Source organism: Dipodomys spectabilis, unplaced genomic scaffold (assembly GCF_019054845.1).
Source record: "Dipodomys spectabilis isolate Male_0828 unplaced genomic scaffold, ASM1905484v1 ptg000175l, whole genome shotgun sequence".
NCBI classification, from domain to species: Eukaryota; Metazoa; Chordata; class Mammalia; order Rodentia; family Heteromyidae; genus Dipodomys; species Dipodomys spectabilis.
The window spans coordinates 6,671,458-6,740,000 of record NW_024870852.1 but is presented as its reverse complement, the minus strand read 5'-3'; the positions used below and the strand labels follow the sequence as shown (position 1 = coordinate 6,740,000).

Sequence of the window (68,543 nt, the reverse complement as noted above, 5' to 3'; positions counted from 1 at the left end):
TTATTCATACACGCAGGTGGGCTCAAGTGGGGCTGATGTGGAGAAGCTGGCCAAGCCCTTGCCCTACACAGAGAGCTCCAAGACAGCGGTGAGTGGGGGTGCTCAGTGAGGGGAGGCCTGGAAGGGCTCTGTGAGTATTTTAAGTGTCACTGCTCCAGGGTGAGGAGGAGTAGGGCTGTGTTCAGTCAGAGGTGCTGAAGTGACAGCTATGGCGTAGCATTTCTCATGGAAGGGAAAACAAGATGAGCACTTAACATCTGGAAGGATAAAGTGTATTCACATAGGAACTTTCAGTATCTTCTTGGGATTATGCAAACTGAACCATTCCAGGCCGTGCTGGCCAGTATGGTAGCATTCATTTTAATTCTCATTAATTGCTTCATTGGAATTTAAATTACTCTATTAAAAATTGAATTCCTTAGTTGCACTAGTTACAATTTAAGGGTCTTGTGGCAGATGACTACTGGAGTAAGCTGTAGAGCATTTCTAGTGTACTGGAATGTTCTGTGGAGCAGCATGGATCTGATGGACATCTTTTCCCAGTGTGCTTTAGAAAATGAAATTGAGAGTATTGCTCTTTCCAAAATTAGGTCCACTGTACACTAAAAAATGAATAAACCTGAGAGCAAGATGTGTTTTTGCTCCTATAAAGTAGATTTTGAGTTTCTCCTACCAATCATACACATAGAGTATATGTCAGAAGCCCAACAAAATTGTGTTTGAAGCAATTCTTTGAAGTAATTCACAAAAGAAGTCAGTCTAAGGCTGTGCTCAGAGGGAGAAAGAAACTATCAGAGAAGTCCTTACTGATGGTACACCCATCTTCCCCCAAAAGCAAACTTCTTGTTACTAGTCCTTCCTGAGAACAAACGCATGTAACAAACAGCAAAGCAAACCAAAACAGCTGTAGTTTAAACATGATAGCATTTATTTCCATCAGGGGAAAGGAAATGTGGTGCCAGGATCTGGTATCGTTAGCACCTGGCTTCCGTCTTTAAGGATTACTTTGTGGTCCAAGAGAGCAGGAGAGGCTCTGGCTCTTCTATCTTCATCTTAGGCTAGAAGGAGGAAGAAAAGCAGATGGGTAAAACAAGGGAAGCCTTGGAGCTGAGACACTGGTCTCTTAAGCAACAGTGCCTTTGGAACTCATTGGCCACAGCTTAGTCACGTGATTACACCTTGTTGATGGAAAGTCAACATCATTTTTTAAAAAAATGACATTGAACTCAGTTAAAAACCAGAGCTTTCTTACTGAGAAGTAAAAGTAGAGAAGGTAAGGGTGAGAGTAGGCAGCTTAGGCTCTGTCACATACATCTCCCTTCTGTTTAATAACCTCTGTGAGTTTCTTGTTGGTGGGGATACAGCCTCACCTAGGATGCTTTGTGGAAGTACAAAGGCCCAGGCCACCTTGGACCTGGATTAGAAATTCTTCATTCCATTAGGAATGCCTTGACACATGCATTTCAAAGGCAAGGAGATAAAGTCCACATGCAATCCTGAAATGCAAGAACTTATACTGTGCCTGCACCTTACATACACAGTGTGCTTTCTTGAGGTTGATCCCTGGCTATACTAAAACTGACACTTTCCCCAGTGTGGTCTATTTTGGCCCCTACCTTTCCTTCTGTCTGAATATTCTTTTACCCAACAGCTTCTGAAAACCTGCCTGAAGTCTTGTCCTCTGGGAAGCTTGTGGGATCCCCAGACACTGTGCCTTTACTAGGTGTTTAGCACCTTGCCCAAACACCAATCACATCACATATGGCATTGTTTAGTAACTGGGTTTCATGTCTGGCTTTCCCACCAGCATGGAAACTCCACAAAGCAGCAGCCTGGTCACCTTTTATCATCCAAGTGCCCAGAACAGTCCTTGGAACCTAGTAGGGGCTCCATAAAGGTTTGTTAACTTACCACCTAACTCTATTGAGTGCCAATGTTCTTCCAGATTCTGAGTGCCTGGACATGATTTCACTTAGTCCTTATAACCATCCTTGAATTAGGTGATATAAACTCATTTGGCAAATGGAGAAAATCAAAACTTAGGGACATTAGCCACTGGCCCTGAATTTACTCTTATGAGACATACCTGTGACAGAATCAGGGCTTCTAACAGCTGAAGAAAAAAGGAACTGAGAGGCCTGGAAGAAGCAGGGGAATGTGACCAGATGGGATGGCTAACTCCTCATCCTATGGAAGCAGCAATACCTGTACCTCGGCTGCCTGCCCACTCCTGTCTGACTTGCAGTATAGAGAGAGGGGTAGCTAGGGAGTTCTTTGCCCTCTGATATTCGCCCAGACTCACCTCTCCCTCCACTGCCCAGCCCATGCAGGTGCTGTTTTCTGGTGAGGCCACCCACCGCAAGTACTACTCCACCACCCATGGTGCTCTGCTCTCTGGCCAGCGTGAGGCTGCGCGTCTCATCGAGATGTATCGAGACCTCTTCCAGCAAGGTCCCTGAGGGCTGTCCTTACTGCCATCGTGTTCCTTAAAGAACCACTAACTCGTGACTGCCAGCCCTGTCCCTTACTCCTGTGTGCTCCTAATTACCTGTAGAATTTTTTAAAAATCTATCTTCTATAGAGCTAGACACCTGTCTGGTTTCAGATTGGGCCCTGTAGCGTTTCCTTTTCTCTGGGCCAGGTGGTGACCAGGTAGAACCATGTGATTGACCTCTGTGCTGGGACACTGACCTTCTGCCCCTCCCTCCTCCTCCCTTGTTATTGCAAGTGCCTTCAATACTTTACATTTTGGGGTAATAAAAGAGGTGATTTTTTTTCTGTCTCCCCTGGTTCTCCTCAGACTGTGTGTGTGTGTGTGTGTGTGTGTGTATGCATGTGTGTGTGTTTAATCATATATCTGGAGTATGGATGTGTGGATTCCAGAAGGCAAGGCATCTTTGTTTACTAAAAAGGATATCCCCTTACCCACCTTCCCTGTCCAGTGCCTGCTCCTTCAGGATGGGCCTGGGTTTGCCCACTGGCTCTCACTGGCCCTCTCAGGGCTTGACTGGGTGCTGGATAACAAGCTGTGTGGAGTGAAGCTGGCTTCCATGGTAGCAGTGGCAGTGAGCTGTGGCTCCATGCCAGGCTCAGGTATGGGCATTGAGAAGCTGAGATGGTAGGTAGGCTGGCCTTTTTTTTTTCTTCACCAGGACAATATCCAAGTAGGCCTACGTGTACATACATCCTATACACATGTGTGCATGTATATGCGTGCTTGCACACACAGGGTTTTCAAGAATATGTAGTCATTTCCTTTTCTTTTCTCTTTTTTTTTCTTTTGCCAGTCCTGGGCTTTGAGCTCTGGGCCTGTACGATGTCCCTAAGCTCCTTTTGCTCAAGGCTAGCACACTAACACTTGAGCCACAGCACCACTTCCAGCCTTTTCTGTGATTAATTGGAGATAAGAGTCAGACAGACTTTCTTGTCCAGGCTGGCTTCAAACCTCAATCCTTAGATCTCAAGTCTCCTGAGTAACTAGGATTACAGGTGTGATCCACTGATGCCCTGCTTGTAGTCATTTTCTTACTCTAGATTCGAGTTCTGTAGAGTTCCAAGGGCTGGTGTGATGGGCAGTTGTGAAAGGCCAGGTGGGTCCCTCTTTCCTGAGTCCATGGGCATTCAGCTCTGGCCTCCTCCTCAGACATTTAGGACATGGCCCTAGATAAGCCTGCAGTCCTCTTTCAAGCCTCACCCAGATTGTAGTGGAGTGGTCTAGTATGCACCTACACACTCCTGGATGCACTTCTGAATGCCATCTTGCTGCAGCTTTATAAGGATCCACCAAAGCATCTCCTCCAGGGGCTGTTTCCCCGGCCACCATTGCCTCTCTCGTAGCCCCTTGCTATTAGTGTCTTAAGTATCTAATCCTAAATAGTCCAATCTAAAGACATTCTCTCCTATATATGAAGTACCAATCTATTCATTCTGTTCTACATTGTGCTTAAACAACAAACCAACAACCTAGCAGTAGGAGTTGGCCATCTTTCCATAACAGCACATAAACAATGTAAATGTGGGCCTTGCAGGTAAATGTGGTCAAAACAGGTCATACTCATCTCTTCCCAGGCCAGTAGTGCTTTGTGGGAAGCTCCTGTTACTTTCTATTAACTTTGCCTTGGGAGATTCTGGTCCACCTGTGGCCCTCACTAGTTCCTGAGTTCTCCTATCGACTGCACTGGGATAGACACTAGGAAAAGGATAGCCAGGTTATTAGGGTCACATACAGAGGAATTGTAAAGGGCTCCCCTAGAGGTGAGAGGGCTCAAATGTTTATCTGGTGACTGCATGTTGGGGAGGGGCCCCCAGTGTGGGTAAGAGGGAGGGAGAGAGTTTTTATATAGTGCCAGTCACCTTCTGGCCCACAAATGCTGGGCTCATGGTCTCCTGACTTGGCCTAGAGGTGGGGGTCTGGCTGGCAAGAGCAATGTATCCCTTTGGGTCAGTGAAGCCTCAGAACAGTAAATTATTGTGTTTAAGGTTGCTTAGGGGGATGGTGATGTGGAGATGTTCACCGAGCTCCTCCTGACTGTAACACAGGCTTATTCTGTTAGCTATTCTTGATGAGAAAGAAGCTGGAGCCACTGAAACAAGTCTGAGGCTGTTGGATGTGGTGGGCAAGCACACCACTGGTGGCAGGTTCTATGGGCACATTTCCACTCCTGAGTGCAGCTAGATGCTCACCAAAACTATGTACCAAAATACAGCAATAGCTGGAATAATAGCTGGAAACTAGAAGCAGCTCAGCTGCCACCAATGGAATAACCATTGTGGTCCAATAAAATGAACAGCTATTTGCAACAACATGGATCGATCTCCAAAGTACTGCTGAATGAAAGAAGCCAAGTTGCAAGGCTATATACTTAGTCTGATTTATATGACTTGTTTAGACTATGATGTTAGCAGTAAGGACCTGGGTCATCATTAGTGGGAGTTGGTGCATTTATGCATTGGTCAAACACATGAAGTTGGTGCATTTATGCATTGGTCAAACACATGAAGTTGGTACATTTCTGCACTGGTAAAAATACATCAAGCTAGGGCATCAGTAAAGGAGGTCAGTGAATTTATGCATTGGTCAAAACACATCAAGTTGGTGCATTTATGCATTCATAAATATGCATCAAGCTGATATAGCAGTGGTCCTCGCTAGACACTATGTTGAAAATGAACTATGCAACTTGTGGGTGGGGATGGGAAGGAAAAACTAGAAGAGAGTGAGGGAAGGGGTGACATTGTCCAAAAACGAATTGTACTTCTTACTTGATCTATGTGACTACAACCTCTCTGTATATCCCCTTTATAAAAAACAGGAAGCAATTTTAAATTAAAAAATACATCAAGGTAGAGCATCATGAATGGGAATCGGTGCATTTACGTGTGTTAAAATGAGTCAAGCCATACACTGAAGATATATGCATTTCCCTGTACGTGACATAGATTCTGAAGATATCCTCTCCCTCCCAACTCAAAGCATGGCTGTATTGGCCCAGCTCATTTCTTTGCAGCTGAAACGATGTATCCAGAAAACAGGTAGGTAAAGAAGGTATGACCACCCCACGGGCTTCCAAGCAATTTTGTGTTAAGTTGAATTCATAGAGGATCTCACAGTTTATCAGATCCTGTGTCACCACATCTGCTGTGTGTGGGTGGAAGAGTGTCTTGCAGCACAGGAAACTGGGTTCCCAGAAAGACATGAATGGCGTTGTGCAGGGCCACACAGCTTAGGGGAACATGTTCTCCCAGGGATGGGAACAGACCTGGAAGATAGCCAGGGGAGACCCTCGGGAGACACAGGGTAGAGGGATGGACATGGGAGGGGGTGACCCTGGAGAGTTTGCTGAAGAACCCAGCCTTCATGCATGCCACCTCCATATCAAATCAATAATTCCAGCTTTTAGGAGCTTGAGGCAGGAGGATTGTGTTTGAGGCCAGCCTGAGCTACATAATGAGACCTTGTCTTAAAAAACAATTGTAGCTAGGAGCCGGTGGCTCATGCTTGTAATCCTAGCTACTCAAGAGGCTGAGATTTGAGGATCGCAGTTTGAAGCCAGCCCAAGCAGCAAAGTCTATGAGACTCATCTCTTCAATTAACCACCAGAAAACCAGAAGTGGCGCTGTGGCTCAAGAGGTAGAGCGCTCACCTTAAGCAACAGCACCCAGGTCCAGAGTTCAAGCCCCACGGCGGAAAAAACCAGAAAAAACCCAGTTCTATAACCTGGGCAGCAATCCAAAGAGTAGATTTTTGAGGAGATTAAAAAGAAATATCAAGAGCCCCTCAGAAGTGAGAAGCTTCTTTTACGAAGAACCCAGGGGCAAAGGAAACAAAGGTGGCACTGACTGACACCCAAAGGACTCTGGCAATTGCAGGATGCCCAGGCCAACACCCATGCCAGAGCTGCCAGGTGATTCCTGCTGTCTGGTACAAGTTCATTTGGGGAGAAAGGCTCTTTCTTATGCTGATCTTGCTCAGACTTGGTTGTGTGGTCTCTTGTGCATTGGCATCGAAACCCAATTCTGTTGTGGCTTCATGGAAGCCTCCTTTACATTCCCTCAGAGAGCCTAGGCACTTCACAGGCACAGTCTCTGCCTTTGATGTCATGATGGACAGGTGAGCAGTACTTTACCTTCTACTTCACAGGAATTGCCTGAGTGTCTGCCCCTCCCACAAGCAAGTGGAGGTGGTCTGTTCACTTAGTGGTGGATGGGAAGCCTAGAGAGGCAGGAAAGGGCTAGGGTACCAATATTCCTTCCAAGGACATGCCCCAGGGACTTAAATACCTCTGTGAGGCTCTACCTCTCAAAAGTTCCATCTTTCAAAGGTTCTGCCATCTTTCTATAGTGCCACAGGGGGCCAGGTTTTTTAACACATGGACTTTTTAGGGTCATTCTGGTTCCAAACAACAACAGCCACTGTGAATCTGCTTGGGCTTGTTGGGATATACTCAAGGATATAACCCTGATGTGCAAAGTGGGGGTTGGTTGCTGGCTCTGTTCTTGAAAATTGCCTGTCTAATTAATGGTCTGCCCAATTTAATGGTAGAGTTTGGGGAAGCTAGGTTTTTCTTATAATTGCTGGCTGGGCCATTTGTTGAAGCTATGCCTGCGTGGTACAGGGCAATTAGGCCATCAACACATAAGAAAAGTTGTTGGACATCTCTTAAGAGTTGTTGGACATATTTAATACAGGACAAGAAGGAGTGGATCACTGCTGTTTCATGCTAATTAACTGGAGATTGATGGATACAAAAGCCATCCTCTCTTCCCATAATTCTAGGGAGTGTTTTTTTGCTACTGCTTTGGCAGGATTGTTCAAACTCTGGACCTCCCTTAGGAAATGAAAAGACATTTTATTTCTGTAAACTCAGTAGGTACAATGTTGATCTGTTAGGTTTAATTTTTCCTTTACACTTCACCTATCAACTCGTTAAATCTGCTCTGTCCCCTTCCATACATGGGACACATGGCCATCTATTCACCCCAGTGACCCCAGGTTACTTTAAGTCTTTTTTTTTTTTGGGTCCTGTCGTGGGGCCTGAACTCTGGGCCTTGGTGCTGTTCCTCAGCTCTTCAGCTCAAGGCTAGCGCTCTACCACTTGAGCCACAGCGCCACTTCCGGCTTTTTTCTTTTTGCTTATGTGGTGCTGAGGAATCGAACCCAGGGCCTCAGGCATGCAAGGCAAGCGCTCTATCACTGATCCACTTTCCCAGCCCCCTTTAAGTCTTATTCTTTGAGAACAACTTAGGGTCCTTCCCAGTTCCACAGGCCAAATGGTCTGTGTTAGACTTCTCTCCTTATCAGTCCTGTTAATAAAATAATATAATAATTATTTCTGGTACAGGGCCTCATGCTTTTCCTGAGCTATATAAATCGAGACTAGCACTCTACCATCTGAGCCATACCTCCCTCCACCTTTTGCTTTTTGGTGGCTATTTGGAGGTAAGAGTCTCATGGATTTGTTTACCTGGGCTGGGTTTGAACCTTGCTCCTCAGATCTTAGCTTCCTGAGTAGCTAGGATTACAGGTGTAAGCCACTGGCACCCAGTTCAGTCTTGACTAATTATAATTGGTTCCAGGCCTGGGGCTTAACACATGATCTACAATTTCACTTGCTCTTGTTTTGATACCCTCAACTCTCGACCCTTTTTCTCTTAAAGCAGAATCCCAGTAATGGACCAAGCCACAAGTATGTCTGAGAATCCAACAGATAGTTCTGGAGGAAACAACAGAGTTATATCTGCCGGCCAGTGCAGAGCAACATGAAGAAGTGTCATGGGACCTTTGCAAAGCGCAACAAACCTCTTATCAAATGGAAGCTACCCTTAGTCCCCCCACCCTGCATTTGAATAGAGATACTTCTACTTTCTCTGGGCAAATACCAAGTCATCATCCACTCTACCTATGATTCTCAGAGTCATGCCAGCTCTTACTTCAGAATACTTTGAGTCAGATCACCATCAGATCACCTTTCATGTCACCCTTGGTGGTGGCTGCTGGGCCATGTCCCTTCTTTCATACCTGTCCCTTTCATCCTGTTCGCCACTTAACAGCCAGTGTAACCAGCAACCCAGTCATGTGGGCTCCCTGTTGTTTTTGTTTTGTTTTGACAGTCCTGGGCTTGAACTCAGGGCTTGGGCACTGTCCCTGAGCCTCTCTGTGCTCAGGGCTAATGCACTAGCATTTGAGCCACAGCAAACTTGCGGTTTTTTTTTTTTTTTTTTGAGTAGTTTATTGGAGATACACAGGGACTTTCCTTTGGGGGCTAGCTTTGAACCATGCTCGTCACATCTCAGCCTCCTGAGTAGCTAGGATTACAGGTGTGAACCACTGGTGCCCCTCCCTGGTTTTTTCCCTCCCTCCTTTCCTTCCTTCCTTCCTTCCTTTTCCTTCTTTCTTTCTCTTTCTTTTTTTCTTCTTTCCTGTGTTGGCACTGGGACTTGAACTCAGGACCTTGAGATCTCACTAGGCCTCCTTCCCGCCCCCAGGCTAGCTTTGGACTGCCATGCTCTAGGCCCCAGCTTCCTGAGTGGCTAAGATTGCATGTATAAGCCACAGTTGCCTGGTCCCATTCATATTTCAATGTGCTCATGTCTTCTTTCCCATCACTCACTTTTCATTGTTCACAGTAGGATTTTCTACACTTGCTCTTTCTGCGTCCTCACTGTCCTCAGGAGGGAAGAAGGAAGAGAGGAAGAAAGACAGAAGAAGCAAGAGGGAAAAGAAGGGAAAAGGAAGAGGGAGGGGGAGGAGAAGGAGAAGAGAAAGAAGAGAGATTGATTGGCTTTCTTTTTTTTATTGTGAAAATACTGTACAGAGGGGTTATAATTACATGAGCAAGGTAATGAAGGTAATGAGTACATTTCTTATCAAGCATTGTTGACCTTCCTATCCCTTTCTATTCCCCCCCCCCCCCCCCCCCCCCGTGCCAAAGTTGTAAAGTTCATTTTTTGACATAACGGCTTGTACATCTCATTGTTGCAATGGGTCCACCTGTATCCCTATTTAAACAATTTGTTTTTTCCCTTCCCCTCCACAAATTATACTAACATCAAATACAGTAAAAACAGGGGTTGATTGGCTTTCTTGTCCTGACTCGGGTGGGTGGCCCCATCTTCAGCATGGATGTGGTGGGCCAAATAAGGTCCTCTTCTGCCATCTGCTGGCCATATGTGAACACAGCCCTCGCAGCCCCAAACACATCTGTGTTCCTGATTCTCAGCATTTTCAAATGTAAACAAATGATGTGACAACCAAACCATATTAGGTCCCAGAATCTCCCTTTAATGTTGAATAAATGAATAAGATCAGAGGGTAACTTATTCTATGGTATCATTGCTTTTTAATTCCCACATTCTGAAAATTAGCATCAATTAGTTATACAGGGGCTTTTATATTTGACATGTCTGTATATGCATATGCCATACCTTGCTCAAACTCATTCCTTCCATTAGTCCCCTTTATCCCTTACCCCTTGCCAAAGCAATCTCAGCAAGCTTCACTGTTCCATTTTCATACCAGGACATACATAAAGTGTTTTGATTACGTTTGTCCTCTTTCATCCTGCCCTTTCCTTCCCTTCTCATTGAGTCTTATTCTTAACAGTAAAAACACGTCTCTTGGTCCCTAACTCAAGGTTCTTTCTTTTTTGTTCATTAAAAGTTTCCTTCTTCATTTCTCATATGTTTAATGATCTCTTTCTTTCTTTCTCCTTCCCTGTCCTTCCTTCCTTCCTTCTTTTTTATAGTATTGGGGTTTAAACTTAGGGGCAAGCAGCTCTCGGGGCTGATGGGTTGAGAGGCAAGCAGGGTCGGGCAGCTGGGCTCGGCTCTGAGTGGAGTCAGGATGGACAAGGACCTGCCGACCATCCTGAAGATCCTCATCATCGGCGAGAGTGGGGTGCGCAAGTCCAGCCTGCTCCTGAGGTTCACAGATGATACTTTTGATCCAGAACTTGCAGCAACAATAGGCGTTGACTTCAAGGTGAAAACAATTTCAGTGGATGGAAATAAAGCTAAACTTGCAATATGGGATACTGCTGGTCAAGAGAGGTTTAGCACTTTAACTCCCAGATACTATAGAGGTGCACAGGGTGTTATATTAGCTTAGGATGTCACAAGAAGAGACACTTTTGTTAAACTGGATAATTGGTTAAATGAATTGGAGACCTACTGTACAAGAAATGACATAGTAAACATGCTGGTTGGAAATAAAATTGACAAGGAAAATCGTGAAGTTGATAGAAATGAGGGTCTGAAATTTGCAAGAAAGCATTCCCTGTTATTTATAGAGGCAAGTGCAAAAACCTGTGATGGTGTACAATGTGCCTTTGAAGAACTTGTTGAAAAGATCATTCAGACACCTGGACAAGGGCATGAAGCTGTCACACAGGGAAGAGAGTCATGGCAGAGGAGCCTGTGGTGGTTACTGTTCTGTGTTATAAACTCTGGGAAATTCCATCTCTTGCATATTTGATCAGATAGTGACATCTCTCTGTATATAAACTCACTGCTATTTTAGGGACCTTGCAGTTTGCACGTAATTGTTTTGTATCATGGCAGTAAATACCTGCAAGAAATCCCACTTATTGGCTTTCCCAGGTAGAATGTTATGGTGCGCATGCACAGTTCACAGTCTCTAGGTTTTTATGTAACATAAAATAGGTGACCTTTAGGAGTACATTGGATTTTATGATTTACATTTATCATGTAATTTTTAAAACATCCACCTGTTTAGTATACATTGATACAGAGTTTACATTTGGTCTCCTTTTTTTTTTTTTGCTTAAATACTCCTGTCAATTACTGAATTACTTGGTATACAGGTATCATACCTGTCAGATTTCCTTTGAGGAATAACACAGATTTTCTAGAATGTGGGAGATTCTCTTAGTACTGAACAAAATTCTCAGAATGTAGCCCAGGTCAATTCATAATTAAATCTCTATTTGTTCTGATGATGCCTCTAAAATGTACTTACATGTTAAAGAAGTTTGAGATTTTTTAATTTACTGCAATGATTAGTTAAGTTATTTAACTGGAGTTTTAATCCTGTAATGTATCATTGGATTCATGATCTTTTCACAGTGTTTAACTGCCTGGTATTTGGCAGAATGGCAATAAGGTTTTCCCCATTTTGGTCCCAGAACAGAGCAGAGCCATGTGCTTCGTACTTTCAACTTTGAAAGCCAACATCTTTCCTTTCGTATGCTGTTGGTGTTCATCCAGGTACCTCAACTTTACCCATGAAATGTCTTTGAATATCTGTATCTTATGACTTTCATAAGTGGCTAGTTGATTTTCAAAAACCTATTTCTGTATTTTGAAGGTGAGGAGAAAAAACATTTGAGAAAGGCATATTGCTTCCAGATTCTGACATGTGTGGGAAAATGCTGTTGCAATGAGAAGGTAGATAAGTTGCTATAACATGTAACCAGTAGTTTATCAAAACCAACTTGTACAGACTAATACATTTTTCACAGTATTCAGTTTTCTAACCTCTTGCTATTGTAATTCTATTTTATCTTCACTTATCCATTATTTAATTTACTTTGACCTCTGCTATATTAAGCCCCAGATAAGTACTTTGTTTTTTTTTTTAAGGCTGGTCACTGTAATACCCCTCATTAAGATTCTGATATTAATTTCTTGTCAGTTCTCTATGTACAATTGCAAATGATAAAAGACTTTTGTGAATCTTAAAAAAAAAACTTGGGGCTTGAGTCATGTTCCAACCCTAATGATTTCAATGTTTTAATACCATGTTCTAGGTGGTTATGCTTGCTAAATATAGCCATAGCTCTGAGATTCATCCAAGTTCTGTTGTGTAGCAAGCATCTGTTCATTCTCAATGGATTGTAATCCATTGTGTGGTACTGTTATGATTTATGCATTCTCTCTGGTGGTGGACATCGGGTTTGTTTCAACTCTTCTGCCATTAAAAACTGTGGTGGTGAACATTTTAGTATATGTCTTCTGGCAACATATAAGTGCATTTCTACACCTAGGACAATTGGTGGCCTGCGGAATGTGCATGAGGTTTGCTTTGGAAGTTCAAGGCGTCATGGCTCCAGTCGCCTACATTCTAATCTGGTCTGAAGTGTAGAGTTTCTTTCTGCTTCTCCTGAAGGGGTTGACACTGGGTCATTATCCATTTTGTTCTCTCTTGGCATGTGACTGACCTGAGAAAACAGAATCTTACCACGGTAGATGGGTGGTGGGGGGCCCTGCATTTGCATCAAAGGATCCCTGGAGTATGCTTTGGACCACCATGGATATCATTTTATGTCTTTGATAGTTATTCTATGACTACCGGTCCCCCACTATCAGATTTTTATAATGCCATAATTCAATTTTTAAAAAGCATGCCTGCAAGACATGGAGATTAACTTCTGAGCCATCAGAGAGAGATTTGATTAGGGCTTATTGTGTTTTATGTTTGTTTTTTATTGGCATATATTAATTACACAAAGTAGGGGTTTTATTGTGACATGTTTATTTATGCATATAACACTATAATCATACTCCTCCTACCTTCTTTTATCCTCCCTCCCTACATTCATTTTCTTCTATAATGAGTTTTCCTCTTTTTTTCAGCTCTTGATACAGAAGAACAGCTGGCAAAGAGTGGTAGGACAGTACTCTGAGTGGCCTTGGATGGAGCAGTTATCCCCCTCTCTTTCTTGATTGGATCCTCAAAACAAGTGTTGAATGAGCTGGAAATGCGGTGTCCTGAGATCAGGGGGTCAAGGTCAGAGTCTGAGCCCTGTTCTCATCCCTTTGGAAAAAAACATGTCTGCTCTTCAAGGCAACAAAACAAAACAAAAATGAAAAACAAAAACACAAAACACACCAGATGGGCTGCTACAGTCTGGGGCCCCTTAGTATGGTACAAGTGGAGTATGCCCATTGATACTATACTTACCCCAACAAGCTTCCCTTAGTCTTTGGGGACCAGCTTTGGGAATCCTAGGCTCCTGTGGACCTTGGTGCCTATTGGTAAGCAATAAACCCATTTCCTGTATCTTGTTGCCTACAAGGCTATGCAGTCTGACGGTCTCAGCGACCTGGTGAATTACTGCTCAGTAAACCTAAAGTACAATCGATGAATTATTAGGGTGCACCACCAACCAAAGAAATAAAACATTGCCAGCACTAGCCAAATTCAGGAAACACCCTGTCTTAAGTTAACTTTCACCCAACTCAGAGGCTGGGTGATGTCTAAAGTGGAGAGGTTTCTTTGGGTTTATCGTTCCAGAGGTTCCAAAGTTTAAGATCAGATGCCAGTATCCGCTCAGCTTCTGGTATGGACTTTGTGTTTCTTCAAGTCTTGGTGGAAAGCAGGTAGGAAGTGGGTATATGTGAAAGAGGGAAAGAAACTATAAGGCCCAGGAGGGATGATGTGCTTTCTAAAAACTTGCTCTCAGCCAGACCCTAGTGGCTCATGCCTATAATCCTAACTACTTAGGAGGCTGAGCTCTGAGAATCTTGGCTCAAGCCAGCCCGGACAGGAAAAAAAATCTGTGTTACTTTTATCTCAATTAATCACTAAAAACTGGGAAGTGGAGTTGTGGCTCCAGTGGTAGAGTCCCAGCCTTGAGGGGAAAAGCTAAGGGACAGCCCTATTACTAGTACCAGCACGTGTGTGTGTACACACACACACACACACACACACCAGTACAACAAAAAACCAAGCAAGCAAACAAAAACAACAACCTGCTCTTATGAGAGCCAGATTCCCACAAGACAGGTATTGAGCCATTCAGGAGAGCATGCCCTTAATCCTGAACACCTAGGCCCCACCCACCCCCAAACACTTTTACATTGAAGAATTAAGGTTCAAACACAAGCTTTTGGGGAACATTCAAACCAAAGCACTTCCCAAATACAAATTCCTGCCTCTTCCCCAAAGGACTTGGCTTCTTAGACTATTGTTTTTGATTTACTTGCTGGTTTGGAACTTTCCATAATTAGAACCATAGAGAATGTATTCTTCTGAGCTTGGCCTCTTTGATGAAGCACGAGATTTTTATCCACATGTGTGGTTGGAGTTCATACATTTTTATGCATTTTTTTCTTACACCATCTTTTCTTTTTCTTTAGCCTTGCTCAAACCCCGGGCTTTGCTCATATGAGGCAAGCATACCACCAGTCCTACCTAATCTATTTTTGCTGGATATTTGGACTGCTTCTCATTTGTAGCCATGTTAAAAGCGTGCTCATCCCATGATGCACATGTGGCACTGGCACGTGGAATGGAACGGATGGCTCATAAAGTCACTTTGATTTGTGGTGGGAGAGTGAACCAGGTTTCCCAAATGGGTTCACCAACCCATAAACTCTTCAGCAAGATGGGGAAATGCCAGTCTTTCCTAAGCTTTCTTATAACGTACTTGTTTGGTTTGGTTTTACTCTCTGGGCTTGCTATTGTAAACTGTAAAATTAGGGCTGGCTTGTTTTGAAGCAGTAATAGCTGACAGATACACATTACTTTGGGGGAGTCATCAAGTTCAAGAGGGATATTTGGGAACAAGTGTGGCCCAATCCCAGCAAAGGGATCTGGGAGGAATGGATCAAAGGATTGAGGCCCTAGAAAGTACATGTCATAGACAAAGAAATGTAGAGGACATTCTTTAGGTTCTTTTCTACTAGGCTCAGGAGTGACCTTGTCCTCTCACTGACCAATTCTTGGCTAATGAGGAAGAACTTCATTCTAGAAATTCAGAGCTGCTGGTCACTCTGCCACTAGATGAAAAACCTGCAAAACTATAGTGTCATACTCCAATCTTCCTTTTGGACTGCAGACTCAAACCTGGACAGTTCAGTGGGCATGAAGTCTTTGCTGGATATTAGGAGTTCCTAAAAGGGGATCAGGAGGGTAGGGGATCATGACTTAGTCCTCAGCCACTCAACAGCTTGTGTGCAGTGAGGTAGTGGCTAGAGGTTTGATGATTGGCAGACTCCTGGAAGTAAGGAAGGGAGCAGGTGTGTGAACAGTGGAGAGACTTCAAGTTTTTTCCTTGTTCATCCTGGGCCATTGGTGTCTTTGAAATAAAGGGTAAACTCTGTAAAGGGCTCCTGAATCTTTTCATCCAGTTTCCTTGGCTTTGCATTGTGTGCAAATATTTTTCAGTTTTGAAATGTTATCCTCATTTTAGGTCTTTATTAGTATTTTAAGGCTTTTTTTTGGGGGGAGGGGTCAGTCCTGGGCCTTGAACTAAGGGCCTGAGTACTGTCCCTGAACTTTTGTGCTAAAGGCTAGCATTCTACCGCTTGAGCCACAGCTCTACTGCATGCCTTTTTTTTGTTTGTTTGTGGTTAATTGGATTGGCTTGGAACTGTGCTTCTCAAATCTCAGCCTCCTAATTAGCTAGAATTACAGGCATGAGCTACTGGCACCTGGCTGAGAAGGGTCTTTTAAAGAACTCTTAAGTTGGAAATGTCTGTCTTTGGTTAAAAAAAATTCACCCCTGAGTTGTGAAAGGTTCCTACTAAGGCAGGCAGTTCTAAATGGCAGTTTGGGAAGGGTAGGCTGAGCATGGGTGTGGCACATAGCATGCTAGTTTCATCTATGGCACATAGCATGCTAGCTTCATCTATGGAACTATTCCAGAATTCACCTGCTCTCATCACCTTACCTCCCTCACTCTGGCAAAGCTACTGTCATCTCTCGGCTGAGAGGTTGCTGTTGCCACAGTAACTGTCTTCCTTGCTGATCTTTGAACATGCCAGGTACCCTCCTGAGTTAACCTGCTGTTCCCTCTGCCTGGAATGAATGCTTCTCCCTAGGGACTTTCATGGCTCACTTCTTCAGTCTCTCCAGGCATCTTCTCTCATATTGCCATTGCATTATAACTTCTTGGGAGCACAAGAGAGAAACGTGCCATCTTCCCACCTCCTGGCCTGCTGTAAATTGTATTTTGCTTGTTAATTATCGATCACTCCAATGTCTCATGGAGGCAGGGATTTTTTTTCTCAAGTGTACTGATGAATCCCTGTCTATGATAGGTGCTTTGTAACCTTATTGAATGGGTGCCTTGCTCTTTGATCTTTCTTGGCCTTCATTGTCAGCGGGAGGGTACTGGCTAATGAGTTTCAGAAAGCACCTGTGTCCCACCTGTGCATGTATGGGTCATAGTTGAGGCTAGAGGGACACCAAGTACTTAATCAGTATCAGGCCCAGGCATTTAATGCATGCTTGTCCACTAGGTTGACCACAATGTTCCAGAAGGTGGGGTTAGAGACAAGCAAAGTGAACAAAAAGGCATAGAGTGAGACAAAAAGGGCAGAAATGACTCATGAGCCAATTAGACTGGAGGATAGAAAGGATGTATCATAGAAACCGAGGGGGTGGGACCGGGTCCAGGGTTCTGTCCATGCATCTGAACTAAGTGGCTTTTTTTTCTTTTCTATTTTTTTTTTTTTTTGTACTTGTCGTAGGGCTTGAACTCCAGGCTTGAGTGTTGTCCTTGCTCTTCTATTTGCTCAAGGCTAGTGCTTGACCACTTGAGCCACAGCTCCACTTCCAGACTTTCTGGTGCTTAATTGGAGATAAGAGTCTCACCAATTTTCCTGCCCAGGCTGGCTTCTAACCACAATCCTCAGATATCAGTCTCCTGAATAGCTAGGATTACAGGTTTCCTGTCAAATTTGTTTACTGCCATGAGGACATTAAAAATTAATTTACAATTTAAAAATAGCCTATTGGTGGCTGGGTGCTGGTGGCTCACACCTGTATGTAATCCTGGGTACACAAGAGGCTGAGAGCTGATGATTGTGTTTCAAAGTCAGCCTGGACAGGAAAGTCCATGAGACTCCTATTTCCAATTAACCAAAAAAAAAAAAAAAAAAAGCCAGAAGTGGAGCTGTGTCTCTAGTGGTAGGGTGCTAATTTTGGGCAAAATAAGAGCTCAATCCCCAGCACTGGCATAAAATAAAAATGTAAATGAGCGTGTTGGCCTTGGGCTTAACCAACTGCAGTTCTAAGTTAGACAGTTTTGTATCAGCTTATATGAGATTAGTCTATAGACCCACTTTCTATAGTTGTGATACTGGGGACTTGCTCCTGCATACAGCCAGCCAGATATTTCCTGGTGTTCTCCTTCTCTTTCAAAATCCAACACATTTGGTCAATCCGGTAAGATCTCCTTGAGCCAGAGGGCTTTCAGAATAACCTCTTTGTGCCACGGCCTGGTGAGAGGTGGCACTTTTAGGTTATGTTGTTTGGAGATGAAACAACTGGGTACAGGTTTGAAATGCACTAATGGCATACTGATGGTTGCCTCCCTTAAATCTAGTCTCTGAGACTTCTTGATGCTAGAATTTTGACTTTTGATTCAGGAAAGCAATATGTTAACAAGAGGCAACTGATGATGTTTGTACTAAAACCAAGGCTGACAGACTTTTCATGTAAAGGGAAGAAATAGCAAAATTTAGGCTTTGTGAGCCAAGAGGCAAATTTGAAGTTTACTATGTAGTAATTTTCACATAATATTTCCATGTCCCACGTCAGGGAATACTGTCCTTTTGAGTTTTATTCGATTATTACCATTTGTGGGCTATACCAAATCAGGTGGTGGGCCTAATTTGAACCATAGGAATTTTAGACCCTTGCTCTAAACCAATCACACCTGCTTTCCCAGTCTCTGGTGTAGAGTGGTCATGTGATCCAGTTCTGGCCAATAGGACCCTGAGTGCAAGTGTTCAGATGGAGGAACGGTTCTAGGATCTTTGTCAACTGAGTGACAGGGGGCTGTTGCCACAGTGCAGACCATTCTCCTTTCTTAGTCTTGAAAAACAGCATGGAATAGGGAGCCACTGATCTTGCTGCAAAAATGATAAAAGCCCACAGAGCAAAAATCATGAAGCAGATAGAGCCTGGCAATTCCAGCAATCCATTTACCTTGTAATTTGTTAGGTGAAAAAACTAACAGCTTGGGGTCCCTAGCTTGATTCGAGTCCTTTTGCTAGTTGTGTGGGAGCTCCATTTGTATTGGAGATGTCAGTCACCTGTTCTGCCCTGCCCCTTCTCTAAGAGATATGCTCTTCAGCACTCTGGTGGCCCAGAAAAGTTATTTTCTAACACATCATCATCCCACTCCCCTTTATTGGTTTTTGCTGATAAATCGGATCCCAAATTAGTTAATTCATAGGATGCTCTCTGTGGCTTGGCTCAAATGAGGAGTGGGACCAATCTGAGTCCCTCAATCAGAAAAAGGAACTGAGATTCATTCTCTGGTTTCTGGTAAGGTAGAAATAAGTGAACACAACATAGCTGACTCAATTGTTACAGTTGAGATACTTGCAATTGTTTCTGGTGCAGCCTTATCTCTGGCTCCTGGTTCTGGGAAATCAGTCTTTGGAGGGCCCCATATCCTGGATTTTTTTTCTAGATTGTAAAGGCATCTTGTAGTTTCCCCTTAGTATCTCCCAAGCATGGAGCAATTTTAGAATGACAATTGAGGTCAACATTCTCTTTGTTTCCCTGTTCCCCACAAAAGGGGATGGAGGAAGGGAAGACAGGCCAATCCAGACTTCAGGAGAGCACCATCAAACCCTCTTCCCAAGGTAACCCCCACCCCACCCCACCCCCACATGGCACCTCCGTCCTGCTGGCTCCCCAGGGATTTGTTCCAGGCAGAAAGGCTGAGAGACTGGTTTAGCCTTTACAAGCATCTGGTTTTGTTGTGTTTCCCTAAAGCCACAAGAAGCAAGGAAAAAAAAAAAAAAAGGAAATTCTTTCCAAGTGGATGGTGACCATGTATTCCCTAGGGGTATAACAGGATGAGAATAGGATCGGGTCAGGAAGGCTCCAAAGAGTCAGAGCTCTGACAGAGGGGAGGGCGATAGAAGTCCTAAACCTTTCCCCAGGATCTTTTGGCACCAGGAATGGAATTGTGGCTGCTGGCGGAGGTGAGGCGCTGGTAGGGAGAGTGTAGCTCCACTTGGACTGGAGGACACCAACGCTGGGGTCCCCAAAGAAGTGCAGGATGCATGTGGGACACACGACATCCACATTGTGGACACGTCCAGTGCCCTCTAGCAAGGATGGCTGGAGGCAAGCAGCTAGGAAAGCTGCAAGGTGCTCAGGGCTTCTATCAGAGCAGAGAGTCTTGTGAAGGAAGTTTGGGGAGGATAAGACTCTGGAAGTTGGGAAATGGAGAGGGCAGGGCCAGCTCTGGGGCTTGTACTTGGTGTGTCTGAGGTCACATGAGCTAGAGACAGACACTTGAGAATCATTTAGAGACAAGTGGTCATTGAGATGATGTGGAGTGGATTAGATTATACGGAGAGTTGAGAAGAGGAGGCATAAAGCCCTGGGGAACACTGAAAGATAGGAAGGGGAGTTTTAGAATGGGGGAAGGGAGGAGGACAGAGGAGAGAGTTTCGAAGTGTGGCTCAGAGGTAGAAAAGGAACAGCTCAGAAAGCAGGAGTATGTGCCCAGACTGGACAGCAGCAGAGACACAGGGAGGAACCCAGGGAAATGAGGGTCCCTGGTGGCTTGCAAAGGCAGTCCTGGGTGGGAAGCTTATGGGAAACAAGGCAAGGTGGGTGGAGAGAGGGGGGGAGGGAAGGGGGGGGCGGGCTGACTGCAGCGGAGGGCCTGGAGTGGGAAGCAGGAATGAGGCTTTCTAAGGATAGGGAGGAGAACTTGAACAACTGCCAGGGTCCTTGGAAGCTTGTTCTGTCACAGCTCGCAAGACCATTCCTTCCCCTCACAGATGCTTTCAGACCTCCTCCATCTCTTGAAGATCATGTAAGGGAATTCCTGCTCCCCAAACATCATAGCCCCAGTGGTTGTTTTTTTAGAGGCACCCTGAAGACACCATGATCAGAATTGTGGACGGGGCTGAGGACCCAGGAAATGGCGGAGCGAATTCGCCTCTTCCAAGGGTTCCCCAAATTCACTTACTTGCCTCTGGCAATGCTGTTGCTGTTCCCTGCAATCATCCTTATCACTGTATGGCCCCTGTCACAGCCCAAGTGCAAGGTTAGCCGCTGTGCTTTATTAGTTAGGAGAACAGAGTCTCTTGGTCCCCCTGCTATAGCATGGTTTCTCGGGGGGGGGGGGCTCTGTAACCCCCACATCTCCTGTAGGCTCAGTGTTTGATCTGAGGAGGCAGCCGCGTGTAGTCAGTCTGTGCCCCAGAGATAGGACTGTGGCTGGAACCTGCAGTGTTTCACTGATGATCAATATGAATGCCTGGTGCAAAGCTGTCAGCACTTCCTGCTTCCACTTCTACTGGGCACTGCGGACCCCCAAGTCTTCCTGATGAAGACCACCCCCATCTTTCTCTTGTTCCCACAGTGAACTTTGGACTCAAATACTCTGGCATGGGAGCCAACATTCACCACAGAGACCTTCAAACCCAAGCCTGCTGTTGAAATAGATCTGACTTACCTCTGTCTAGGAGGCCAATGTTCAATGATTTGATAGATCCTTTCAACCCCTGTGAGAAGACAGTATGCCCCACCCCCAGCCTTAGTGTGGCAAATAGGTGTAAACTGGGGCCCTTTTTGGAGTATGCAGCATTCCTAGCACTTTCTATAAACTGTTTTTCTTTGCCAGGAGGGTTGGGGAACACTATAAAAATTCCTTTTATAGAGTCACCCTCCATTCCCTGCTATTGCTACCTTGTTTGTGTGTATGTGTGTGTGTCTGTGTGTGTGTGGGGGGGTAATTAGGACTTGAACTAGGTCTAGAATTCTTGCTTAGATTTTATGCTTAAGGCTGGCATGCTAGCACTGAAGCTACAGCTCCATTTCTAGATTTTTGCTGGTTAACTGGAGAGAAGAGTACCATGGACTTTCCTGTCTGGGCTGACTTTGAACATTGATCCTTACATCTCAGCCTCCTGACTAGCTAGGATTACAAGCATGAGCCACCTGCACCCAGTTTAGCTGCCTTTTAAAACCTTGTAATTGTGACTTTTCAGTTTACCTGCCTGGTACTGGGGGAAAGCATTTGCCTTATAATACTGGTTCATGCTGCCCCCAGCAACTGGCTCTTCCAGTTTCAGAATACGCTAGATATCTCAGAGTATTTTTCTAGGAGCTTTTGTGTCCAAGGACCTGCTGATCATAGTCATCCTCCCATGCTGGCTGGACAGGTGTGGTTGGTATTAATCTAGCTGAAGACTAAACTGCCTACAAGCCATGGAAACAGGAGCTTTGATTCGAAGCTAGCCAACATGGCTCCTAGAATTATCTCAATATCCTGCCTATTTGGGCTTATCTTTTCATGGAATATTTCACCCACTTCACTGGAGGCCACTTTCCTCACTGGGGTTACCAGAGCATTACAGATGTTTCTGGGGAGGCTAATAAAGGGGGAGAGGAGGATCTGTGCTTAGGACTACTGCATGGTTCCCAGTATGTGCATTACAAAGCCATCAAAACTCCCAAGTCCTTTGGATGTGTTGAAAGACTCCTAAAACAGTAAGCCATTCATTCATGGCACTGTTAAGTTAAAACTTGAAAGGTAAATATTGATCCAGTCTATCCTGTGGTGCGTTTAAGGATGTAAGAACTTTAGAAAAACAAAAAGATCTTTATGTATTATAGGCTAATGAGGGACAGTTGGCACAGTTTGGACAAAATATAAGTACTCTTACCAATAAATACGTTTCAAAATGACAAATAAAGCTCTCCCCAATTGGCAGCTTGGATTCCCAGCAAGAAGTGATGGGCACAGGCACAATGAACTATGTACAGAGTGTAAACAGTAAGGCCCTCGAGGGGAAGGAAGGAGGGGCTGGGTCCAACCGGTGTAGAAGTGTGGGTAGGGCGGTGGGCCCAGGGCAAACTACGACAGGTTTGTATGATGGTTATCCAATCTGCCACCAAAAGCTTGCAAGAGAAGGTGGCAGGCCCCTTGGGTCCCTGGAGTTGGCAGTAAGGAGGAGGCATTGTGTCAATTGAGGAGCCCTGATTCTCACTGGCCTTTTTCCCTGGGTGGGGGGTAGGGGGCGGGGCGACAGCCAGGCGTGGTGGTCTCTGCCTCATCCTTTGGACTCCAGAGACAAATGGGCAGCTTCTCAAATCAGGATTGGGTGCAAAGGGCCCCACTGTCATGCGGCTCCCTCCTAGGAAAAGAGCTCAGGGCACCAGCAAGAAGGGTGCCACTAGCCCCTCTACCCTTTCAGGGTTCGGACCCTGAGTCCAGGCCCCACCCCCTCGGTGCTCAACGACGCCACTGAGCGGCCACCTTGGTCTGTTTCCCAGTTCCCAATCCACACGGGTTTCCCCCCTTCCCCCCTCTCTCCCCCTTCCCCAGTCAGGCTCGGGAGTCCTTAAATGTCGGTCTCCCGGAGGTTGCTGTAGTCGGTCAAGTCGTAGGCCGGGCAGGTGGCGCCCTCGACCAGCTCTTGGGGAACGCCGAGGGACACGGCCTCCACCTCGGAGCGCAGGGCGCCCGTGGGCTCTGCGCGCTGCGCGCCCCCGGCACGGATCTTGTGCGACAGGCTGGAGACCTTGGCGCGCAGCTGGGTGGTGGGTCTCCGCAGGGGCCCGAGCAGCCTCCACTCGCGGAAGGCGCTGGGAGCTTTTCGACGGGCGGAAACGGGAGCTGGAACCACGTGCGCCCCTGGGGAGCCGGAAGCCGGGGGAGCGGGGAGGGCCTGGGGAGCCCCGGGGAGCGCGGCGCCCGGACTGGGAACGCCATCGGGGTGGGGGCCGCTGGTCGAGGCCCGCCAGTGGTGGCCGTAGACGCGCCAGAGCGGGCGGCGGCGGCGACGCCGGCGGCACTGGCAACGCAGAAGGCGCAGGAAGGCGCGCTTGAACTCGCGGCTGGAGCAGGGGTAGATGAGCGGGTTCACGCAGCTGTTGAAGTAGCCAAGCCAGAAGATAACCTTGAAGACGCCCTCTGATGGCTTCAGCTGCGGGAATAGGGAGCCTGTGGGGAATGGAACAGAGACCCAGGCTGGTTAGGTGCTGGGGGAGAGGTGGTGGAGGAGGTCGGGGCAGAAAGCGGTGTGTGTGGGGGGGGGCTTCCCTACTCCCCACTAGCTCAGGCTGAGTCATGGGTTAGGAATTCTCCAGAGAATCTCCCCCGAAGGGATCCCTGATATAAATCAGGAGCTCCACGAACTTGGATGGGGGTTGGGAATTCATGTTAACTCCTCTCTACCTGAAATCGATTATTTCCTGCACGGAGCATAAGCGACAAACCAGAGGACAAAGGCACGACAGATTGCTGTTTGTGTGGATCGAAGCCGGTGCAACACCAGCGCTTCCTGCCCATCATGCCTTCCTATCACGTTGGGTTACTGTGGTCTGTTTCGAAATATCCTTTATGTTTATTCCCCGCGGTTGGAACTCATAGTCAGTAGGATGCTCCAGGAGAGCTTGTTTAATGCCTTGATGTGAAAACACATTTCTTATTAAGTCACATATTTCATGCAAAAATATTTTGACAACTTTTTTATTTAGAATGTGTGTGTGTGTGTGCTGGTTTTATGCTTGCAATAGCATCTCTTTGGAAAAGAATGCATAGACATCACCAAATGCCTTAGCAATCCCTAGCACAAAATGGGGGTAGGAACCCTAGAATTAAGAGTTGACCAAGAGTCAGGCGCCAGTGTAGTCCTAGATACTCAGGAGGCTGAGAACTGAGGATTGTAGTTTTGTAGCCAGTGCAGAGCAGGAAAGACTGTGAGACTTTTTATCTCTAATTAACTACCAAAAAGCTCGAAGTGGACTGTACCTCGCGGTAGAGCAGCAGCCTTGAGCAAGAAAGCTAAAGGATCTGCATTCTAATCCTAGTAGCGTGTGCACATGCACACGTGTGTGCGAACACACACACACACACAGAGTTGACCAAGGCTGGCCCTATGCCAGCCACCATACTGGGCTGTCTTTCCTGAGGGGCCATGAAACATGGCACATGCTATCTAGATAGCAATGTAAACATTACTGAAAAGCAGGTGGGCCATGGTAGTGTGTGTGTGTGTAGGAGAGGGGCTGAGGCTGGGACAGCTTCCAGGTATCTCTGAGGATTTAAAGTATGGGATGGAGTGGGGGAGGGGCAGGGGCATTACAGGTGGGAGGGACATATTCTATAGGATAAACTCAGAAAACTTCATTTGGGACAGATGATGGAGGGTCTTAAATGATGGGAAGTTCAGCTTTTTTTTGGTGGGCAGTTAGAACCCATATATATTTTTAGCAGGTGAGGGACAGGGCCTAGAGGAAGTCTGGACAAACAATGCATGTGGCTCTCAGGCTGCGGGACAGAGGGACACACCTGTGGAAGTGGTCAGGGAGCACTTCAGGAATGGTTCTGCAGCAGAGTACTAGGCAGGTGGGATGGTGACACAAGGACTTGAGAGCTGTGCCAGGAGGACCCTTAAACCTCTCCTCTGCATGCTCATCAAGGACCAGAAGGAAGCTTGTCTCTGAAAAAAGAGTTCCTAGTTTCCTCCTTCCTTCCTTCCTTTCTTTCTTTCTTTTTCTTTCTCTTTCTTTCTTTCTCTCCCTCCCTCCCTCTCTTTCTTTCCCTCCCTCCCTCCCTCTCCTTTCTTTCTTTTCTCTTTCTTTCCTCTTTCTTTCTTTCTTTCTTTCTTTCTTTCTTTCTTTCTTTCTTTCTTTCTTTCTTTCTTTCTTTCTTTCTTTCTTTCTTTCTTTCCTTTCTTTTTCTTTCTTTCTTTTTCTTTCTTGTCCTGGTGCTTGAACTCTGGGCCTGAGTGCTATCCCTCAGCTCTTCAGCTCAAGGTGAGTTCTTTACCACTTGAGCCACAGAGCCACTTCTGGTTTTCTGGTGGTTAATTGGAGATAAGAGTCTCATAGGCTTTTCTGCCTGGGCTGGCTTTGAACCATGATCCTCAGATCTCAGCCTCCTGAGTAGCTAGGATTACAGGTGTGAGCTTCTTCCTTTCCCTCCCTCCCTCCTTCCTTCCCTCCCTCCCTCCCTCCCTCCCTCCCTCCCTTCCTTCCTTCCTTCCTTCCTTCCTTCCTTCCTTCCTTCCTTCCTTCCTTCCTTCCTTCCTTCCTTCCTTCCTTCCTTCCTTCTGTGTGATACTAAGCTTGAACTTAGGGCCTTGAGCTCTAGCTTAGTTTTTCTGCTGAAGCCTTGCACTCTACCACCTGAGCCAAGTTTAAAGACACAATCCAGATGTCTCATCTGCCTTGTCCTTGCAGCAGTAAGGGGGTCCAGAAGTTCCATCCTGGACATGGGCTGCAGCTGTCTCTGAGACCAAGAAATCCAGGACTGGTCATTGTTGATAAATGATGGAAACTTCTCTATCCCATGCTCCCCTTCAGATATGAATAGGGGTGTCTACTGAACAGGCAGAAGCACCATGCCCCTCTCTTTGGCCTGAAGATTCTTGCATGCAGCCACCTCCCGCTATGTAGAAGCAGATCCTGGTTCTGAGACCTGATGGAGGAAGAATAGGGTCACATGACACCACACAGCCTGAGATTTTGGAGTCTTGACCACACAGCCTTCCATAGCAAACTATTTGATCACCTAAAATCTCTCTTTCCTTTTCTGTGAATTAGAGACAAAAATACTTTTTCTGGATGGAATTTTGTAAAGAGTCAAAAATTTCTAGACCCACCTCTTAGCCAGCTCTAATCAATATTAGGGTTGAGCTAGGGGATGTAGTTTCCTGCTGGATAGAGAACTTGCTTAATATTCAAGAAGCATTTCAGATTCTACATATAGGCACTAAACATGGACAAGAAACAACCCAGAACTTGGTGTCTATTCACCTCTTCCTTTTTTTCCTTTTCCCACAGGCCTGGGAGGGAACTTTTTTTCTAATTTAGAGAGAGGTCAGAAACAGTAGCTGAGATGTGGTAGGTTTGGGGTGGGGGCGTGTGACTGAAGATACATACAGAGGCTGAATTTCCCTGAGACAGAAGTTGGGCAGTTCCTGGAATGTGGGGGTCACCCCAGTGGACCCCAGAATCCAGGAAGGCAGCCCTCAAATCAGCATCCCTCAATGGCTACACAGGCAGGGTGAGTGCTGAAAATAACTTTCTGACTCAGGCTACGATACTTTTATATTTAGCACAGAATGACAAATCAGTAGACTATGCTTTCCAGTGGTTGAGTGCAAGGCTGGCCAAAGGGCACTGTTGCTAGCAGGGTTTTGCTTCAGACTTGGTGGGCAACATGGCATTTTATAGTACAGCCTTGTAAACACAAGACCCAATATTCTAATTTTTGCTCCACTGCCCCATGAGAAGCCTGCCATGAACTGGGAAATCCTTACATGGAATTCAAACACAGCTTTCCAGCCTCCAAATTCTCCCTGCCCCCTGCTGTATCCTGTTAAGCATTTGTCTTACTTTGGGTTTTCCCAGAGGACTCTGGGACAAGGACTCAAATGCAATTTATTAATTGGGTGGTGGGGGGGAGGTAATAAGTGAACCATCTAGAGTGGGTGGGAAAAGACAAAGGGAAAGAGACAGTAGGAGATGCACTATCAAATTAACTATAGATGTAGACAGGGGATTTAACAGGGGTGAGGGGCTCTGAGTGACTATGTAGAATAGGAACCTCAGAGTTATCCCAGCAATAGGGGGGAAGAGTTGGTTTTTTTTTGGGTCCGGTCGTGGGGCCTGAACTCTGGGCCTGGGCGCTGTCCCTCAGCTCTTCAGCTCAAGGCTAGCACTCTACCACTTGAGCCACAGCACCCCTTCTGGCTTTTTTCTTTTTGCTTATGTGGTGCTGAGGAATCGAACCCAGGGCCCCGAGCATGCAAGGCAAGCGCTCAACCACTGAGCCACCTTCCCAGCCCCAGGAGTTGGGGTTTTTATACACCCATTCCCATCAGTCACTAGGTTGCTGCTTCCTCTGGGGGTTCATTTCCCCCACTCTCTCATTTCCTGCTTGCTACATGAGAGGACCACAAAGAGCAAGGTCCCGGGCAAAGTGACACAGGCAGGCACTTAGGTGGAAGTGGGTCCACATGCTCTGAAGGTCAGGGGACATGAGTGGGCACTGACAGCCTCTGCCATGCTGTCTTCTCTGCTCTCTGCCCACTGTGTGCAGAAAAGATGTTTGTGCCTTGGGCTCCAGATGCCACACGCAGCAGCTCCCTAGAGACTTCTCTCCCTGCGGATGGCATGCCAGAGGCTCATACTGCCTCTGCCCAGCCTCCACCTCCACCTCCTTTTACACCCTGCCTTGCTCCTCCAAAGCCTCCTTTCAGTACACTCAGTAGTCCAGAACCTTTGTAAGGCTATCTGGGGGCTAAAGGGATGTTTCTCTCCCCATGGCAGGCCACAGGTATCAGGAATGGGGAACTGTCCCAAGACTGCTCACAGCACTACCCTTGTAAAGCTGTCTTGCCCTAGGGACATCAATAAACAAACATCAGCTTTTCCTCTGTGAGTTGATCTGAGTTACAGCTGCCAGCTCCGACACAGGTGCCATGTTTTGGATAATTTGTTCCCCCAGAGATCCATGCGCTAGAAATTTGATCCTCGTGGTGTTGAGGTTATGATTTTTTCCCCCTTTTTTTCTTTTGGTGCCAGTCCTGGGGCTTGAACTCTGGGCCTATATATTTTCTCACTTAAAGATGGTGCTCTACCACTTGAGCCATAGAGCTCCATTTCTGGCTTTTATTCTGGTTAATTGGAGATAAGAGTCTCATAGACTTTCTTTCCCAGGCTGTCTTTAACTGTGATCCTCAGATCTCAGCCTCCTGAGTAGCTAGGATTAGAGGTGTGAGTCACTGCTGCCCAGGTGGGTTATGGATTTTTTAAAGAGGTGGGGTCTAGTGGACGATAATTAGGTCACCATTTCTACCTTTGTGGATAGAGTAATGATGTCTGGTGGGAGTGGTTCAGGGTTTGTGTTTCTGAAACTGTTCCTCTGAGAAGTCAGTTGTTATAAGTTGAGGCTACTCTACACTTGGTCCTTCTACACAAATCACTACCTCCATATTGTGATGCTGCCAGGGGACCTTGCAAACCTGGACATCATACTGTTTGGAGTTTCTAGCCACCAGACTAGAGCCAAATCAACCTCTTTTTCTTTGTAGGGTAGCTAGCATCATTTTGTACAGCAACAAAAATGGACTATAACAATAGAAAAACCTCAGTGAGCACATGGAGGCCAAGGCCAAGGCCACTTTCTTGGTAGATGGGCAGCCAGGGCTCCTCAGGGTTGCTTCTGGGCTTTTGCACATGGTCATCTTCCTCCAGAAGGTCATGTGACAGCTCCAGAGCACCACCTCCAGGAAGTCTTCCTTCCATCATCCCCTCTGGACCCAGGAGAGTCCTATGTGATTGACTCCCACCTATAACACACCACACTCACTTCTAAGGGCCAAAAGCACTACTTGTCAGCTTCCGGTTTATCTTGGTACATGGTGGGTGCTTGACACACTCATGGCCTCTGCTCTTTTTATCATACCCTGATCTTCAACCATCACCAACTCCTGTTGACCCCTGAGCTCCTCTAATAACCACACCTCTTTGTTACTACCTTGGCTTAAGTTACCATCTTTGTCAACCTGCAGTGTCTATCTAGCAGCCCACATTGGCCTGTTTTCCATACCACACCTGGGGGCTTCCTTGCAAATAAGCCTAAGCATTTCAGTTCTTCACTTAAAACACGTTGTCCACAGTCCACTGCAACTTCCCACCCTCTGTTCTTCCTCATCTGCATTTTGACTTTCTGAAAGCACATTGGAGCCCTTCTGCTTTCTGCCTCCTTCTCTGATAGGCTGACATACGTTCCTGCTTGTCAGCCTCCCAGTCCTCCTCTTCTCTATTCCCACACCTGCATGTCTCTGGATGTGCATCTAGTCAGATCGCAAAGGGGAAGCCATTCAACCTTTCCCTGAGCATATTTAGGGGCTCTGATCACAGCTGGAGCCAGGGCTCCAGCTCTTCCAGCCTCGGCCTGCCCTTTCTCCTTCTCCTGGGTGATTTATCCCATCTCCTGTGCCATGAAGAGGGCGGAGGCCACAGAGACCTCACCCTACTGCCTTCTCCATGCCCTACTCTGACTGGCCCCGCAAAGGCCCTCTGAAGCTGAGGGCAAACTGTGATTAACGACCTCTTTTGGCATCACCAAAAGGGAACTTGTTCTTGGCAGACCATCAGAATTCACAGCCAGCCTTACACATAACTTGTAGGCGACCATGAAATAAACAGGCTCACCCCAGCCCTTCCTCTCTGCCCCTCACGAATGACTTCTCTCCCCAGTTTGCCAACCCGTCTGATTGAAAGATAAGGATAAAGACTTTATTCTTCCAATGCTCAGAGATAGTCCCACCAATGAGGTTAGGAGAGAAAGAATTCCATTCCTAAACTCCCCCCTCTCCCCGTCCCCCCGCACCATCCTCTAGTTCTCTAGCTGTTCACTTAGGGGCTCTGACCCTGGAGCTGGAAACCCCTTCCCAAGAGAAGCTGGCTCTCAGCCCCCTTGTAGACTTCACTGTGACATTAGAAAGTGTCAGATGACCCTCTCAAAGAAAGCACACTTGAACTGAGACCTGAGTCCCCTGTAAGGAGTTGGCCATGGCTCCCTGGAAGATAAAACATTCCAGACAGGAGCACAGGCATCAGCAAGGGTCCTGAGGTACTTGACAAATTGGAAGGGTAGCTAAGATGTCAAGGTGGGTGTGAACAAGAAGGGGAGGGGAGAAGAGTTAAGGACACTTTACGGATCTCACGTGGCTAGAGAGGGGCATGGAGGGCACTATGGAGTCGGAGGGAGAAAGCCTAATCTCTTGGATTCCTTGCACTGCTAGTTTTCTATGGCAAGGGGTGCCGGACTGTGTCCTCTTGCTTGAGATGGATCAATAATCAGCCAGAAGTGTGTCCTCAGGATTCTTAAGCTTCCTAGGGCTGGCAGAGGTCTTGTGGCCTGGCCTTGGACATCCTCATGCAGCTGCAGGAGTGTGTAGGGAGGGGCAGCTCCTGGAACTCAGAGGCTGCCTATAGGCAAGTTGGGGAGAGAGACCATAAGCTCAAGTCCTGAAGGGCTGGTACACCCTTTCCTCTCAACTTATTTGGGATTTGCAGTAAGGGCTTTGTACTTGAAGATACAGATGCTGGAGCCACGCCTCCAGCTCTCCCTTCTCTCTTTAATTCCTTCATTCCCTTTGTTGTCATATCTTCATTGATCTTTCCTGGTCTTAATCTGTGGTTTTACAACACAGTGGCCAGGACTGCAGTTCTGCCTCATGTCCCTCCTGTTTGGCTAAGCAGGACCCCAATTGAGGAAGGCACTGCTTAGCCTTCAGTCACATTGACATAGAGTAGCACTTTTGTCCCAGAGAGAGAGGGCCTTGGGCAATGGCCATTGTGTTTGGGCCAGCATTGAGTTTCCTGGACACTGCCAGGTCCCTGTTCTCCTGTGTCCCTCCTTTCCACCAAGAGGAAAGGCAAATCTTCATCTCACCCATAGGACTAACAGTAGAGCAGTGCTCATGTAGGCTGGAGATGGGACTTTTGTGACACAGACTGAGTGTCTCTGGGGGTTTACTGGGATCCCTAAGAGTATCAGGCCATGCAGGAAGTTGTCATGTCCTGCGACAGTGCTCAGAAAAAGAATAAGATCAGGGCAGGAGAGAGTAAGGTCCCTAGCCTGAGAATGTGTGCAGGGGCTGAATCCTAGATGAGATTTAAAATTAAAAACATGGCTGCTGATTGACCCTTAACCCTAGCCTCAGTCTAGTCCTGACTCAGGCAAGAAGTCACCAGGACTCTGGGACCAAAGTGTTTGAGTTCCAATTTTTGACACTTGTGAGATGGGAGGGGAGGGGGTGAGGATTAGGGGTAGTGAAAAAGGGGAAGGGGAGGAATTGTGTTACTCAACTTTCCTGTATCAGTTTTCTCATTTGTGTAGTGGATTTGATTGCAGCTACCTCACAGGACTCTTAGGAGGCTAAATTTCTGTTAGATGAATGAACAGTGCTAGGCACGTAGTACATGCTCACTGATTAATGGTTAAGGTGGGATGATGGGAATGGCAAGATGAAACAGCCTGAAGAGATGGTCAGAAGGTGGGCGTGACTGGCTTGCGTGAGGAAGCCGGAACGTGGCTGATGTTCAGGCTTCTGGCCTGGAGCTCAGAGGATGCACAGAGATGTCATCTGCCCACATGGGGAAGACAGGGTGAGTGACAGGCTCAAGGAGTAGAGAACTATATATGCCTGGGTACCCAGGGTCTACTGTAGATGAAAGGGGAGAAGGGTAAGAATGAGAAGGTAAGGAGAGGGCGAGGGTAAAGAGGACACGAGGTTGAGGGGAGAATCATCTTTACGTATACTCTGTCCAAGAAAAAACAAACAGAAGTTCTAAACACGTCTATTTGCTGTGCATATGGGCAAAGGAGAGGTAGACAGTGGGTGGGAGGAGGGAGGGGCAGGGAGAACCCCTTGAAAAGAAAGAGCTTGGAGAAAGTCAGAACTGATAGGGAATCACCAGGACTTCTAGGGGAGACCCTGAGGGTTGCCCCTAGGCAGAGGACTGACGGAAAGTGTGATTCTTCTTTAGTAAATGCTTAGCTAGACTCAGGTGTACATTGGCTCGTGGAAGTTGATCATTCAGTTTTCAAGCTGGTAGATGCTTTCCTGATAGCCTGAAGCTGAGCATGGTAGGAGTGTTTACACCATGGAAATGGGCAGTTACTGCAAACCAGCTCCATCCTGGAGCTGACTGTTAAACACAGCATACCCCTGGGAACCCTTATGAAGGAATGGTTCAATTCAGAGTTTAGGGCTCACAGAAGCAGGAAGAGAGAGAGAGAGAGAGAGAGAGAGAGAGAGAGAGAGAGAGAGAGAGAGAGAGAGAGAGAGAGAGAGAGAGAGTTAAATATGGCTAGGCTGATAGAGGCTGAAGTAATGGGTCATAGGACTAGCTGACCTTGGAAGGGAGGTGTGGGTGATCAGCCACAACAAGGTGAAGGCTTCGATCAATGAGCCAGTATAACGGCAGCTGAGGAATGACAGAAGATGGACACAGGTGCAGAGATGCATTGAGGTCCTGGGGGAAGGAAAATCAAGGTAGGTGTGTGAGCTCTGGCATGGCCCTGGGAGGAGGAGAAGGAGGAGGAAGAGGAGAGCCATGCAGTTTGGAGGTCAAGGTATCTGCATGCGTCAGCTTCACTGATCACCAGGCCAGGGATGAAAGTGGGAGATAAATCATGTGACTCCAAATACTCAGATCCTTAATGAATGAGGCAGAGTGATCAAAGAGTCACTGCCTGGGACAAACATCTCAGTAGGGTTGGCAGATGACAGGGGAAGGAGGAATCTGTTACCAAGGACAAAAGTCCACTCCCATCATGGGTGTATTTTTCTTAAAAAAAAAAAAAATCGATTTCCTAGCTTTCCCATTGGACCAGTGACCAACTCAATATTAACAGCCAACTGAGAGTTCAGAGTGTGTTTACTTACCTGCCATTTTCCAGAGCATTTTAGACCAGACTAGACCAGACATTTTAGTGAAATGGCTAATTTCAGATCCAGGGTAGAAAAAAGGCTACAAGTGGAGCCTGAGATGTCCCATCACACCAGAAAGCAAGGAAATGCTCAAGATTCTCTGGATTATGCCAGAGGTCTCAGAGCCAACTTGAAAGACTGCCCAGTGGCAAGCCAAAAATGGTGATGTCAGTAAGGTGTTAGAATAGCAAACATGTCTCAAACTCATGATAGTATCATGGTATTAAAACAACTTCACTGGTCAGCCTCAGAAAAGATGCTACAGAAGTGATTTCTGTTCTAGATGAACACTGAGCCATTTCTCCTGCCTTTCGAGTAGACATGATTCCAACCAAATAGTGGTGAGTTCATTTCAGAATTCTAATGAAAAACAGGAGGAGGAGGAAGAGGAGAAGGAGGAGGAGGAAGAGGATGAGGAGGAGGAAGAGGATGAGGAGGAGGAAGAGGAGGAAGAGGAAGGGCAGGATTAGAAAATCATCACTTCAAGCTCCAATTATATGTCTAGGCTATGGTCAGTAAGTTTCTAAAGCCACGTGCAGGATCATGCCTATAATCCTAGCTACTCAGGAGGCTGAGGATCACGGTTCAAAGCCAGCCTGGGCAGGAACATCCATGAGACTCTTGTCTGCAATTTACCACCAGAAAACTGGAAGTAGGGCTGTGGCTCAAAGTGGCAGAGCACTACCTTGAGCAAAATTGCTCAGGGACAACACCCAAGCCTTGAGTTCAAGCACCACCTACTCGCTACCGACCAAAAAAAAAAAGTAGTAAAGTAAGCAGGTGAAAGGCTGAGAAGTCACTTCACAATAGAGAATGCTTATTCAAACACCTCTCTGAGTCTTATCAAAGTTAGAGGAAGTACAGGCTCTAGGAGAAGGCTGTGTTAAATGGCGCTGTGGGGATGAAAACTCTAGACTGTGGGATGCTCCTGGAGATAAGTAATCTTTTTTTTTTAAATAAAGGAGTATTTATCAATGAAAGAAACTCTAGTAGGTAAATGGATTGCATGTAATGTATGCATCTGCTTTTGAATCCTGAGTCAAGCTAACTAAAAGTTTATAAAGCAGTTGGCTACCTTTCAATACTAAGTCAATGTTTGATGATATTATTCAATTATTTTAATGTGTTACAGTGGATTGTAGCTTTAAAAAAATCTGATCTTTTAGAATGCGTACTAAAATTTTTGCTGACAAAGTAATAGAGTATCTGGAATTTTCCTCAAGTAATCTCCAGTGGTGGGAACAGGAGTGAAGGTTGGGATGAATGAAAGTGAGCCTTTTTGTCAAAGATGGGCCAGCGATAGGTCCATGGGAACTCATTATGCTAGTCTCTCTATGCATGTGTTTGAAATGCTTCATGATGAAAAAGTTGTCACCCTCCCACAAAGAACCATGGCCCCATGGTTATTCATAATAGTCATTTGATAGAAGTTAGATGTTATATTTAAATAATTGTTCTGGGGTCACATAAACAGAGGGTCACCCTCCAACCCACCACTAGTAGGGAAAACAGAAGGATGTAACACGGAATAAAATCAGCCATTTCACAAACCAAATACTGCATGACTCCACTTATGCAAAATATCCAAAATGGACAATAGAATGGTGGCCACTTAGTTCCTCAATGGGAAACAATTGTGCAGTTCAGTAACATATCTAGAGATATGCTGTACATATCTCTAGAATGTTGTCCCCATAGTTAACAACATCATACACACCTTTAAAATTTTGCAAAGCTGGTAGGTCTCACATTAAGTGTGGGTAAATAAATGATAAAATACTATAGTACTATGATAAAAAGAAATGAGAGGTAAAATAAAGGGCTGTTTCTTGCTTAAATGGGTTGTTGAAATGGCAGGATGTAAAGAGGCCGTGTTTCCTCACTGCCTTTCTCTGCAGTGAGCACCTATGATGTGCTGTGTGCAATACAGGCAAGAGACTTAATGCCAGGTTGTCTGCAGGCTTTTGGACCAGAAGACAATCATGCATTCTTGAGAACTGCCAGAGAGCATGCCCACATCTTCTGCTTCTGCAGACTCTAGCAGAATCTGAGTATCTCTGTGCAGTTAAGTCCCTCTGGCACTGGGACAACTAAAACACATCTGCCTCAGTCACCCTTCTTACCTCATCAACAATGCATCACTTCCATTCTAGACACCAGGTTCTCAGCACATTTCCCAGCCTCCCTCCTGCCTCCTCTGTTGCTCTAAGTAAAGCAAATCCAGTCATGTTTATCTGAAGTGCACAGCTTGAGGACTTTACATTTGCACACATCATGTAATTTCTGCCCAGAGCAAGATATGGAACACCCTCAGCTCCACAGAAGGTTCTAGCACCCACTTCCAGTTGGTACCCCCACCCACCAGAACCCGCTATCCTGATTTTTATTGTCTTTTTTCTGTTTTTGTCTATTTTTGAACTTTGCGTACAAAGAACTATATGGTATATACATTAAAATTTTCCAATCTGGCTTATTCTTCCCAGTAGAATATCTGCGAAATTCATGCACATGGTGTGTATTGGTGGTTTGTTATTTTTCCTTGCCATGCAATAGTCCAGTCCATGAATATACAATTTTCTTTTCCCCCCCATCCTCCCGTGAATGACTCTGGTCTCATTTCTTGACTCATCTTTCTGTAGACTGCACATTACAGCTCTCTCAAACCAGGGCACCTCAACAACATGGCTAATCTTCTGTGCTTACATAGAAAGTGCTCTTTGTTCTCACAGTTTGTGATATGTAGTAAATATCGACAAGGGCAGTGCAGGTAGGGGATGTATGTACACTGTTTGTGGGGGGCATGTAGACACTGAACTATCTGGGTGGTCATGATGATGTGCTGTATCACAGAGGCAGACTGACAATGAGAGATAGAGATGGGGGAGAGGGGTGGCAAATATGGGTCATTCATAGCTATAACAGAGTCACAGCAAGCACATCGAATGGATTGTCCAGAGACTTCTAGGACAGCTTGAATACCTTGAGGTGCATTAGGAAGGGACTCTGGTTCTGAGTCTTTGGGGCTACCTTGGGTAATGGCATTCAAAGGCCAGTGATGGGAGCTGTGCTTGTACCTTGGTGGTAGAGCACTGGTCTAGCCCAATAAGGTCCTGGGTTTCATTCCTAGTACCGAAAAATAAAACAAGGTTGCAGAGGCCAGGGATGTTTAGTGATCTGCCCAGTGAAAGAGGAGCCTGGGGAATATGCCAATAGTTACTGTGGTTATCAGGCATGGCAAAGGGTAGGGCTGGTGTATGGTGTGTGTGTGTGTGTATGTGGTCTCAGAGTTCACCGCTAGGCCTGACTGGGCACTTGCCATGCAGTTTAAAACCACACGTAGCAAGATGCTGCTGCCATGAGCACACCAAGGTGAAATGTGGCCTCTGGAAGGTCCTGCAGAGAAAGGATGCCTTGCTGCAGATGGGTGCTCAGCAGGAGCAGGGGTTCCCTGTCCCTTCTGTTTCTCTCTGGCATGCAGGGAAAGTGACCTGGTTGTCTGTACCCAGCAGCTGGCCCAGATCTCTGGAGGTGAGTGGACTCAGGCACCAAGTGTCCCAGGAGCAGCAGCATTCATTGAGCATACTTCCAGCCTGCCCATCTCTCCAAGTGCTGCAGCCCCACACGGGCTGTGCCCTATCCTGTGTGTGTATATAGGGGGTGTCTTTCAGGGTGTCCCAGTAGCAGCTCTACTGCTGTCTCTCTCTCTCCCATACCCACTGCAGATTTGGGCTGCTGCAGACATCAGGTTCTAGGCTTCCGGTAAGCAGGGATCATTTATACAGCTTCCTGTGATTTTCCATGGCACCCAGCCCCCTGCCAGCTTGCTGAAGCCAGGGGCACGTGTCTGTCCTAAGCAGGCCTGCCAAGAACCCCTCCTCCACAGATTGGTGTCTCTATACTCTACTGGAACGCCTTTGGCAATGAAAGGGGAGCACTTACTCATAGTCACATTGGTCACCAGGCTCAAAGTGGGACTGTCCTGGGCAAACAGGGCTGTGTGGTCACTGTGCATGGAGTAGAGGCTCAGCTGAGTATTAGCAGGGAAGACTGGGCTGCAGGGGTGGGGGAACTCTCAGGGCAAAGGCTGATTCAGGTGTCCACCAGTAGCTCTGGCATCAACATCCCCCACCATTTGCTCCCTAGAATCATTGTGTCACACAAGTGACATCTAAGGTTCCTATTAGTGACCCTCTGCCTGCCTCTGGGAACACATGTCCTCTAGTTGCTCCCCTTGGGGAAAATCAGGCATCCAGAAATGTAGGGAATGGTCTCAGTCCCTTTGGCCCCTCTTTAGGCTTTAAGTACTTGACGCCTGTGTCCCCTGGGACCCTTTTCATCGCAGGACATCCATTGGTTGTGTTGTCCAATAGAATTTCCAGTTTTTTTAAAACTATGTAATCTAGGTTGACTTTAATTCACAATCCTTTTGCTACAGCCTCCTAAATGCAGGGATTACAGACTCTCTGACCTGGACAGCCTTTCAGGGTTTTATAGGCATAGTCCATTGTCTACCATGGCAATACATCTCTAGTCTTAAGGCCTTTCTTTCCCTAGGACTCCTGCTATCCCTGCTGCTCATCATCCACAGTCTGTGCAATGCTATTGCTTCCACTTGGCTTTGATGTGGAGGGGAGAGTGAGGGCATGGTGGTCAGCTTGGCAGCCCCCCAGGTGATGGTTCTGCTGGGTGCCTTCATTTCATGGTCTGCAGTGTGGTAAGCTATGCACTGCCCCTTCCCAAAGCCTCCATCTCTGGTATTTGCTATGTCTGATGTGGTCACCTGCAGCTGGGAGGGGAGGGGGCCACCTGTGCACGTGACACCCTCTTCCCCCAGTGCCTCCTTCTCTACTTCCTCTCAGTCTTTCCAGACAAGTGCTCTGAAGGCTCCACCTTAGCCCTCTCTCCTCCCTCTACTCTCTTTCTGGGGAGACTGTACCCAATGCTCCTATAAAGCTCTCCCATTCTTTTTTTCTTTGTCAGTGGTAGGGCTTGAACTCAGGGCCTGAGTGTTGTCCTTGAGCTTTTGTGCTCAAGGCTAGTAGTGCTCTACCACATTGAGCCCCAGCTCCACTTCCAGTTTCCTGGTGGTTAATTGGAGATGAGAATCTCACGGATTTTCCTGCTTAGGCTAGCTCTCCTCAGATCTCAGCTTCATGAGTAGGTAGGATTACAGGTGTGAGCCACCAGGGCCTAGCAAATCTATTCCATGCTTAACCTCTGTATCCAAGTTCCTCACAGAGGCCTCCATTCCCTACCATATACCTGGCATCACTGGGCCAAGATATGCCAACACTCCCCACGAAGGATTGTTGCACAGAATATTCCTGGTTCCTTCAAAGGCATCTTCCTGGATTCTCAGGTTTGGGGTGGGGGTGGGGCTGCCAGGACCTCCTGCCCACTTTCCCTCCTCCACGCCTTCTAGGCCAACCCTGTTCTCAAAGCAGCCTCTGCTCTCCTGTTTGCCCTCCAAGACTCATGGGGAAGATTGGAATATTCTGTTTCCCTGCTTGGCCTCTGTCCTGTTCGTTCATTATTGCCAAGTTCACTCAGTTCTGCTCTACCAGCATCCCTGGACTCTGGTGCATTCATCTTGAATGTCTGGTTTGATAACTTTACATATGCCTACATCACTGGAATTCCTGCATGGTGCAAGATATTCAGTGTCTTTAAGGGCCCCTATGGCAAGTGTAAGGAATAGCAGAGATGTTAGGACTGAGAAACAGCAGGGCATGCCAGCAAGGGGCAAAGGCTATGGACATTTAGGGATGTTGTTCTGGAAGATGGAGACAAGTGACCTGGACCTCCCAAAACAGTAGTAGCCTTTTGCACTGTTGGTTGTAACAGAAAAGAAAAGAAAAAAGAAAACACTCAAGCCACCATGGGACACTCTCAAGATATAAGATGGCTAAATGGCCCAACACTGGATATATCTCAAGGACATCATGTTGGATGGAAAAGGCAAAATGAACAGCGATATGTATGGCAAATGCTGTTGCTATAAGCATTATGTGAAGCAATGCTATACTTTGATATGAATACAGATGTTTGTGGTGAGAGTGGAATCGAATCTGGGGAGGTGATAAATGCCAGATTTACTGCTGGGGAGGCAGGGGGAGAAAGAGGAAGGAGGGAGGAGGGCATTGAGGAGCAGCTGTGCTCTAGTTCCTTGAAAGGAACAAGAGGAAGGGATCTAAGGCAAATATGGCAGAACGTTAACATCTGTCCAATACGAGCAATTATGAGTTCACGAGTGCTTGTTATATTATTTTTTCCCCATTAGTCTGTAAGTAAGAATTTTAAAAGAAGTTAAAAGAAAAAAAATAAAAAGGGAGATGGCATTTTATAGACAGACTGAGCATTCCCTGTGGGAGTTTATATGCCCCAGGGCATAGGGGGTCAATGAAGTCCTACAAACAGAGCACAGGTGTGGAAGGCTAGTGCAAGAGTGTGGGAGAAAGCTGAGAGAGCAAAATCCTGGTGAAAAGTGGGTATCTAAAGGGGGGGACACATACCACTTCCTCCTACTTTCTCATTGCTTTTTGTCTCTTCTTCTAAGTATGTTGTTTTCAGAAAATTACTTGCCCCATCCCACAGCTGGCTGGGGAATTGATTGGCTGGGTGATTACCAAGTAGTGGCGTTCATTCATTCCCGAGCCTGAGCTTGGGCACAGTGTTTACAGTACTCTCATGTGCCACCATTTTATTTCTATACAGTAACTCCCTGGATCTCACAACAACCCTGTGTGACAGTATTGCCACCTTCACCATCACCTCTATTTATGGACACAGAAACATAGGCACAAAGAGGTGAAAGTATTTGCTTGAAGTTACATAGCAAGTAAGAAGCACAACTAGGATTTGAACCCAGGCTGGCTGTCATCAGAGCCTGGACCCTCACTCTGGTGTTTGATTGCATCTCATATGCCAGCACTATGCTAAGTGTTATGGATTTAGTAACAAGGAGGTTGAGGAGGCCCTGCAATCAGAGAGCTTCAGGGCCAGTGGGGGATTCAAACACCAATCCAAGTGACACTCCCAGTTGTAATTACAATGAATGATCTAGTGAAGAAAATCTAGGGGAGAAAATAGGGAGGACACAATGGAGGCTCATAACTCCAAGAAGAAGAAAGGACATTTTGCCAGAGATCTAAAGGATGGAAAATTGAGGGATTAAGGGCAATTTAGATAGGGAAGAGAAAGTGCAAAGGCCTGGGCTTGTCAAGGAACAGAGAACAGGGACAGGGCAGAGAGGGAAAGTGTGGGCTGTTTCGGGGGGGTGGGGGGCACATATCTGAGGTTGCCATGCTACCTGCCTGGCTCTAGTGTAGCTACGCACACTGACACATTTTGGTTTAAATAATAACAGATTTGAAGGCCCCTGTCTTTAGGCTATGGTAGAATTTGGATTTTGTTCCCAGGGCAGTAGGAGATGGACACCTCTAATTTATAATGTATAAAGGGCACTGTGGCTGCTGTATGGAGAGGGAGCAGGAGGGAGGTCATTGTTTCTTCCCTGACTCAGCCTCACAAGGTCCAAGGAGCCAGGTGGAGGTGGGGTGGGGGGAGGCAGGGGAGGCCCTACACTGGCCTTCTGAGTTGCATCCAAGGGCAAAGTGACTTAGGGCAAATATCCCCAGAGACAAAGTCCCCTTCACCCCCTATGCTGGTCCAGCCCCAGGCCTTGCTCCAGGGCTTCCAAGAGAGGCCACAAGAGGTGGGAGGAAGCCCTTGAGAACAGCTGCCTACCTCCCAAGACTGTAGGCAACTTGTGCCAGAAATAGGAAAGTTCCCACGCAGAGCTAGAGGATACAGTAGATGTATAGATGATTAACAATGTCAACCACTCATTTGATAATTTGCCTTTCCTTCTCACCCCCACCTTTCCTCCAGCCCCTTTAAGAGGAGATTTCAGAAGTGAGATCACCAGCTAAGGCCAGCTGGCAGAACACTGGAAAAAGCAGCGGTCTTCTGTTCTAGCCGAGGTACCAATTGACTAGCCAGGGGTTGCTGCCCACGAATGAATGAATATGTGTGGGCCCACGCACTCTGTGCACCTGCTTCTGGGGGTGGTATAAGTAGGGGTCACATACACTGCTGACCACACACTGTATGCAGATATTTGCCCAGATTTCCACAGAATTTATAGTCAGGGTGTGGGCACAAAAACCAGGGTTTGTAACAGAAGACTAAAAAGTTGGAACCCTGTAACAAACAAAACTTGTAAGTCCCCATGGGCCTTTCATTTTCCTTCTGCAAAGTAAGATTGCTACATTCACCTTGCATGGTCAGGTGGAGGCTAATCTAAGTCTGCTGGAAAGGCATAGCCGTAAGCTTCCCTTCCTGAGGATGGTCCAGGGTGTGTGTGTGTGTGTGTGCGTGTGCGTGTGTATGTGTGTGGTCACTCACCCAGGGGCAGGACGAAGAAGAAGGGGAACCAGCAGAGCACGAAGACACCCACGACGATAGCCAGCGTCTTGGCCGCCTTCTTCTCGCGGGAGAACTTGAGCAGGCGCACGGAGAGCGAGCTGCGGAAGGTGTGGCCCTTGGTGCTCCGAGTCCCAGGTACCCCATCGGAGGAGGTGCCCGTGGCTGAGGCGCCACGACAGTGGATGCGCAGCACCACCTCGGAGGCCTTGCCCCGCTCGCGCTTGACCCCCGCCTCCAGGCTGCGCGTGGTGCTGCGCGCCACCACGTACACGCGGCAGTACATGACCACGATGACGGCCATGGGCAAGTAGAAGGAGCACACGGAGGAGAAGACAGCGTAGCCAGCCTCCTCCGTGATGCCACAGAAGCGCTCATCGGGGGGCACTGGCTCCTTCCAGCCCAGCAGCGGCCCCACCGACACCACCAGGGCCACCACCCAGAGCAGCGCCAGGATGGCGGCCGCCTTGCGCTCGGTCATGATGGCCGGGTACTTGAGCGAGTGGCGCACACCCACGTAGCGGTCCACGGAGATGGTGCAGAGGCTGAGGATGGAGGCTGTGCAGCACAGCACATCCACCGCGGCCCACACGTCGCAGAAAGCCCTGCCAAAGGCCCAGAAGCCCAGTACCTCCATGGTGGCCGAGAAGGGCAGCACGGTGGCGCTCAGCAGGAGATCGGCCACCGCCAGGTTCACGATGAAATAGTTGGTGACCGTCTGCAGGTGGCGGTTGCAGGCCACCGACAGGATGACGAGCAGGTTGCCCGCCACCGCCGTGAGGATAAAAGCTGCCAGAAACACGCCCACACCCACGCCCTGCGCACTCACCACCAGCCCCCCGACGGCCGCCGTGCCATTCACTTCGCCCCCCGGGCCCGCGCCCCCGGGCTCCGCAGCCGAGCTCTGGTTGTCCTCACCGCTGCCCGAACCCACCACGCTGCTGCTGCTGCCGCCTCCCGTGGTCCCCGGCACGCCGCCCACCGCCGGGCCCTCCGAGCCGCCCGCGCCGCCCGCGCCGCCCGCGCTGCCGCCCGCGCTGCCGCCCGCGGCGCCGCTGTCCGGGCGGGGTCCCTCGAAAGTGATGCTCAGGAGGTCGCGGAAAGTCATCTCAACACGTCGTAGCCGTCGGGGGTCGGGCTGGGATGCTGGAGGACCGACTGGCAAGAAACGGGCCAGCGGGCATAGCCGCAGAGCTTGGGGTCCCCTGGGGGGGGTCCTGCCCAAGTTCCTGTGACGCGGAGAGAGCGGACTTGCAACGCTCGGGGTGTATGTGGGGGGTAGCCCCCAAAGGCCAGCCTCCGGGGGAGCGGGGAACCGAAGAGCCGGGGCCGGCGGTTGCACACGGCTTTCTGAGCTGGGTGGCCAGGCGAGCCGGCAAAGCGGCGGCTCCGGGACCTGGCGGTGCAGGCGGCGGCCACTGCGGCGCTCTCAACTCTGCGCGGGGGGCGGGACGGAGGAGGGGCAGCGCGGGGAGGGAGGAGGGGGCGGCGGGCTCCCAGGAAAGGGGGTGCCACAATCCCCGGGAGAAGGGGCGCTTGAACCCAAGGCGAGCGGGTGTGCGGCAGGGACGGGAGCGCGCGCGCACCGACCCCACTTTGGCCACCTTTTTACCTCCTGGTTGCGGACGGCCAACGCTCACCCTGTGCCCCCCGCTGTCTCCTTCGTGCTCCCTCCGGCTCCTCTCCTGGTCTCCTCCCCCTCTGCCCTCAGCTGCATCCCTCTTCCTCCCGCCCCCTCTCCGGCCCTCAGGTCCCTCTCTGGGTTGCCCTTGGGTGCGCAGAGTTTAGAAGGTGCGATTCCAGGGTCCCAGGGTTCCCGGCTCTCGCCGCCAGAGAGCAGCAGGCGCCCGAGATGGAGAGCTGTGGACTGCGGTCTGGAGGATGCAGAGCAGCAGCCGTTCGCCTCCAGGAGATTGCCTGGGTGGGTTTGACACATCTCCATTCTCTCAGGTCACTGGCCCCGGGCAGGGTCTCCACCTCCTCCACCCAGTGAGATGGGGTGGAGGGAGCCCCATGAAGGGATCTGAAGCCTATTCCTGGTCTGAAGCGGAGTCCAAGCTCAGAAACCAGGCTGTGTGGTGGATCCAGCCCTAGAACTCTGTCCACAACACAACGATCTACAAAATACCAACTTTTGCACTGTTACTCTACTCCATATCAGATGTCAGAATAAATCATCTTATTGCTACTCTAAATACTCAGTCTGATTCTGGGGAGGGAGGACTTAAGTGCTGGAGGGTGGGAAAGGTCACTTGGCAGGAAGGGAGGAGAGAAAGAAGTCTGGCTCCAAATACCCAGGCTCCACCCTTATTGGCTGTTGGGTCTCTGAAATGAGGAGTAAGAGTAGTGCCTATCTCATAGTTTGGGGCTTAGGCGAATTAACCTGTTTTAAGGGCAGTGTCTCCTGTATTTCTTAGCTGAGCAGGGGGCTTGGCAGGGAAGGGAGGACAGAGGGCAGAGGGGAGTGTCCTCTGGTATGAAGCAAGGACACACACAGGAGGAGGAATCCATAAGAGACTTCTCCCACACACAACAGGACTAGTAAGCAGAGGCAGTAGACCAGTTACTTAGCCAACATAAAAAATTACTGTTGCAGCCACTATGCTGGACATCCGAGTGACCGAGTGATGGAGGAAAGAGGGACTGCAGGAAGCACAGTGTCACTGCTTAGGTGCAGGATGAGTCACGGCAGGGAGCTAAGGTCCTGTTTATAACCATGTCTGGGAGGAGGGAGGAGGCCCTGGCTTCTGTGTCTACTGGCTGTGGATGGCCCCAGGAGCAGGATGTTTGTGTGTCCTAAACAAGAAGCTGCTTTGGGGGAGATAAAAGGAGAAAATGTTAAGCAGTGTTGAACCTTTCTCTTTCAAGAAACCATGGCTGTTAGAATGATACCTTAGACACAGCTTTTCAATGGCTACAACTTCCCCACTATATCTTCCATATATTTATTACCTGTCTCTGTGGACTTAGTGCATCAAAATGAATTTAATATGTCTTGTAAATATTTGCAGGCAGCTGCCCAAAATCAGAATCCTAGGTTTGGGCTTCCTTTCTGAGCAGATAGGACAGGGAACTCAGGGCAGTCAGGGAATTCTTCATTTGGGGATGTTGGATGCCAGGCCCAGTGTCCATGACTAGAATGTGAGTCAGGGGTATTAAGTGGAGTCCATTTGATAATGGCTGTGGCCAGTTTGCAAAGAAGACTAGGAATAAGCATCATAGTTAAGCCTACCTAGGGCTGGGGTGCTCAGGGATGGCTTGGCTGATGTGACATAAAGATCTCTGCCTGACTCCGTCTAGAGAGTCAACAGAAACTGGCTGGTGCTGTCTTTGCTAGCAAGGCAGGGAGATGCTATGCCTGGAAGAAGTACAATTTCAGGCCTAGATAGTCCTCAGGTCTGCCAGAGAAGCCTTGAAGTTCTAGAACTCATGGAGAAGGAACATAGAAGAGTGAGAGTTGGGAGATCATCTGTTAGTTTCCTGTACCAGCTTGACAGATGTTCAAACCCAGGAAACTGTGCTGCCAGCAGTGGCAAAGAGAAGAGTTGCTGTCTGTCTCTGAAAGAAGACCTTACCAGTGGAGGGGATAGGATAAAGCTCATTATCACCCCAAACACATAGTCCACATCCACAGCTTTGCTTGAATGCTTCATAGATGCCTTAAATTGTGTTCTAAATTGAACTCCTCTTCTTGGACATTCAAGTCCTTTACTTTCTCCATTCCCAGGTAAAAATAGAAGTGACCATCCAGGTGGTCACTACAGGTGGAAATCCAACTTCTTCCTTTAACACTCTACCCCAAATCTAGTCAATTTTCAAAGTCTGTCGGTTATTTTTGCCTACATACCTTTGTGAGCCCATTTCGTCTCCCTGTAACCTGTACCTGATATCAGGTCTGGATCATTCCTCACTCTAGTTTTCATTTGTATTCCCTCCCAAGTCTGTCATGTGACTCTTTCTAAATAGGATCATTTGGCTCTTTCAAAATATTTCTTTGAGCTGGGTGCTGGTGGCTCATTCCTATAATACTAGCTACTCAGGAGGCTGGGATCTGATGATTGTGGGTCGAAGCCAGCCCAGGCAGAAGAGCGGTGTGATGCTTATCTCCAATAAATTACCAAAAAAGGTGGGAAGTGGCACTGTGGCTCCAGTGGTAGAGAACTAGCGTTGAGCAAAAGAAGCTCAGGGATGGGGCTGAGAAGGTGGCTCAGTGGTAGAGCACTTGCCTTGCATGCATGAGGCCATAGGTTCGATTCCTCAGCACCACATAAGCAAAAAGAAAAAAGCCAGAAGTGGTACTGTGGCTCAAGTGGTAGAGCGCTCGCCTTGAGCTGAAGAGCTGAGGGACAGCGCCCAGACCCAGAGTTCAGGCCCCACGACCGGACCAAAAAAAAAAAAAAAAAAAAAAAGAAGCTCAGGGACAGCACCCAGGCTTGAGTTAAAGCTCCAGGGTCCCCTCTCCCCCATTTTTTCTTTGATGAATCACTGGTTCTTTAAGTCCCTAGCATATTTTTCCCCGTGGGGATGGACTCTTCTATTTCTACTCTGTTATTGGGGTGATGGCAGTTGGTAATTAGTTTGGGAGATGACGCTAGAAAGCATCATGTGGTTGTTGTTTCTTTAAGATGAACGCTGCTCTGAGACTGGACTACATGTGACCATGGGATTTATTTGGACTATGAATAAATGAGGATGAGTCAGAGGCTTTAGCACCTGAATGATGCTCTCAGGCAATGGTGTGCTAGACTCTCATACGTGAACAGACACTGTTCAGAAGGATGTGCTCTCTCCAAATAGCTAGAACTTTTCCTCTCTGATTCAAAGGGTCTAGGAACTCAGTCTCTTAGGCACATGCCCAAGGCATTTCCATCTGTCCCCCACCAATCTGTCCCCCTCTAATCATCAAAAGCCTCTAAGAGGAACCGGATTTTAGGGGAAAGTAAAAATGCACTTAGAGATGAGAGAATGTTGCTCAGTTGGTAGAGTGCTTGCCTAAGGTGCAAGGCCCTGGGTTTGGGGCTCAGTACCACAAATAAACAAAACAACAACAATTTTTAAATTCATCTTTCATCAAGAAGTGTCCTCCATTCTCCATCATTCCTTACTTGACTTGGCCGGTCAAAGTGTGATCATCTTTCTTAGTAGATAGATTGGAGGGCTTTCTGAAACTGCTACCTGTGTGATCCATCTGTGTCTCCAGATGAAGCATGCTCACACTTGGGTTTATATACTTGGCTGAAATATTTGACACAGATAGAGGATAAAGAGTGAGTAAGACCAGTGGTGGCCTCAATTGTGATGTGCCATGAAATTCTCCCTTCCCCTCCCCCAACAACCATTATCCACTGAACTCTCTCTATTATTGCTAAGTCTTTGGCAGGCATGGTCAGCATTCTTGGTAGGAACTCTTACATGGGAAGTAAATACAGTTTATGCTCTGCAGTCCCTCACTGTATGCAAGTCTCTGGGCCCAGTTGTCCAATGGTACTGGACCTGAACAGAGATCAGCATGGGGACTCTTGATTGAAGTCTTCACAGGAACTGATATGAATAAAGATACATGTGTGGAGAAACTCTGGCTGGATTCAGGCAAAACTCAAAGGCTGATCCTCTGCGTATCCTTCTCAAGTTTCTTTTGGTCCTCGTGGCACTTTGAGAAGACTCTTGTGGGCAAACTGCTGGACGAGGACCTTTGGATACCCTTCTGGCTCTTGGGTTTTCTGTGATTTTGTGGTATGGCTCCCAGTTTAAGATGGAAGACTAAGCACCTGCATTTATTTATTTTTCTCCATTATGAGACACTTTTAGATTGACAGTAAAGAGAAAGAAATGATTCACTCACAACTGAGACATTAGCGTCTAGACTAAAACACTTGGACTTTGCTAAAGAGCAGACTTGAAGGAACCTTCCAAAAAGTGGTGAGGGGATTGAGGTATTCTATCTAATCCCTTGTGAAGATGATACAGATTGCTTTGAACTGGCAGAGTCAGGATGCTGAGTGGGAGACATGGTTGATGGAGAAAGTCATTGTGACAGACATCTACCAAGGTCAAGGTCAAGACCCCAGTAAAATATCACCCATCTTTTCTCACTCATAGGAAGCAATACAGTACCCAATATATGCCAGGAATTGTTCTGGGAACTGGGAATATGATATTGAACAAAGCAATCCTTGCCATTTTGGAGGGCTCCCATGCAAATGGCAGAAAATGTTAATAAGAAGTATTTGCCTTATTGTGATGAACCAAAGTTTTCTCTAGGATTGACATCTGGGTTCCAGAAATTCCTTTCCATGAAATCTTCAAAGAAAATCTAGTTCTTGAGGAATTCTTCCAGGACCTTTTCACCCCAGAATAGCAGTGAGGAGCTGAACACTGAGCTGAAAGTGTGTAGATTTGTGCATGTCATTACAAATACTTGGAAAGCTGCCACTGCCATGGGATCAGTCCCTGTGAAGAACATGAACATTCTTTTCAGCAGCAAACTGATCTCTAGCCCTGGCTTTCCGATGGGCTGACCCTAACACTGGCTCTGCCCTGACCATAACCTTTACTGACTCATGATCTGAGCTTTTCTGTTCCCCTTTATTGTGTCATTTTCCCCCATATGCATTTTATGATCAACAAGGGGACTGGGTGAAGGGATAAGGGTTCAGTGCCACCTTCCCTCACCTTCAGGAGAGCAGAGTTTGGTGCTCAGGGATGGTTGTCTCTCAGTGTTCATTAGCTGTGAAGCATGTGGAGAAAGAATATTATTTCTTCAGGAATAAGATGCTGAGTAGTCCCCCAGTACCAAGCCCCCAGCTCCATCCCTGTGTCACGTGGCCAGTTGTGATTTGGTTGCTTATGCTGATATCTGCCTAAACTTAACGGAATTGGAAATTAGTGGCTATATCTCTTATGAGTGGAAATGGTAGAGGCTGGCAGTAGAATGCTATTCCCACTCAAAAATCTGGCAACCCACTGCTCTGAGCACCCTCGTAAGGGGGAAGCTTGCATTACTTTGAAGCTGTGTTTTCTTCTGCTCCTAAGATGTATTCTTTTATTTCTTTTTATTTTCTTCAGCAAGGAAATCAAATTGGAAGCAGAACATCGACAATGTTGGAAGGCTCATTGGAGTATAGAACTCTGAGGAAAGGGATTAGTTGGGGTATATTAAAACATGTAATATGCAGCCCCTAAAGTTCAGAGGTATTAGCACAATAAAAGTTTCTCATTCAATCAATGTCTGATGTGACTGAACCAGCTTTGCTAGCAGATCTCTTCAGGGATCCAGTTTCTTTCTTTCAATGTATGGCTTCAGTACTTTCTAGAATTTTAGAATTCTCTAGAACCCCGGGGAACTTCTTATGGATTACCTACATCAGTGCCTGCAGAACAAAGGGAGAGTGAGAAGGACTACATGGATATTTTAAGTACCAAGCATACAGCTGTCTAAGCCCACGAATCCCATGTCCCCACTTAGATGCAAGGGGGGAATGTGATTTAATCAAGTGCCTGGGAATGAAAAATGGATTTGGTGGCGTCTAGTCTGTCTATGCAAGCAGGAGATCAAGAGTCCAGTTAGAGGAAAACATGATTCAGGGACATGTTCCTATGCAATGCTTGATGGATACACCATGGAAATGGTTAGATTACTCTGAATCCCCAGCCAACATGCTACCCGGGCCACATGAGTATCTTTGTGACTCTTCAGATGGCTATTTCTTCTAACATGGGCCCTGATATGTGACCAAAGGGTTAGAATTGGGAAAGCTATTTGGGAATGTGCTGGGGGTAGTGACAAGTCCAGATCACTCAATTCTGAGAATGCAGTAGAATTAAGAGGGCCTTAGAGGGAGGCTTGACTAGAAGAATAAGAAATATCTATGGAATCCACTCCACACCAATGGGAAAGTCTCACTTTCTATAAGCTGGAAATTTCGCCCTTAGAATCTGAGTCTGCTAATTTCATAATAATGCATTTCTGATTACATTCCAGATCCCTGTCCCTTCTATTAGAAGTGACATACAAGGTGGCTATCTCCTTTGAGATCTGTCTGCTCGCTGGGCAATGGGGAATTGGGAGAAGTGAGGAAGATGTTCCATGAAAATATTTTGTGGTGAAGGAAAGAAAGTTCCAGAGGTATACTCTGCTAACCCCACCAGTTCTCCCCAAATGGAGTGGCAAATGCTAATGAAGATTTCCTAACAGAATAGAATAGACTATCCATTTAAGAAGCCAGGCTGGGTTGCACAACTCCAAGCCCAATTAGGGAGGCTGAGACAGCTCCTGCTGGGATGTCAACCTTTTAGTTCAGGAAGATGGCTTGAAGCCATTTTCCATTTCCTTTCTCCATTCCTTCCCCCCCCCCCCCCCCCCCCCAGCCAAGATTCAATCTCTGGAGAAGACAGTGAAGGAAGAAGGACTTTCCTTGATAATGATTCCCTAGAGACATAAAAGGATGAGGGAAGCAAAAAAAAAGTCCTAATGATCTCAGAGGGGAATAAAATAGGAAATGAGGCTGGTTTTCCCTCCTTCCTCCATGTGTTATCCCTTGGGCCTCACAATTATCCTTTCCTAGGTTCTCTGTGGATTACTTAATCTCTTTGATCTCCCATTTCCCCAGTTGTTAAATGGTGATAGCAATCCAGTCTCACATGGTGAGGGCACAAAAATCCCACTTCTCTCCTTCTTTGTGTCTCCATTGTCTTTGATTTATTCATCAGTAGAATTATGTCTTGTGTGATTTGTTTGTAATTTGTTTACCCATCCTACCCGGAGATAGAAAACTTGTACTTTTTTGGTGATTGTGCTATGTTGGTCACAGTTAATAGTCAGTGCAGTGCTGTTGTCTTATTGATCAGTGGATGGCGAAAGTGTGAATCAACAAATGGAGGTTTGAAGGATTGTATATGTCTGAGAGTCACTGAGGATTAAAGTGTATTTCTCTGGGGGGGGGGGAGGTTGGGAAGTAGCTCAGAGGTAGAGTGTTTGCCTTGCATGCCTGAGGCACTGGGTTCAATTCCTCAGCACCTCACAAGCTCAAGTGGTAGAGTGCTAGCCTTGAGCTGAAGAGCTGAGGGACAGCGCCCAGGTCCAGAGTTCAGGCCCCACAACTGACCAAAAAAAAAAGTGTATTTCTCTGATGCAGGGTACCAGCCTTTCTGCAAGGTGACTAGGGAAGGCTTGCATATACCACAAGGAGCCTGGACTCTAGGTCAGACAGCATTCTCCTAGAAGATGTTTTTCTAAGGTACCACAGGGAATTGGAGCAGAGTGGCTCACTCCCTACTCCTGGTATGGGAATGGCTTGCTCATTGAGTTGAGCTTCTCAGCTCTGTATGCCATGAGACATTTCTAGGAAGCCCTTTGGGTGGAGAAGTCATCTGAACCCTGGAGCTCAGTTAATAGGCACATTCAGACCTCATAAGGGGCCTGGGATTCAGCAGAGAAGCTGATTCTAGAAAGCTCCATTTTTGCCACAAAGAAGATATGGTAGCATATTATGTCTGTACATTTTCCCTAAGCAATTGTGATGGGACAAAGATCCTTCTATAGTGCATGAAGACTGAATTATTGGCCACCGAATTCCATTCTTCTGTGGTTGTTTTATTTTTTTTTTTTTTTTTTTTTTTTTTATTGTAAAGCTACTATACAGAGGGTCACAGTTACATGAGTGAGGTTATGAGTACACTTCCTCTTGAACATTGTTACCCCCTCCATTGTTTTCCCCCTACCATCCCCTCCCTCCCTCCCTTCCCCGAGGTTCTTTTTTTTTTTTTTTTTTTTTGATTGTGATTAAATGATTACATAATTTCAAAGTCACAAGTTCATTCTAACTTCCCTGGAGCAAATTGTCTACCACAGTCTGTAATATATAACAGTGTTCACATGTTATATACCATATTTGTGATCAGCAGCATGAGGATATTTAGTAGTGGTTCAACCAGATGAGCGGGAGTTCTTTGTTTCTTAAGTCCTGTTAGTTTTGTCGTATCACTAACCTTTTGGATTTAGCATCCACTTATGAGGGAGACCATGTACCGTTTGTCTCTTCGTTCTTGGCTTACCTCGCTCAACATGATTCCTTCTAGCTCCATCCATTTCCCTGCAAATGCCATTATTTTGTCATTTCTAATGGCTGCATAATATTCCATTGTGTATAGATACCACAATTTTTGGATCCATTCATCTGTGGTGGGGCACCTAGGTTGTTTCCATATCCTAGCTATTGCGAACAGTGCTGCAATAAACATGGAGGTGCACGTGTCCTTGTATATTGGTTCCTGTTGTTCAGGGTAGATGCCTAGAAGTGGTATGACTGGGTCGTAAGGGAGGTCAATCTTTAGCTTTCTAAGGACCCTCCAGACTGCTTTCCAAAGTGGTTGTATAAGTGTACATTCCCACCAGCAGTGTAATAGGGTTCCTCTTTCTCCACATCCCCTCCAGCATTTGTCGTTGGTTGATTTGTGGATGTGGGACATTCTGACTGGGGTAAGGTGGTATCTCAGGGTTGTCTTTATTTGCATTTCCTTCACCACCAGGGATGATGAACATTTCCTCATGTGTTTCTTTGCCATTTTTATTTCTTCATTTGAGAAGTCCCTCTTTAGTTCCCTTGCCCATTTAGTAATTGGTTTGTTAGGTTTGGGAGGGATTAGTTTCTTGAGTTCCCTGTATATACAGGATGTTAACCCCTTGTCTGATATATTGCTGGTAAATATTTTTTCCCAATTAGTTGGTTGTCTTTCTAGCTTAGTTGCGATAGATTTAGCTGTGCAGAAGCTTTTTATTTTAAGGTAGTCCCATTTGTCGAGTCTCTCTCCAACTTGTTGTGACCCTGGGACTCTGTTCAGGAAGTTCCTTCCTGTGCCTATTAGTTCAAGTGTCTCTCCTACTCTGTCCTGCAGTAGTTTCAGAGATTCAGGTTTAATGTTAAGGTCTTTAATCCATTTTGAGTTGATGTTGGTGCATGGTGATAGGCTGGGGTCCACTTTTAGTTTTCTGCATGTGGCTGCCCAGTTTTCCCAGCACCAGCGGTTGAAGAGGCTGTGTTTCTTCCATTGTATGTCTTTGGCTCCTTTGTCGAATATCAGCTGGCTGTAGGCCTGTGGATTTATATCTGGATCTTCTATTCTGTTCCATTGGTCTTCGGGTCTGTTTTTGTGCCAGTACCATGCTGTCTTTGTGATTATAGCTCTGTAGTAGAGTTTGAAGTTCGGCATGGATAGCCCTCCCATATTGTCTTTATCCCCTAGAATTGTTTTGGCTATTCTAGGTCTTTTGTTGTTCCATATAAATTTTTGGACTGTTTTCTGTATTTCAGTGATGTACGTCATTGGGATTTTAATAGGAATTGCATTGAATTTGTATATTAATTTTGGAAGTATCACCATCTTTACTATATTAAGTCGGCCTATCCAGGAGCATGGGAGGTCTTTCCATTTCCTAGTGTCTTCTGCAATTTCTTTCTTTAACTTTTTATAGTTCTCATTAAATAGTTCTTTTACATCTTTGGTTAGGTTAATTCCTAAATATTTTATTTTTTGGGAGGTTATTGTGAATGGGGTTGCTCCCTTTATTTCCCTCTCTTCCTGTGCGTTATCAGTGTATAGGAAGGCAACTGATTTTTGTGGGTTTATTTTGTATCCTGCTATTTTGCCGAAGTGACTTATGATTTCTAAAAGTTTGGGGATGGAGTTTTTGGGATCGTGGAGGTATAGTATCATGTCGTCTGCAAAAAGGGATAGTTTCACTTCTTCTTTCCCTATGCGGATCCCTTTAATGTCTTTTTCTTGCCTTATTGCCCTGGCTAAGGGTTCTAGGACTATGTTGAAGAGGAGTGGAGACAGTGGACATCCTTGCCTTGTTCCTGTTTTTAGGAGGATTGGTTGTAGCTTTTCCCCATTAAGTATAATATTGGCTATTGGTCTGTCATAAATGGCTTTTATTGTTTTTAGAAATGTTCCTTCTATTCCTATTTTCTCCAGAGCTTTTAGCATGAATGAATGTTGAATTTTATCAAAGGCCTTTTCTGCATCTGTGGCGATAATCATGTGATTCTTGACCTTGGCTCTGTTGATATGCTGGATTACATTTATTGACTTACGTATGTTAAACCATCCCTGTGTCTCTGGGATGAAGCCTACCTGATCATAGTGTATTATTTTTTTTATGTGTTTCTGGATTCTGTTAGCTAGAATCTTGTTAAGGATCTTTGCATCTGTGTTCATCAAGGAGATTGGCCTGTAATTCTCCTTTTTGGTTGGGTCTTTGCCTGGTTTGGGGATGAGTGTGATATTGGCTTCGTAGAATGAGTTTGGGATAGCTCCCTCCTTCTCTGTTTCTCTGAAGAGCTTGAGGAGTATGGGTATTAGTTCTTCTTTAAAGGTCTTATAGAATTCTGCTGTGAATCCATCTGGTCCTGGGCTTTTTTTTGTTGGAAGACTTTTGATAGCTTCCTGTATCTCATTATAGGATATTGGCTTATTTAATTGGTTAACTTCTTCTTTGCTCAGTTTGGGTAACTTGTATTTCTCTAAAAATGCATCCATTTCCGCCAGATTTTCTTCCTTTAGAGAGTATAGCTTTTGAAAGTAGTCTGTTAGAATTGTTTGGATATCTTGGGTACGTGTTGTGATGTTTCCCGTGGCATCCCTAATCCTATTAATATGGGTTTCCTCTCTTCTTTTTTTAATTAATCTTGCCAACGGGCCATCAATTTTGTTTATTTTTTCAAAGAACCAGCTTTTTGTTTGGTTTATTTTGGTTATGGTTTTCTGATTTTCTAATTGGTTAATCTCTGCTCTCAATTTGGTTATCTGGCTTCGTCTAGTAGCTTTAGGTCCCATTTTTTCTTGTTTTTCTAGCTGTTTTAGTTGCAACATGAGATTATTTACTTGGTCTGTCTCCATTCTCTTGATGTGGGCACTGAGGGCAATAAATTTGCCCCTCAGGACTGCTTTTGCTGTGTCCCACAAGTTTCTTTGTGAGGTGTTTTCATTTTCATTGAGTTCTAGGAAATGCTTTATTTCTTCTCTGATCTCTTCTGTTACCCAGGCCTTGTTAAGGAGTGTGCTGTTCAATTTCCATGTATTAGAGAAATTTCTGCGGTATGCTTTGTTATTGAGAGCTAGCTTGATTCCACTGTGGTCAGATAGGATACAGGGGATTATGTCGATCCCTTTGTATTTGCTTAAGTTCCTTGAATGAACTATGATATGGTCTATTTTGGAGAAAGTTCCATGAGCTGCTGAGAAGAATGTGTACTGTGTTGTTTTAGGGTGAAATACTCGGTAGATGTCAGTTAATTCCGCTTGAAGTATGGCCTCACTTAATTCGGTAGCTTCTTTGCCAATCCTCTGGTTGGTAGACCTGTCCTTTGGTGAGAGTGGCGTGTTAAAGTCTCCTAGTATTATCGTATTGGGATCTATTTTATTCTGTAAGTTTGAGAGCATTTGTTTAACATATCTGGGTGCACCGATATTTGGGGCATATAAGTTGATGATGGTTATATCCTCCTCTTGGATTGTTCCCTTTATTAATATGTAATGTCCGTCCTTGTCTTTCTGTACTGATTTTAATGAAAAGTTTATTTTGTCAGATATCAGGATAGCTACACCTGCTTTCTTATTGGGGGAATTTGATTGGTAGATCCTTTTCCACCCCTTCACTCTGAGTTTGTTTGTATGTTTGGCTGAGAGGTGGGTCTCCTGAAGGCAACAGATGGATGGGTCTTGTTTTCTGATCCAGTCCTCAGTTCGTTTTCTTTTAATTGGCGAATTCAGCCCATTTATATTAAGAGAAAGTATAGAGAGATGCATTGTTGTCCCTGCCATTCCGTTTTCCTAAGTTTTTCTTCTTTCCTTTCCTCCTGTGCTTGCTCAGTTAGACTTTGAGTAATGCCTGTTTGGGGCAGGTCCCAGTTCCTGGTTGCTTTCTTCAGGTTGTGTCCCCCCTCTTAGAATTCTTTGTAATGCTGGCTTAATGTTTATGTATTCATTTAGTTTTTCTTTGCTATTAAAAGTTTTCAGTTCTCCATCGAATGTGAATGCTAGCTTTGCCGGGTATATCAGTCTGGGTTGGCAGTTATTGGCTCTCAGGGCTCGTATGGTGCTTTCCCAGGCTTTTCTTGCATTCATTGTTTGTGTGGAGAGATCTGCAGTGATTCTAATTTTTTTCCCGTTGTAGTATAGCTCCTTCTTCATTTTTGCTGCATGCAGGATTGTTTCCTTATTATTCAGATCCATCATTGTTACTATTATGTGCCTAGAAGTGTTTCTCCTGGGATCTTGCTTGTTGGGTGTTCGATAAGCTTTTGTGATGTAGTTAAGATGGTCGTTTTTGAGGTGGGGAAAATTTTCATTGACTATCTTGTTAAATAGGTGTTGCATTCCCTTGCTCTGGAATTCCTCACCTTCGTCCACTCCGATTATGCGGAGGTTAAATTTTTTAGCATTATCTGCTTGCTCTTGAATTTCCCTTTGGTTTAATTTGAGTGATTTTTCCATATCTGTCACTTTTTGGTCCAGTTGGTGTATTCTGTCTTCTGTATCTGACACTCTACCTTCCATTTCATTCACTCTGTTGACCGTGGCTTCTATTGTGGTTTGCATGATGGAAATGGATCCCTTTATGGATTCAATGTTGGTTCTCAGAGTACTGATCTCACCTCTCAATGAGGTGATATCAGTATGCATTACCTCTAATTTGGCGTTTATCTCACTTCTTACTGAGGTTTGTGCAGCTTCTATTTTTGCATCCAATTTTTGTTTGATATCCTGTATATCTTTTGATAGTTCATCCTTGTGCTCTTTCAATTTCTGATCCATTTCTCGCTTTATTTCTTGAGTCATTGCCTCCAGCAACCCTTGGATGTAGTTTTTGTCTTCCATTCCTGCTTTGCTCCCACTGGGGCTCTCCCCTGCGTGGCTGCTGGCTTTTGAGGTGAGCTTGCTGTCCTGGGTAGTGGTAAACCTTGTGATTTTTCTCTGTGATTTTCGCATGGGGGTTCAGGAGACTGCTCTTCAATCTTGTTTTGGTGTGTCTGTCTTTGCTTGGTTGCTGATTCTCTATTGGTAGAGAGAGTCTGTGTCTGATCTGGATTCTGTTGGGAGCCTATTTCCAGCTGCTATTCACTTAGGATTCTCAGCTCTCTGCTGTAGCAATTCCCGCCTTTGGAAGGGTTGAGCAGCCTAGACTGCTTGTGTTTGCTCCTGCGGGTGCTCTTGGGAAGATCAGATGCTCTGGATGCACTCTCCCAAATACTGGAGTCTGCTATGGGCTCCTGATGTGTTTTTGCTTGTTTTGGGCTGGTTGTGGGCTTGAACTCTAGGTTTGGGTGCTGTCCCTCAGCTCTTCAGCTCAGGGCTGGCACCCTACCATTTGAGCCACAGCCCCACTTCTGACCCTTTTTGCTTTGTTCAGGCGCCGGTCCCCTGGCCTGGTTCCGGCCCCAGCCTGGAGCGCGCTCGTTAGGCCTGTGCTAATGTGTATACCACCTTGGTTATGCAGCCTGGAGGACACAGTTCAAATTTCTTCTACTGTTGGTAGTCTTGACCCAGGGGCACTGTTCCTGGCTTGAGCATTTAAGCTCCCTTCCCGGGGCGCTCTTGCTCTGGCCTGGCCAGCAGAGTGTGCTCCACCGGCTGGTGGGGCTCTCGAACAGTTCCCAGTTTTAGTGGGTCCTGTGGTCCGGGTGTTGGGGTAGGGAGTCTAGGTCAGGGTCTGGGGATTCCCTCCAGCTCTGGTCTCCCTTGATGGATTCCCTGTCCCCTGATGGGTACTCACCCTGTAGGTCGTCAGTTGTTGTTGCAGTCCGTCAGTTGTTGTTGCAGTCCGAGTTCAGTTGGGGTGGTTGCGGGCTGGGTTGGGCGGCCCCCCGCCGGGTCGTTGCGATCGCGACAGGTCCCTTTGTGGCGCTGCTGGTGCCGGGCGGCTTTGGCGGGATGGAGCCTCTCCGCTCCGGTGGAGAGTGATGGGTGGGGTGGGATCCTCCTGGAGACTCCCGGCTGGTAGGTTTCTCTGTTCCTGGCGATCCACTGTTCTGCAATCCGGTACCTGGTGATCTGCAAGCAGCCCCCTGTGTCTCTGTGGCTCCGGCAGCCCCTGCCGGGCCGGCTGGCCGGCGGCTTGGCGCACTGCCGCGCGGCCAGGAAAGGTTGGGGGAGGGGTCTTCGCTCTTCTCTGTTCTGAAATTCTTCTTTTCCTCTCTTTCTTTTTTTGTTATTTTCCACCTCTGGTTTTTCTCTGAGTGTTCGTCTTTTTGTTGTTGTCGGTCTCTTGGGGAGATTAAAGGTTGGAACTCGAACTCTCTTTTTGGTTGGAGAGAGCTGTGGCGTTTCCCTACTGCCCCGTCGCCATCTTGAGAACTCTCCCTGTGGTTGTTTTATAATCCACATTCTTTTGATGCCCTCGTCATGGGAAGAATAAGCTCTGTCCCTTGACATTGGACTTGGCTATACAACTGGCTTTGGCTAACGGAGTGCTTGCAAAGTGATGGAAGTAGCGCTTCAATGTGCTGTGTGGTTAGTGTTGTGCTCTTCTGCTCCTGTCATCACCATGACATCACATCTCAGGCTACCATCTTTGTCCTAGAACTCAGGATGAGATATATGGAGAGAAGCCACTCCAACCTACCAGCAGACACTTGAGTGAAAAATGAGCTCGTTTATAGTGTCAGCCTCCTGAGATTTCATGGTATCTATTATATAGCAAGAGCTTAGTGGCTCAAGGAGAGAGAAGTCTTCAGGCCCTTGTTGACACTAGCTGGCAATTGCAAACATTATTGGTTCCTTTGAATTGCAAGGCAGTCCATACTAAAATTAAAAAGGAAAGGCTTCAGGTGTGCTGTGGGGCCCTGATGTTGGATAGCATGCAGATTCTGGAGGTGGGCTAACTAGAAGAGAAGTGAACCAATCGAGGATGTGGGGAATATATTGAGGTCTCTCTTGTTGGATTTGAGTTAGAAGTTGGTAAAAAAAAAAAAGCAACAACAGGATAGCTGGAAATCATTGACCAATTCTTGACCATTTGGGGCTGATTACTGAAGGATATGACTTGCTGAGCTAGTTGCTACAGACTGTTGCCCAGATTTCTATGGTCACATATAATCTGGTCATCATCCATTTGTATAACGTATCTCTGAGGAGATAATGGTATCTTGCCCCAGAAATCTTACAATCTGGGTAAGGAAATGAGATGCACATTCGAGGCTAAGACTGTGCGTGCTGGGATAAGTGGCTCATCTGATGCCAGAAGGGTCAAGCTGAGGTCAGGCTGAGTGTGTGAGATGTGGGTTGTGCTTAGGTGAGGGGCTGGGTCATGGGCAAGTGAATGATCATTTCAGGGAAAGGGGGTTGACCAGAAGTCTCTTTCTGGGGTGCCATCATACAGCTGATTAGTAACATTGACCCAATGAGCCCCATCTGTGACAAGCTCTGACTTAAGGTCACACAATCTTCCTACTTTCTTAACATCTCCTTTGTTGCTAAGGGTCCTCCCACAGCTGCACCTGGTCCCTTGTGGGAGTTCTTTTCAGTGTATTTTAAGGCTGAGAGGAAGTGACATGGCTTTGACAACAGGGGCCCAAGGTGAAATTACAGCCTGCAGTCTCTCCCTGCTGTGTGATGTAAGCATCCATCCTGCCACCTGTTCAGGAAGGTGCTTGGAGCATCACCTCCTTGACAAACCAAACTGCCCCTGCCATTGTATTAAAAATCCAGATGCCCTGATGTCACAGTCTCCCAGGTTGGTGGATGTGTGAGGAGATGAGAGGAAGTTAAGGGCTTTGTTTCTTTCATTGTGGTATTTAATGTCTTTCCTTCTCTTTGAAAGGTTGAGTGCAGGGCTAACTGCCATTCAAAATCCCTATCACAATTACTGCTCATCTATCTTCTCTGTATAGGGGGATGCGGTGAATGAAGCAGAGAAGTTCTTACATTCATGCAGAGATATCAAGATGGATTTAGCTGGGAGATGAAAACCCAATAGCACTGTACAATGTGGAGGGTAGCTTCTTCCGATTCAAATGTAGAGGAAATGTCTGGAGATTGGGGTGATGTTTGTGCTATCACAGGAGTGATAAGAGAGAGGCAAGAGAAGACACACAGGCTGTCAGTCAGGAGCTCGTGTAGGTGCTCCAGAAGCCCTGCAGTGTTTGTGGGTCATGCTCAAGAGCCTGGACTTTATTCTAGATGGGATGGGAAGCCACTGAAGAGCAGGTAGAGCTCTTGTGTATATATTACAAAGCTTTACAACATTTTTTTTACTTAATAGCTAGAATGGCTTTTTATTACAAATATTTATATACTGGGGGTATTGAACTGTATTTTCTAAATCTATTATTTCTTGTGTATTTATTAGCTGTGATTGCTCTATGAAGAAAAAAATTTTTTTTCGTTGTGGGGCTTGAAATCAGAGCTTGGTCTCTGTCCCTGAGCTCTTTTTGCCCAAGGCTAGAGCTCTATCACTTTGAGCTACAGCTCCACTTCTGATTTTTGAGTGGTTAATTGGAGACAAGAGTCTCACAGACTTTCCTGCCTAGGCTGGCTTCAAACCAGAATCCTCAGATCTCAGCCTCCTGAGTAGCTAGGATTATAGGGTGAGCCACCAGTGCTTGGTTCAATTTTTTTTGGCTAGTCATAGGGCTTGAACTCACGGTCTGGGCACTGTCCATGAGCTCTTTCATTCAAGGCTAGTGCTCTACCACTTTGAGCCACAGCACCACTTCTGGCGTTTTCTGTTTATGTGGTACTGAGGAATTGAACCCAGGGCTTCATGCATGCTGGGTAAGCACTCTACCACTAGGCCACATTGCCAGTCCCTCAATTTTTTTGATCCTTCTAAAATATACAGCAAAAGTATCATAGAAGCTTTTTTCCTTTTTGTTGTGGTAACAGCATATAGCAAAAAGGTTAACATCTGTTTTCTTTCTTTTATTCTTGTTTTATTGGGTATTGTGGCCAATAAGAACTTAAAAAAGAGGACACATCTATCTTGGCTTATGGTTTCTGAGGGTTCAGCCCATAGATTCTTGGCCTTGGGGCCATCATGGTGGCAGAAATGTGTGGTAGGAAGGAGTTTCTTCATTATATTTTGGACAAAAAGGAGAGAAAAAGTGAGGGAGAAGGAGAGGCAATGACAAGGAGAGGGAGAAGAAAGGGAGAAGGAGAAGTTGGAGAGGAAAGGGAGAAAAAGGGGCCAGGGACAAGATACCCTTTAAGACCTACCCTCTTTGTTAAATGTCAGAGAAACTCGGGAAGCAGAGGAAGAAAGATCACGTTTGAGGTTAGCTTTAGCACAGTTAGTGAGACATTATCTCAAAACACAAATACAAAAATCAAATAGAGAGTTAGGGTGTGGCTCAAGTGATGGACCTATCATGTACCAGGGCCCGGGTTCAGTCTCCAATACTGGAAACAAAAAATGGCAAGGGGAAATTAAGAGTGCAGATAGAATAAAGTTTGCTAATCAGCTGACCTAAAACAAGGAGAGTGCCCTAGATAATCCAAACAAACAGACCCAGTATAATCCCAGACACCTACACACAGAGGCAAAGCCTGAAGAGACAGAACCAGGTTGGTGGTGGCAGTTAGGAAGGCTGCCCTAACCACTGAGGGCTTCAAAGATGAAAGTGAAAACACACTAAGGGAGGTGGGTGGAGCCAGAGGTAAGACAGGATTCTCTCACAGCGCCTTAGAACTTGATTTCCACCCGCTGAGGCCCATTTCAAACATCTGACCTCCAGGATGGGAAGATGATTAAATTATGTTGTTAGTAATTTGTCATGGAAGCAATAGGAAACCAAAATAATTTGTTGCCACCAATAAGACTACTGTGTACAGTTTAAGATTTCTTGGTCCTTAGGAGCTAACTCACCAGAGACACATGTGTTTCCAAGTCATTCAAAACAACCATCTCTACGTGGTTATTCCACCAATTCGACATGCAATAGAGTCATGCATTCCGGCTGTTTTTTTAAAAAATTTTTAGACAGTGCTTATTTTCTTTTTGGATTAACTTATTTATTTTTTAAAATTTCACAGAAGGGTTGTGTGTATATGTAGATTAAGTGGTAGAGCACAGAGGCTATGGATTTAATATCTAGCACCTTCCACATTCAAATTACTTGGAACATTTACCCAATTCCATAATTCCATTCCAATCCCCATATTCTCTCTTTTCTCTTATTGTTAACTATAAAAAAATCCGTTTTGACTCATCTTCCTTTACTGTGTATAGTTTTCCATATAAATTATCTTACATCTTGCTTTTTAAACCATAAAATGGTTTGGAAATACATATATATATATATATATGTTTATATGTATACATATATACATATATTTGCCAGTGCTGGGGCTTGAACTCAGGGCGTGGGCACTGTCCCTGAGCTTCTTTTTGCTCAAGGCTAGCACTCTACTACTTGAGCCACAGCACCACTTCCGGCTTTTTCTGTGTATGTGGTACTGAAGAATGCTAGGCAAACACTCTACCACTCAGCCACCTTCCCAGCCCCTGGAAAAAACATTTTTAAATTGTATATAGAGGTCTCTTTTGTTGTCCCTAATTACACAGAATACTTACATGAATCAAAATTTCATTTCATCTCCCACATTCTCTTTCTCTTATTGTTAACCATTAAACAACACGTTTTAAACTTATCTTCCTTTGCTGTGTGTAGTTTGCCATCTATCTTGTCTTATACCTTGCTTTTTAAAACATAAAATATTTTAGAAAATACATTTTTAAATGGTATACATATACATACATATTTATAGCAGCATGGCATGCCACTGTCAATAGTAACTAGTTTAATAATTCTCTATGATGACTCTTTCAGTTGCTCCCAGTCTGCTTTCCCTGTTACAAATAGCAAATAGTGCTGTCCTGACTAGACTTATGTGTGTGTGTGTGTGTGTATTTGGAATTAGGTCTTGCTATAAGCTCAATATGGCTTCAAACTTGTGTTCCTCCTGCCTCAGCAGAGAGATTACCTCTGGGATTACCATATCTGGCTTCTTATTCTAATTTTGCTAGTACTCATTGGGAAGGACTCCTAGATGTAAAGTTGCTACATGAGAGATTAAATACACATTTTCATGGCTCTTATCAAAATGTGATAACTTTAAAACAGGTAGTAATATTCTGAGATTATTTGCCAGATGCCAACATATGTTGACCATGGGGGAGCAGTTAGCTAAAGAAGAAGAGAGGAGAAAGTGTATCAATCAGGACTGGTGTTTCAAGGAGAACTGGTGTTAGTTTCAATTGCTTTGACCAATAACTCAGAAACTGTTTTAAGTGGAGCTATCAGATATCCTTAGGCTTGAAGAGGTTGAGAAGGTGCTTATTTCTCAGCAAGGTTACCATCCCCAACAATATAAGGATTTGTCACTAAATTCACATAAAGAAATAGATCCATAAATGTATGTGTGTGTCTGTGCACATGGTGGATAAGTAGCAAATTATATGCAAAGGGATACTAAAATGCCTGTATTACCTCAAACTGACCTTGAGGTAAAAGTTCAAGCACAAGTCAATTATTTGGGATAGGATTCCAGGAAATATTGGGTGAGAGTGGACAAGTAAGACAAGGAAGGGGAGCTAGGCAACCAAGGTGTGTTTTCATGTGAGTTAGTTCTGTGTCAACTGCAGCTTAATCCCATGGAGAGCTCTGAGACTTAATGTAGACTATAGTCATTCCACCCAGGGGGTTGAAAGAGTTGGAGGTATGTGTATAGCCATTCCTGTAGATTATCAGTTTGCATTGCTGCTGGAGGAAATCAGCAGTTCTTCAAACCTATCCCCTACTGTATAATCTATCCTTACACAGAGGGCTACAGCACGCTGAGGGGGAGCCCCATGGTAGGACTGCTGGGAGAATGTGATAGACATCAAGTTCTGAAAAAAAAAATCTGGTCATCAAGCATGCTTGAGTGACAGGTGCAAGCAATTGGAAGCATGGAATTGGTTGGTTCTGGGGCTGGGAATGGGTAAGTTACAAGAAAAACACTGACTATCTTGTCTACACTAATCACCCTTTGAAGCCCATTACAAACACTGCCCTAACCATCATCAAAACACATATTTGGATAGAGATGCTTTGGTATTTAATTCAAGTCTCTTTTCTAAATGGTATCTCAAGATCTACCTCATCCACAGGGATTGCGCTAGCCTGAACTCAACTCTGAAGGCCTTTGACCCACAGCATGGCCTTCTTTGGCCCTTCTAGTGCTTGTGGGTTTTATCTGTCTCCACAAGCTCTTCTTCCCTCAACCTCCCATCAGCCTCCAGCAGGGGATTAGGAATGCATAGATGCTGGGGACGAACTTGTTAGCCGATAGAATCAAAGTCAAGATGCAGCGTGGCTTTTCACTCATATATATTCCCACTTGCATCCAGAAATTTCATTTTAGAGCCAGAAACCTCCTGATGAGAATGGTGTGTTAGGGAGGCCTGCATAAATAAAACTCATGGGTGGATGCCAACCTTCTTCTTAAAAATTAGATTCTATCTTTTCCTCCAGCAAAATGCTTAGCAGAACTGCCCACATGGATCAAGACAAACTGGCTTGAGTTTCTCGCCTGTCACTCTGAAGCAAGCCTCTGGGGACATTAATGTTTTAAAAACATCCTCTTATCTCAGCATCTTCCCTCTCCCCAGATGTCAACCCTTCCTGCTTTGGTCCCCCATCTTCTGGATTCCAGTGTCAATGGTCTTGCTGGGTTTGCTGGTTTGGCAGTCTGTTCAGGTGGTTCTTTCTTTCCCTCTAGCCCATGTGGGGACCTTCTAAGGTGGCATCTGAGCTGGAGAAGAAGACAAGCAAAAGAAAAGTCACTGGCCCGAGACTGAGGGGGCAAGAGAGAATTTCTGTCTTTCCATCCTGTCCCCTAGCCTGTCATCTTGAGGCCAGGCTCATGCCTGGGAATCAATTGAAGGCCTTGACTTTTTCATTGTCTTTTTTCCCCCTGGTTCATGGGAGGTGAATGCCAGAGAAAAAAAGTCAGATCAGTGCCTAGAACAACCTACTGCATATTCTCACAAACACCAGTAATCTGCCCATGGCTTTATTTTTTTGATAATGTACAACAGAGCTGCCTGCATTTTTTCCCATTCAATTGAGTGACTTTTTGATGGATTTGACTGGTTGTTTTGGCATTGTGTAGGCACTAACTCGAGCTGGGGCTCCACAGAGGCGGTGAAATCAGACATGAATAATAATCAAAATAAACCTTCACAACATTTGAAAGTTTCCAAAGAGCTTTCCTGTAAGTTTACCTTGTTTCATCTGAATATGCCCCAGGAAAGACAAGACTGGCATAATGGATCCCGTTGTTTTAATAGAGAACAGGGGAGGTCCAGAGATGAACATTTGGTTGGCCTGATCAGACCTGGACTTCTCATCAGGGATTCTTTCTACACTGAGAGAAGAGAGGAGAGGAGAAGAGAGGGGAAGAGAAGGGAGAGGAGAGGATGGGCGAGGAAAGGAGAGGATGGGAGAGGAGAGGAGAGCAGACAGAGACACAGAGAGAATGGATGGAGACAGAGAAAGGAAGGGAGGGGAGAGAGGGGAAAGGAGGAAAAGAGAGTGAAGGAGAGAGAAAAAAGAAGGAAAAGGAAGAAGAGAAAGAAGAGGAAGTGAAGGAAGAGGAGGAATGGGAGGAAGGTTAGACTGGTCCCATTTGCTTGGGTAAATGGACCTTAGTTGAGGTTCAGAGAACAGGGTTCTGAAGAGGAAAACAAACACCAGGACATTGGACCTCAGTCTGAGACTAAGACTCTGATAAGATGTGAGCCAGCCTAGTACTGTCAGGGGACCACGTGTTAAGTGGCCTGCCTCCTTCTCTCCCAGGGGGCAGTGCCAGGCATGACTGCAAAGTGGACATACTTGGTCTTCAGTGTTCCTTCTTGGCCATGCCAACCTTACTCACAGCTCCCATTGGTCCCAAACACATTGGTTCATCCAGGGTTCTTGATCCACCATTTCTATCTGCTTCGACCTCAGGGGACATCTGTGCCCTTCATCCTGTCCCTGGGATCTAAGCTCTCTTTGCTTCTGGATGGAAGAAACTGCTATCAGAGAACAGGACATCTGTTCCCTCACTTAGCCCAAACTCTTTTTTTTTGGGTCCGGTTGTGGGGCCTGAACTCTGGGCCTGGGCGCTGTCCCTCAGCTCTTCAGCTCAAGGCTAGCGCTCTACCACTTGAGCCACAGCGCCACTTCTGGCTTTTTTCTTTTTTCTTATATGGTGTTGAGGAATCGAACCCAGGGCCTCAGGCTTGTAAGGCAAGCGCTCTACCACTGAGCCACCTTCCCAGCCCATTTAGCCCAAACTCTTGACCTGAGATACATGCTTCCTGTTGACCTTTCTTTGGTCAAATCCTGCCTCCTCCAGGAAGCCTTTCTCAATTGCTGTCATCACACTAATCTTGGGTTTTTATGATGTACAAGGTGAGTGGATTGATTAGTCTGGCTTTTTCTCCCCCTTCCTTCTCTTTCTCCTCTTCCTGCTCTTCCCTCCTCTTTAGTCTCCTTCCCCCTTCCCCCATCTTCCTCCACCTGTAATCTTAGCTACTCAGGAGGCTGAGATCTGAGGATCACAGTTCAAAGCCAGCCCGGGCAGGAAAGTCTGTGAGACTCTTATCTCCAATAAACCACTCAGAAAACCGTAAGTGGTGCTGTGGCTCAAGTGGTAGAGTGCTCGCCTTGAGCTGAAGAGCTAAGACATAGCGCCAGGCCCAGAGTTCAAGCCCCACAACCAACCAAAAAAAAAAAAACAAACATGCCTCATCGTCCTCCAGTCCCTAGACTTCCTCTTCTTCCTCCTCCTTTTTATAATGTGCGTTTGCATTTACGGCTTGTGATAAAGAGAATACCATGCTTGACTGCCTCTTTTCCTCTCTGCCGCCTTTCCTCTGTTGTAACAAATGTGAAATCCTTCAGTATCTTCCAGTAAAAGCTTGCATATTTCCACCTAATAAGAGGGGATCACACTTACTCAAGCAGACACATGATCATTTCTACCAAGAAGAACTGCAAAGACAAGCATTACGAATTCTTGTAAGCTGTTTGGCCTGAATGTCAGTCCACTTCATGATAAGTGGACTGTGTTCAAAGGTAAGGCTTTTCTGGAGACCCTCTGATCTGTTCCCCTCACCTCCTACCCACCCATCTACCCTTAGGTGTTTCCGTGTTCACCCTTCCTTCCTGAGTGCCATTCTCCTGCAAATACATTCTTACAACATCAGGCTATTCCCAGGACCTTCTGTCCACCAAAAACAAAGCTTATGTCACATTCCCCTGGATTTCACTTTTATGTCATCAGCTTATAATATTCTGGAAAAGGAACTCCTCCTCCTTTGAGATAACATAGCATCCGCTTACCTTCTGAGTCACTAGAAATACATATTTCTGTCATGGTCCCCGTTAGGGGCCTAAAAAATCCTTTGCCTCTTTGCCCCTCTACCCGGATCATCCTAAAAATTGTTTAGCCTTGAATCAATGCAGCCACCCACCTCTATGCCCACGCGGCATTGCTAGGCTGTCGGAGAAAACCAGGCGGATGTAGAGATTACTGCCACCAAGAACATATGGCCTCCACCTCATTTAGCTCCTTTCTGCTTCTTTGGAGCTCCCCTTCCTCCACCTTTCTACCACCCACCTTCCTGCCCTCCTCCTCCTCCTCCCACTCTTCCTCTGTCAGCAGGCCCACACACAGAGAATCCTCACCACCACTCTAACTCTTCTTCATAAGCCCTGGGAATGGCTGTGTCTCTCCTCTGGGTTGTCTAGATAAGGAGGCAGATCAAATGAGCATCGATGGTAAAGGTCCAGGTAGAAAGATGGGAATCTATCAGGGAGTGGGTCATACAGCTGTTTGTGATAGTGTGATATCCTTTATTTTTATTTTTTGGCATTTTCACTGCTGTCTCCAACTCTTTTCTCGGGATAGACTATGAGCTCCCATTTTCCTTTTGGAGAGGTTTCCCACCACTCTCTGCTTTGATGCTGTTGGGTGTGAAGATGGAGAGAAGGAACAGAGGTAGGCAATGAGGCAAGGGTAGCTCTTTCCTGGGTGCCTCTGCTTGGGCACAGGTGTCCCTCTTGGCCTCCTCTGTTTTGGCCCCAGCTCTTGGGCCTCCTTCCTCCTTCCTTACTTTCAGGGTGCAAGAGGCTGGTATGAGATCATCACTAGAGACCCAGCTGTGAAGCTGAGGTGAAGTGGCATCGGTCATTGTAGCCTGATGCAGGGCTCCAGGGTATCCCAGGATGTGTCCTGTGGCCCTGAGGATCATGGGAGTTCTGCCTCTCACCTTCAACCCACTTTGATCCACTTCCCCTTGGTGGGACCTCACAAACCCCCCTCCCCAACCCGGCTGTGCTAAGTGTGAATCATATTTCATTTTATGGCATTTTCTTTCAACAAAACCCACATAGTTTGACCAATTAAAGCCTCCTTCCCCCGATGGAGTTGGAGAGCAGCGGAAAGGACATCCTGTTCCTATGGCTTCCAGGCCCTCGTGCTCCACGATCCTGTTTTCTTTCCCTTGGTCACGGTTCGGATTTAGAGAGAAGCAGCAGTGGGAATTAACCATGAATGCTCTGCACTCTTGATGGCTGTAAGGATCAAAGATCCAGATCCCAGCTGTGTGGTCAGGGCCCCACAGGAAGAAACGGACCAGAAGATAGTGGCTTTTTGCTTCCTGGAGGTGGAGGCAGGGCTGGGGCAGATGCCATGTCGGGGAGAGCCTCTGGGGTTGTTTGTAAGACCCTCTGGGGACTTGAGAATTTCAAGCATGGAAGGGATGATGTATGTGGGCAGCTGAGTCCAAACACCAACCATACATGCAGCTTTACTGTCAGAGGGACCCTGCTGTATGCAGAAAGACATGGGGAAATGGATCACAGGAGCAAGGAAGAAAGGAAAGTGTAAATTGATCAAGCTGCCGTGTGCCTGCTTGGTGTTGGGTAATTCATATGTCTGATTTTATTCTACCTAGACTGTTCATCTCTCATTCAATCATTCAACATTTACTGAGAACTAAAGTGGTGGCACTTGCATGCATGCAATCCCAGAGACTGAGGCAGGAGGATCTCAAGTTCAAGGTCAGCCTGGGCACTATGGTAAGATCCCCTCATTAAAATAAACATGTTGCCGGATACTGGTGGCTATGTTTGTAGTCCTAGCTATTCAGGAAGCTGAGATTTGAGGATTGTGGTTCAAAG

General features: G+C 46.3%; 2 protein-coding genes and 1 pseudogene across 4 annotated transcripts in view; 2 read left to right on the top strand and 1 right to left on the bottom strand.

The window, feature by feature from the left end:
- Positions 1-2,775, top strand: part of Smox (spermine oxidase) — a 40,851-nt gene extending 38,076 nt beyond the window's left edge. Inside the window, exons 6-8 of one of the 3 annotated variants that reach the window (XM_042694710.1) lie at positions 1-88; positions 1,808-1,897; positions 2,322-2,775. The exon at positions 1-88 is cut by the window's left edge and continues 73 nt beyond it. In XM_042694710.1, coding sequence (XP_042550644.1) covers positions 1-88; positions 1,808-1,897; positions 2,322-2,459 — 316 coding nt within the window. In that variant the 3' untranslated portion in view covers positions 2,460-2,775. The remainder of the gene's footprint in view (positions 89-1,807; positions 1,898-2,321) is intronic. The other 2 variants (XR_006149699.1, XM_042694709.1) reach the window with 2 other exon arrangements.
- A 7,567-nt stretch (positions 2,776-10,342) lies between these two features.
- On the top strand, positions 10,343-10,978 carry LOC122120319 (annotated as a pseudogene).
- Positions 10,979-22,783: 11,805 nt separating this feature from the next.
- Adra1d (adrenoceptor alpha 1D) lies at positions 22,784-42,650 on the bottom strand. Its single transcript, XM_042694667.1, has 2 exons — positions 41,314-42,650; positions 22,784-23,390 (listed from the first exon to the last, which is right to left on the bottom strand). The coding sequence occupies exons 1-2, from the start codon at positions 42,437-42,439 to the stop codon at positions 22,789-22,791; spliced, it is 1,728 nt and encodes a 575-aa protein (XP_042550601.1). The 5' UTR covers positions 42,440-42,650; the 3' UTR covers positions 22,784-22,788.
- Between the last annotated feature and the right edge of the window lie 25,893 nt (positions 42,651-68,543).

Coding starts and splice junctions, on each gene's coding strand:
- Adra1d (XM_042694667.1), bottom strand. CDS start 42,439: ATGACTTTCCGCGACCTCCTGAGCATCACTTTCGAGGGACCCCGCCCG. Junction 23,391..41,313: donor CTTCTTCGTCCTGCCCCTGG/GTGAGTGACCAC, acceptor CATTCCCCACAG/GCTCCCTATTCCCGCAGCTG.